Below are 50,757 nucleotides of genomic sequence, written 5' to 3' on the forward strand. Positions count from 1 at the left end.
GTAACTTGAATGAAAGCTTGTTTTCTATTTTTATTCCACAGTATTTCTATGTCTCAGCATCAACTGGCATCCAGTCATTCTTTAAATGAAAGGAAGAACTTATGGACATTTTTCTTGCTACCAAACAGCTGGACTCTCATCTTATTAGACATGTCATAAACAAAAATAATTATTGTATTATTTACAGAAAAAATAAATATTAACTACAGCTAATGCAGAGAACAGGTCTGCATTTGTTTTCTTTTTATTTTATGAAAAGGTAAACAAACAATTGTTATAAAATTCAGCTAATTTTGTTTAAGAGAAAACCATATATATTTTTAGCACAATTAAAACAACACAAAGTCATCAAATCCTACAGAAGGGAGTAACTAAAAAGGATTATGTGAAAACATTGGGCTGAGCTGGATTTGTTAGTCATATTTGAGAATGAAAACTGAGGAAGTCGACCCAAATACAACAGGATGAAGGAAAGCATGAGTTGGAGCTACTGAGAGTTAACCATAAAAACCAGAACAGTAGAACAGTAAACCAATAGAAACCAGACAACTTAAATAATGTGGAGGTATAATTGGTGACATGGAAACTGTTGTGAAAAACATCATGTTTTCCAAAAACGTGCAAGCAAAAGAACAGCAAATCAGCCAACACAAAGCAATCAGACTTTATTTTTTTAAATTCTTTTTTAGCGCCAAAAAAGAGACACTTACCATCACATACTAGAAGTGAAACAAGGGGCCCCGACTCTATACAGCATATCATTAAAAACGGGAAGATTCGTTGCTTATGATCTAAGAACACACCCTGCGTCACCTAAATCTCTATTTCCTTGGAGATGGGAGTGAGGAGATGATTCAGTTTCTGTATCTATTACAAATACAAAGGCCTTTGTGTGAAAGTATGAGATGTAATGTGTGTAGAAGCGTATGTGTGTATTTGACCTTGGTAAGCACCTCAACAAAACCAAATGAGCAAAACCAAAGCAACTGAGAGCCGCAGTACAAAGGCAAAGGAGCTGAAGAGAAAGAGTTTGTTAACACACAAGGATAAAACTATTAACATTGAAAATAAAAACTCCAGAGTATAAATAAGATTGTTACACAGACACAGTAAACAATAACTATGATTAAGATAAAAACATTGACATCAAATATCAAGAAACAAAACAAAGTAGTTCCCAGATTCAATTCAGTTTATTAATATAGAACTGAAGGACAACAAATATCCTAACAAGGCAAAACATAATCCCAAAGTAACCCACTTCATAGAGAAACTTGAAATCATAAACATGTCTTCTTAGTATTTCATTTGGTCAAATGTTATCTAAGGAATCTCAGAGTGCATCAAAAGGCTGCAACAACCACCTTGCTAAACAACTATGTAAGAAGATTTGATAGTTAATAGCATTAATGTTGAATGATAGATTTATAGTGAAAACCACATTGGTTTACCATCCAATGGAGTTGCACATTTACACCATTTTTCAAAAGGGATGTCCATATATTTTTGATGAGATACTTTGTAAACAAAAGTTTATAAAAGCACAAAACAATAACAATCATTACTTATGAATTATTATTGATTGAAAAAGAGACATAGGAAAAAAGACTTTAAGTGTTTTATTTCATCTTCAGTCAAAGAGATGAGCCCCAAATGTAAATTAGGTTTGCTTTCAAAAAAAGGGGAAATAATAACTGAAATAATTATGTTCTTATAACTAAGCATTACTTATATTTCACTTGATGTGAAATGACTCCTTGAGGCTTTTCTTGCCTGTTCTTTTGTGATTTTCTTCCAATAATCAGAAATGTCAGCAGGTCCTGAATCACATTCTTAACAAATTCCTTGTTGTATTGGCCATCACATATTTCCAATAATCTGATGCCTTCAGATTCACATCTGGACGAATTTCCCAATCTGGGAAAATGTCCTTATATTCTTTGTAAGGATGGGATTCATCATTTGTGGCACTACTGCAAAAACTGGAATAACTGATAACAAGAGAAGAGCAGAAGTCTGTTGAGAGTTTATTTTAGTGTAAAGAAATTAACAGACCTAAACCTTCTGGTTGATGCAGGGAGGCAAAATGTACAGAATGGACACTGTTGGCCACATCCAATCACTCTGGTGAAAATCTCATTCTCTGGTTTCATACGGAGGACTGAGAGTTTTGTCAAAACTTGTGGATCTAAACTTGACTCTAAGAGCTTCTGTCATTTCCTCAAGAGACACAGTGAGAAACTGAGCAAACAGTTCCTGGTCAGCATCGTTCAGAATCAAGAAGGCATCAAGAGCATCTTGGGAAATCACCAGTTTATCACCCAGTTCTTTTCAGATATTTGCAACAAATAACCCAAAACTGGAAGTTTTTGTTGTTTTTTTTTTTTAATGGCAGCATCTATGTGGTCGATGCAGAACTTAAGCAGTGGCGGAGCTAGACTTTTTTCAAGGGGTGGCCAAAGGGTGAGCAAGGCTTTATCAGAGGGTCCATATACAAATGATGAACGAAAGGAAACAAATATTTTCTCACACACACTCAAATTAAAATGGTTTATTTAACTTAGATTTGCCATGACCAAACAAGACGTTAAACGGCACTACGGAAGAGTGAACATGTAAATGTAAACTCAGAGCCCACAATATGACCAAAAACAAATTCTCAAAAATAAATAAATAAATAAACTGGTGCTTCTGGTGTGCTGAGTGGGGCCAGTTCAGTGCCATTTCCTTCTGCTTCACTGTCTTCCTCCCCAGAGTCTGACTCTGAATCTGTATCACCCTCATCGCTCTCTGGAACTTAATTGGAAATGCATAAACAGACACAATAAAAAATGCAAAAAGCATCATGCTAACCTTTAGAATTAGGCTTATTGGATTTTAATACTTAATAACTCTCTGTCACAGCCTCTAACCTGCTGGTGATCCACTTGGGCCTGGAATCTCCTGGCTGGATTCTCCAGGTTGGTCACTGCTGCAGGGTTCTGTCTGGTCCTGGTCACTGCTGCAGGGTTCTATCTGGTCCTGGTCACTGCTGCAGGGTTCTGTCTGGTCCTGGTCACTGCTGCAGGGTTCTGTCTGGTCCTGGTCACTGCTGCAGGGTTCTGTCTGGTCCTGGTCACTGCTGCAGGGTTCTGTCTGGTCCTGGTCACTGCTGCAGGGTTCTGTCTGGTCCTGGTCACTGCTGCAGGGTTCTGTCTGGTCCTGGTCACTGCTGCAGGGTTCTGTCTGGTCCTGGTCACTGCTGCAGGGTTCTGTCTGGTCCTGGTCACTGCTGCAGGGTTCTGTCTGGTCCTGGTCACTGCTGCAGGGTTCTGTCTGGTTCTGGTCCCTGCTGCAGGGTTCTGTCTGGTCCTGGTCACTGCTGCAGGGTTCTGTCTGGTTCTGGTCTGGTTTTTGCCTCTTTAAGAAGAACTGGGAGATTTTCCCTTTTCTCTTCATTTTGGCTCTACACAAAATAAGAGCCTGGTATTTAGACTCCATGACTGTTTGGCAGAGACAACACTATTTTAACTATTATTTAAAGTATAGTTTTTAGTTTTCTGTAGCTAGCTAAAATAATACTAAATTAAAAATACATTAATTAAATTAATATAACTAGTTAGGTTATAATTCAAAGCTTTCATATGACATAGCCTACTTACATTTCAGTCATTATAAAACTTAATAGTTTTTCACATATTCTTACCACACATTTCAAGCAAGAGCTGGGAGATATAAAACATTAGAGGGCAGCATGTGCACTAAAACATATGTTAAAAGAATCTGTCTAAAACACGATCTATCAGCACTAGCATGGCTAATATAATAAACGAGGGTACTATGCAGCGGTGCACAACCATTTTTTTTTCTTTTTAGAAATGTATGACAAGTGCCGCCTCTCATTAGGAAGGTAACAGCGGTTACCGCTGAGCGGTAAAATGTAAATACCTGCAAAACTCCTGGACGGTGTAACTCTAAAGCCGTTGATGTGTTTTGGATCAAGCAGGACCCACATGTCAATACCAATGAACAGCGTCGGGCATCGGGCTGCCTTCAGGGACAGTCGGAAATTACAGTTTTCCTGGCAAATCTTTGCCGATCTCATAAGTATTATATTTTAAAATTACCATTTCCAGTGGGGTGGCACTAGGGGTGGCCAAGGGTCTGTTGGGGGTGGCAAGTGCCACCCCGGCCACCCCTCTGGCTCCGCCACTGCACCTAAGATGTCGGTCCTCAAACTCATGAACTCCATAGTCAGAGGAAAGTCTCTCCCTAATTCTATCAGATATTCATGATTATACATATTCTTGAGCAAGACTGCCTTCTGTCTGTCCAGGGTGACCCTGCCTCTCGCCAAAACGTTCACTCTAGATCTGCACCAGCACCCATCCTGACACCACTGGGTACCACGGTGTTAGAAAATGGATGGATGGTTTACTGAAGTAAAATACTTTATAGAAATACAAGAGAAAGAAAATATTGAAGACTTGAGATTAACCAAACTGATAAACATTGAAATATATAGAAGAGTTTATCAAGATGATATTTCTATCACTTTAGAAGTTACTGTATTTAAGTGTTAAGATTCATATCTTCCTCTGAGTTATTTCTTTCCATCCTCTGCCGCCTGATTAAATAGTTTACATTCACATTAATTTCTGTCGTGAAAACTGGTATGAGGAGGTGAGATCTGTCCAGGTTCACGCAGAAAACAGATCATAATGGGCCTGAGAGACTGAAATAATCTTGTATGATGATTCAATCTTGTTTATGGAAAAATGTATTATGTTGAAGTATTGATGATTATGAAGTAAGTTCTGAAGGTGATTGTTGAAAATTATATAAAGTAGTTAAACAATGAAGTATAATCATACTGAATCAGAAGTAATAAGTACTAAAAAGTAATGATTGAAGAAATGTATTAAAAGTAATTGTGTTGATGAGTTATATGTCAGTATAGTATATAAAAGATTGAAATCAAAATAAGTAAGAGTATAGGGACAGTCTTTGGGTGCAAAGGCAAGCCTGGACATCTTCTGGTAATGGGTGTGGACAGGCCTGGCCTGGATGTGTTCTGGGAAACAGGCCAGAAACCTAATGTAATCACACCAGAGCAGAAGGGAACAATTGGTGACCAAATGTGGAAGAGCATGAAGCCTGGTATGACGTAATCAAATGCTTGAGAAATCAAGTAATCTGCTCCCCATGCATAACAGTGGAGGAAAAGAGTATAAATAAGCGGTGAAACAGAGAGCTGGGGTTCTTCATCTTCAGCAAGTGGAACGAGCAACAGCGGGCCATGAGGACCTCGAGGAGCTTCGCTCCGGATCCAGAGGGAAGACAATCTCTGGGACCCGAGGCCCAACTGCTCTGGCTCCTAATTCGACTGAAGCTCCGCACTCACCCCAAAGATCTCAAGATTTGCTGCAACGAACTTGGGGACCAGACAAAGATCACTAAAGTGATGAAGATTTGGGACGTTTGAAAGATAACTACCAGTCAGCTTTGTTCCTGTTCAAAGGAGGATTCGTCATGCCAAGACAAGACTCTGTGCAAGAATATTTAAACCTTCTGTTGCCAAGATCCTTTATCATCTGGGTATGAGTTTGCCTGCACCCCAAAAAGCCTTCCTTAGCAAATAGATGGCGCCGTTTAGGGAAAGGTGTTAGGAAAGAATTATGTTGGTTTTATTCAGATTTAAATTTTACTCTTAAAGATTTGTAATCATTGATAATTAATATGTTTGCCATTTACTCCTGCTTAAAGCTTGCTTAAATAAATATATACATATTAAAATTCTAATGAGATTTGAGAACATTGAAATTAATTAAGTCATTTTATTAGTATTAGTCCTTCTATTTGATGTAAAACCCAATGTTTATGGTTCTAGAAAAGTGGTGGCTTCGGACTTTCCTTCAGTTGACATAAAAATAATGACCCTGGGACTTACAAAGTCACTAAAACTAATCTAGTCATTAACAAATGCTCGTTATTCTTAGAGAAAGGGCTACCGTTAACAGAAGTGGTCATTGGGGTTATGCAGTTGTGAGGCCTACTCAACTGACTGCTTTTTAACTGAAAAGGGTCATAACTTCTGGATAGTAGGTAGTTAGAGCTAGACGAGTCTCTCTCGACACCAGCTTAAATAGATTGTCCCTCTAAGTCCTTCAGCAGGGTAATACCCAGGTTTCAGGATCTTTCCGGACCTGTTAGACGGAGAGCTGGTCAGTAGTCAGCTCAGAAGAGTTGTGAGGGTTAGGGCGGGGATGGCTATTGCGTAATAACCAACATGGCGCCCAACGTGGGGCGTTTCCAAATAATAGTAGGAGGGCCCTACGTTCTAAGTCAGTAAAAACAGATGTGTGAATCTGAATAGCTTACTTAGTGTAGTAATTCTAAGGAAATAGAGTTAGGCCTTCAGTCACAACCCTTGCAGTAATTGTACAGTGTGCAGGTGAGGGGAAAGCTTTTACTGAGGATAAATGACCAGATCCAGACAATGAAGCCAGTAGCCACAGCAGCCTGAAACCACCCCTACTCAATGACGTCAAGCGAGGCTTTGGGGACAGGCAACTCGAAGACAAAAATGAAGATGAGTGCCAGTGAAGAAGCACAAGCATATTGGCAATAAATCTTATCGTTCTCGCAGATGGAAGACAACTGGAAAAATGGGGGACAATAGTCTGTTCTCTCCCAATCCACACTAAAGAAGCTTCCAGTAAAGCTGATGCTCTTCGGAGAAGGGCTGGAACACTGGGCGACGATAAATCAGCAGACATTTTTCGCTCATCACTTCACCGAAAAAAAGGATCACATTCAAGCCATGATGACCGTTATGTAAGAATCAAGGCATCTACTACTGCTCCAGACTGATGGGTGGCACCCAGCTGGGTGTTATCCGCTGCCCAGTGGAAGTCAGCAAGAAAAGTGAGATTAAAGCTTGGCTGGAATTGCTAGCTGACCTACTCAAGAAATGGGCAGAAGCAGAAATAATGACTATTTACAGCACCTCAGCGAAATATTATGGTATAATAAGGACAGCATCCTGGGTAACCGGGACCAGATATCCAGATGGGATCCTGGTAAACACATACACCAAAGGAACCTATCGATATAATGAGTGTGATGAGGTGCTGAAGTGGCTTGCTGCCCACAAGAAGAAAATGGAAAAAGAACAAAGACCAACACAGGGGATGGAACCGGACGACTCAGACGCGGCCGAACCACCATCCCATGTCCCCAGCAGAGCCCTGACACCCCAGGATGAGGAGAGACTTTTATCTACAGAGACTATAGACCTAACTGGAGGCTGCAGTGGGGAAAGGCTGGAGCAGCGCAGTCCATCACCTGACCAGTGTCGTCTGGTCCATCCCAAGGCTACGAGGATTCACCAGAAGAAACAGAAAGGGGTGCACCCTGTCATCAACTCACCGTGAAGCGGTTGCAGAAGGCCCTGGACGAATGGACCACACCTCAGGGCTCCAGGAAGGAGTTCCAGCCACCAGCCCACAACACGGAGAGAAAATTGCTGGCATCTCTGAGGAACCTGTCTGAAAGAAGCACCGAGGACGAAGGCAACGGGTCGGAGGAAGAACTGCAGAGAAACACCAAACCCAGGAAGGTGACTCAGAAGACGAGGATTCGAAGATTGTCCCGGGAGTTGACACCACTACCATCATTTACTCTCTGCGTTGGGATGCAGACGGGACTTAAAGTCTACTGCCTGATTGGAGAGCCCTGGGACATCGAGGGTGATGGCCTTATAGCATTCACCAATGAAAAGCACAAGATTCACAATAGCCTTGAGTTCCTAGCCGACCTGAAGGCGAGAGCTGGACCGGGTTATCAACAAGACTTAAGAGTTGCCAGTAGCAGAGAAACTGTAGGGGACATAGTCATGCTAAATGGCTATATTCTCCCATACGGAGTGGTGATCCTGGTTCCAGTAGAAGCCTACAAGAAAGGCGATGACATCAAAGCCTATCGGAAGAAGCTCTGGCTGGGATTTGAATGGGGACTCATCGCTGCCAACAATGAAAGCATGAGACTTGCAGTAGTGAGTGTGCAAGGACTGAGGTCACCTGGTTTACCAGGAAACACCGCCCAGGTCGTCGCAGAAAACAGGGTAGTGACTATAGCCAAGAACAACAGCCACCTCTTTGGTTTCAGAGAGTTAGTGGTCGTGGTCGATCCCCGACAACACCAGCTCCAGAGAGATCAAGGGTTGCGAATGGCAGCCAAAATAGAGGAGCAGCAACGTGTCAATCATTCACCTCCTGAGAACGAGAAATACCCTCGAGTGACCCAGCAGGACAAGACTCCAAGCAGCCCCAAGTATAATGGGGCTGCTTGGAGCCCCATTGTCCTTGTGACAATGGGGCTCTTAACAGCAGAGTCTTGCCGCTGTTAAAGATAAAGCTGAGGGTGTCTGCGGTGGACCCGGAACCTGGTACTGCGAGATACATCAAAGCAGTCATGTGTGAACCCTACGACTGCAAGCCAAAGAAAAATAAAAAGGAACCTAAAACTGAAGCCTCAGGGGACAACGGGGATGAGGTGATGAGGTGATGAGGCCAGCTAAGATTCAGCCTCTGAATTCCCCGGGCAAGTTACCCCTCTGGCAGTCGCAGTATGACGACATCAGCAGCTCCGAACCAGAACAACAGCAGGAAAGTGAGCAGTCTGCGGAAGAAGAGGAAGTGAGCGACCGTGAAAGTGCGTTCTCAGGACCCGAGGCAACCTTCACCCGAGCATCAACCACTTTGAACCGCGCAGAATCAGGGGTTCTGCGCGGTTCAAGATCTCGATGTCGTAGATCTCGGAGGATCTACGACATCGAGAGGTCCTCCGAGAGGGTGACAAAGGACCTGACCCGGGGCCCAGTCCAAGCAAAGGACGGATGGTGAGCGTATGTCCCAGAAGTCGGCCAGACGGAGTATTGGATTCCAGCAGAATGGGCCAGCCGACTGGAGGACCGAGTTACCCTCGGGGTGGAGGTGACCATCGGCGAATGGGCTAACATACTGATGATGCCTTCCTGCTCTACCCTGACGGCGTACTACTCTCTAACTGCTACTGGTCTGTTTATTTGAAGCTTCAGGGAGTCTCCCTGTTACGGTCACTGACCTCTAGGGTCTCTCTCTCTCTGTGTGCTTCAGTTCTACCTGGCTGTCACAGGTGAAATGCATTGAAGCTCATCAGCCAATCAGTGAAGAGCTTCATTCCAGCTGTCAGGTTTCTTTTTCTCTGGTCCTTGATCTTCAGTGATCTTGTTTGTCTGCTGACTGTTTGTGGGGATTTTGGTGATCTTACTGCAGCTTTATTGGGAAGAATTTAGTGTCTAACTAAAGTAATGTGTTTCTATTCACAATGGAAGCTGCCATTTTTATTCTATGTTGTTTTCTCCTGTTTTGTGGTTAGACAGGGAGTTCAGGTGTTTTACCTTTTTCAGTTCTCCTATAGAAAGTGTTTATTTTATAGTTAAAAGGTGATGTTTAGTTTATGTTTTGGCCTTGGAGACCCTGAAGCTTTTCTGCCTTGTGTGATTGAGGTTTTAACTGAACTGTAAAATCAAATAAATATTTTTCTGCTGACATCAACTGTTTACTGATTTTGTGTTGCACCCAGTGCCAGAATTTATCCTTAATTGTCTTGAGGAGGGGATGAAACTCTTCCTTAAGGATTCATGGACTCATGATTCAAGAGTTGTTGTTGTTGATCCAACACAGCCAGAGATCAGGTTGGGCTGTTAGTGTGCAGCTTATTATTGCTCTTTAATGTACAACAGACACATTGTTTTAACTAAAGTACTCTATTAAATTACATAAAGTAGCAAGATAATATCAGACTGATGAAACTCTTATTTGGCACCTGATTTAAATCAAAGATAATTTTTAAATAGCAAATTATCATAAAGTTCTTATAGTAAATTCTGATAACATTTTAACTAAGAGGTCTGTAGATCCACAACAATATATTTTATTAAGCATGTCATAAACAAGATGATCTATTTCTTTATTTGCAGAATATAATTTATTTTAACAAAAAATGAGCAGCTTTTTATTTGTTTACACAAGAATAGAGAATCAGCTGCTATGACATTTAGTTGGAAATAAAACATTTAATATAATTAGCACAACAACACATCAAGTCAACACAGAACTAAAGATCTGACAAAAAGCAAGTCATGTAAAAACTTTAAATTGAGTTGAACTGAATTTTTGTTATATTTGATGATAAATGCTGAGGATGAAAACCTAAATACATTTGAATCAATTCTGAGAAAAACTCAGAATAAAACCCAGAAATAGATGTTTGTAAACCCTAAATCCTTATGAATGTGACAAAATGAAACAAAGGGAAAAAAATAAATGACATTTTTATGCAAACAAAACAATATATCTGGAAATGACACTGAATATGGCAATAAGACAAATTAAACGTATATAAGAACATTTATTTAGTAACATTCCTGCACCCATACAGCAAATATAACCAAAAGAAAAATAATTTGACATCAAACTGAATTCAGTTAAGTTTATTGTTCTAGCACTAATTCATAGCAAATGTAATCTCAAGATAATTTGGAATATAAGCCAGATAATTTAATATACAGAAATACATAATCAATTCAACCACATCAGATTTAAAATTAAATAAATTTTAATTTGACCCAATCAAATTTTAATTTGACCCAGATATTTAATTTGGTAAAACTTTTTCTATCTAAGGAAACTCAGTAAATGCATCCAGTGATTGACTTTGCAGCAATGACCCACTGAATGATGTCATGATAATGGAGAATTGATTGCATTGAGTCGTTCACAATGAACAATAAATTTGTACTGAAACTCTCCAATTATCCATCTAATGTGGTAGCAAACATACAATCTTTCAACAAGAGTGTAAATATTTTCAGACAAGATATGTTGCAAATAAAAGTTAATAAAATAAAAGAATAACAAAATGCTAAAATTATAAATGATCAATGAAGAAAATAAGGAGCTGCAGTAAATTAAGGTGAAGTTGTTTAATTTGGCTTTTGTTAAAGAGGTGAGTCCAACGTGTGAATTTGGCCTTTCAAAAAAAGGATAAAAAACTCTACATAGAAGAACCAATTGTGTTCTTAAAACTAAACATGAATTTGATGTAGAATGATTTCTTGAGGCTTTTTACTGCCTGTTCTTTTGTGATTTTCTTCCAAGCATCAGGAATGTCAGCAGGCTTTGCATTATATGCTTCAGTAAATTCCTTGTTGTATTTGTTCATCACATATTTCCAATAATCTGACGCGTCAAGGCTCACATCTGGAGGAATATTCCAGTCTGGGTAAGTCGTCGTATATTTTTTGAAAGGATGATACTTATTCTTTGTGTCACTGCAGCGAAAACGAATGTCACTGATAAGAGAAGAGCAGATATCAGTCAAGAGTTTTTTTGAGTCATTCCACCTCCTCCCACCTAATCCATTTGGTCGATGCAAAGAAGCAAAGTGTTGAGTGTGTTTTTCTCCACCAGCATCACAGGGTATTTTGCAGAATGGACACTGTTTGCCACAACCAATCACTCTGTTAAAAAGCTCATTCTCTGGCTTCATGTGGAGACGTGAGAGTTTTGTTTCAAATGTTATCTTTTCAAACTCTCCTCTAAGAGTTTCTTTCATTTCCGCCACACACATGTTGAGCCAGTGAGCAAACTGTTCCTGATCAGATTTGTTCAGAACCATGAAGGCATCAAGAGCATCCTGGGAAATTACCAGTTTATCACCAAGTTCTGTGCAGATCTTGACAACAAATGTCTTCAGACTGTCAGTCTTTTCTGTTTTTGCCTTTTTAATGGCAGCATTTATGTGGTCGATGCAAAACTTAAGATGTTTGTCCTCAAACTCACAAACTGTCTCCCCAGAGGAGAAATACTCCTTAATTCTATTAGATGTCCATGATTTTACGTAAAATTCATATGAACAAATGTAGCTCTTAAAGGTTTCAAATTCACTTTTTGAAATCAGATCCAGTAAAATGTAATACTGGAAGGACATTCGTGTGCTGAACTCCTCTTTTGTCATCATTTTATGAACAATATCAAGACCAAGAGAACGACAGATGAAGTTTTCAACAGCAGGTTTCAGACATTGATTAGTGAATTCTTCAGCTTTTTTCTGGCATTGGTCTTTTTCTTGAAACACATCTTTGAAATCTGTGCAGAATTTTTCTTTGTTTTTCTGCAGACATTTATAAGGATCATTTTCTTGGATAAAATCTTCATGCATTTTCTGAAACTTTCTGGCTGCAGATCCACAGATGTGTTGTTTCAGAGGCACTTCAAACTCAATGTCTGTGTCAACATCAGCTTTGTTCAGCTTCTCATCAATGATGTGAAGAATCTCCTGAATGTAAGTATCATGATAATTGGTTTTTCTCTTGATTTTATCAGTAATACAGTCATTGCAAGCAGAGATGATGCTGTCAGCAATTTTTTGTCTTTCCTTTACTAGATTCTTCAAGGTAAAAAATCCTCTAACAGCAGTTTTGAGTTTTTCCTTCACTCCTTTAGGTTTGTATGTAAAAGACTCCAGTCCACAGTTTTGGAGGATTTTCTTACTCAGCAGTTCACATGCATGGCTTCCTTTGTGTTTAAGATTTGTTTGTAACTGATGGGAAACATTGGTGAAGATATTTATTGTCTGTTGTTTGGACAAAGACAAACTGTTCAGTGTTTCAGTCCACATCTCATTAAAACTTTCATCAAGCTCAATGTCAGTCATTTCAACTTTTTTCTTACGACATTCATCAATTAAATCACAAACTGCTTTCTCAATTTTTTCAGTATAAGTGGCCTTGATTGTGTCAAGTTCTTTCAATCCCTTCTTAATATCAGCAGCTGCTGTGATCTGGTTGAACACTGATCTTTCAGTTTCTTGTCGAAGACTCTTGATGCTGTTGGAGAAATCCTCTCTGTATCCTTCAACCAGATAAACATGACCTTCTGGCTGATCAAAGTATTTCTTCAGGTTTTCAAGGATCTTTGTCTCCCACTTGATCAGCTCTGTGATTGCTTCATTTTTCAACTCAGTGATGAATTCATTCATGTCTGATATTTCAGATGTTGCAGTAAATGAACCAAAATTGGAAATTCTTGTCTCTGCTTTGGTGACCCATTTGTTCATTTCCTTTTTGAACTCCACTCCCATTGGTTGTACTCTGTGCAGAGCCTCATGTAAGCATCAGCCACCAGGCTGTTTCTGAAGCTGTAGATGAAGTTTTCATGTTTTACTGCGTTCCACAGGCTGGTTATCCACTCTCTGAACTCCAAGATGTCATTAGAAGTTGAGCCACACTTTCCCAGCTGTTGGATGATGTTTTTCTTGAGTTCATAGACAGTCTCACTGTATCCTGCATTGACTGGAGCCATTGGTGGGTTTCCATTCCAGAGTCCAGGAATGTAGCAGTTCCCAGTGTCTGGATTATACTCCATCACATCAGTGAAGCTCTTGTTTTCCTCTTTCTTCTCCATTCTAGCTGCTGCCTGGGTCATCTCATCCAGCTGTTCTAACAGCAGCTTCCTGTCTCTCAGGTTCTTCTCATGGGCTGAAACATCAGAAACGTTCTGGTGAACAAACTGACATTGAGGCTTTTTTCCGCTGGCCTCCTTCATCCTGAGGAAAGCATGCACCACTATCTGCAGGATGTCCTTCATCTCTGTTGAATTCTCCATGGCAATATTGATAATGGTGATGTCACTCAGCCCAACAACAAGTGTTGCCAGCTCATTGTCGTGCTCATAGCTGTTGTCCAGCTGTGCTAGCTCTGGTGATTTTAAGCCTTCAGTGTCGATGATCATCATGAAGTCACAGTTGAGAACTTTCTTCAAGTCTTCATTGACTTTGATGAGCAGCATGAAGGCACCTCTAGTGCATCGACCACTGCTGACTGCAAACTGGACTCCAAACATGGTGTTAAGGAGAGTGGACTTCCCTGTGCTCTGAACTCCAAGAACTGTGACGACCCGTATCTTGTTGTTTGGAGACACCAAGTCATTGAGCTGAGAGAGAACATCACTCACCCATCTGAGAGGAATGTTGGAAGCATCTCCATCTACAAGCTCAATAGGAAATCCATCCAGCAACAACTGAGCACAGAGTTTGGGCAGATGTTGCAGTTGTTGACGTGATGGATCTGTTTCTGGAAGGTAAAGAGAAGCTTCATAGATCTGACCATTTCACGGAAGAAGTGCTCAACTCCCAGTGAGCTGCTGGAAAGTTGTTGATCAATTTTTTTTATCTCTTCTTTGTTCTCAGGATTTTGCATTTTTCCTTGTAAAGCTCCCTGAGGACAGAAAGTTTGATTCGAGACAAATTATTGAGATTCATTTTCATCCAATTTAGAAAGTAACATCTTTCTTTCTGTTGGCTGGATATTGCACTAATGAAGCAGGTCATTGCTTTGGACATTACAGAGTCATTTGTGTTTTTCTCAGTTTTTCTCTCTCGCTCTGAAGTTTACATTTGTAATTTTCAATGTTTTCAGAACCAACTTTTCCAAGACGAAATTCTTCCTTTTCCAACAAAGTCAATTCCTTCCATATTTGACCCTGCAACAGAAGTTGATTTTCTTTGTATTTTATTATATCTTTAATCTCAGCAGTGATTTCATCAGCTTTCATCTTTCCATCCTGACACTCTGGAGAATCTTCATCAACAGTGATTCCCATTTCATGTGCAACATCAGCCATCTGCTCTACAGACATCTTTTTCTGTGAGTTATTGACCACATCACTGACCATTTTTCTCAATTGTTTACAAAATCTGCACTATTTGTCTGTTTTGTCTTTCTTAAATGTTGGTTTGAGTCAATGGTACCACTTCGACTCTAAAGTTTTTGCTTTGCTGGTTTCCCACCAAAAAGATTTTTGCTTTGTGGTTTTTGTTCATCAGCAGTTTGCAGTCAGTCCATCTGGTCAAAGAAAACAAAAAACTGCAGCAGATGTCTGACACAAAAAGGAGAATTGAGTTTCAAATGAAGCAATGTCTCACGAAGGTTAGCTATAGCAACTGGTTCACTGAAGATGTCCAAGTTTTTGTTTCCACAGGGAGATACCAGGTCAGTTCAGTCAGTCCATTGGATATTCTTCTCTGAATGTTTCACACTCCATGTCACGGTGAACAAAGGTGTCATGGTATTGCCTCAAGTTACTCAGAAGTTTGTGAGGAGCCTCAGATTTTGGACCCAGTCTCAGAACTCATTGTTCAGAAAGAACTTTCATTCATGATTTTTGATGAAGATTGAAGGTCTGTACAACAATGCCCTGCTGTGCATGACAGCAGCACAGGGAACAGTGAGATGGACATTTTTAGAGCCAGTTCTTGATGAACAAACCATCAGAACACAGAAAGAGAGCAGTGATTATATCCAGAGGGTTTAGAGAGTTATCCTCATTTGGACTGTCAAGAATACAAAGTCAAACTCACCAGCTTCTAATTTATAATTACAGGTCTTCAGAAGTTGATGTGCATTTTATCTTTCTAGCTGTTACATTTCCCATTATAACTTTCTTTAAAAAATACCATGGAGGATCTGATTTCCACTTTTGAGGCTCATCATTGATGGTCTTGTCATTGATCTCCAGTATCTTCCCCAGTGACAGTTTCTCCTTGAAGAACGGCTCCATTCCCAGTTCCTCCAAAAGCCTCTCCAGGTTGGACACTGGTTATAAAAAGAAAGCTTGTTATCTCATTTTAGCAAAAAAATAAGTTTTGAATTTATTTTCATGACTTTAAAATGGTAATGTTTACTACTGCTAATTTTTTAACAATAAGTCCAAAAACCACACATATATTAGAGTGAATGCTACAAAGGTCAAGCAAAAGTATTCATAGCCCTTAAACCTTTTTTATACACTTTGCCAAGTACAAAAAATAAAATTCTATATATCTCAGTAGGATTTTGTGTGACAGAACAACACAGATCATGCTCAGGGATTTGTTGGAGAATATGAGTGAACATACAACAAAGACTAGATTCCCATTGTTTCACCACTGATGGGAGGGGCGAAAGTGGTCAGGTACAGTGTGGGATGGGTGGTGGCTGAGGAGGTTGCAGAAGTCGGTTCCTTGGGACGTGGAAGAACGCAGGTGATATAAAAACTATTTAATCTCAACAAATTTCACACTCACAGATGTACCAGACAAGAATGGCCACTATCACCTTCATTTTTAGCACTGCTGGTAGTGGTTCCCACTAGCAAGCCTTCAAAACTTTAATATTGAAGGCATTCATACCAACAACATAACACATAAAATTTGTTTATATGCAGATGATCTGTTATTATTTCGACAAAACCCAAACAGATCAATCAAAGAATTAACCAAAGCTATCAATATATACTCCAAAATCTCAGACGACACAATAAACTGGAACAAATATGCCACATTTTCAGTAAGTGGAGACATGTATTTTGAGACCAATTTCCACACATCACAGATCCCTCATATACCACTGACACCTGGCCAGATCACGTACTTAGGCATAAAATACTCCACCAAGCTGTCAGACATGTTTCACCTTAATGTTACCCCACTATTGAAAACAACAATTTAAGATGGCTGAAAATGATGGATGACAATAGCTCTTTCAATTGTAGGCCACATCAACATCGTTAAGATGATGACATTACTTAAAGCCAACTACATATTCACCATGATACCCACTCAACTCATGGCAGCTTTCTTTCACCACCCTGAAAAGAATTACAACATCATTTCATGGAAAAACAAAAACCTGGAATAAAACTATCAACAAAAGGGTCAAACGTCAAGGTGGTTTGGTTTGTTTGTTCTCCCTGTTTGGTTACTTGATTTCTCTTTATGTTAATCGTTCGGTTCTTGCACAGAAGAAAGGAAAAACACATCCATCTCAGGAAGTGTATAGCTGGAGGAGACACAGCAAAGGGTAGTTCTACGAAGTGTTGACAAAGAGACAGACCAGGTAGGAGGCTTTAATAGCCACAACAAAAATAAGGAGAAAGATTAGTTTGTCTAAGCACATTTTACTTATCCTCAGCAAATACACTGAGAAAACACTTCTTAGTTTTAATTTGAACATGTATTTTACTGACCTTCATCGTTTGTACCAGCTTGTTGATTGTCATTATCAGATTCACCACGTGTTGGATCAGGGTTCTTTTCTACCTTTGGTTCATCATCAGTGCTGGGTTTCTTAATCAAAATCACAAAATAATATTTTAGTTTCACATACAGGTGGATTGATCATCATGTTATTTTCTATATAATTCAGATGTTTACAATGTTCCTGTGTACCTTATTTGTGGTAGAGGAATCTTCAGCCTCACACTTTTGGTTTCTGTCTCTCTCTGAAAGAAAAATTTGAAAAAAATATTATTTCATAATGTTACCTCCACAAACCTAGGTATTAATACCATTGGTTTATAATATGAGTTGGGAACACATATAAATGAACCTTTTCTGGTACATTTATAGTTCCTCATGTCAAGAGCCCTGGCAGCACATAGGGGGAACCACACTGTGAAAAGCCCTGAACTAATGAGTAAATACATTTTACCTGCATATAATTTAAAATGCACCCAAGATTTATGTAAGGGTCTCAGTGGTTTTTAGAGAACATGAGTGAAGCTAACCACACGTTTAATATCTTACAAGAAACATGCAGGTTGTTATGCGGAAATCAAATGACAGCCATGGCTGAACCACAGAGACATGCCGTTCCACCTTAAGAAATAGGCTGAACAAGAAAGCACTGATCAGAGAAACAGCCAAAAGGCTCATGGTAACATATATGCTGATGCCTAGTTAAAATCCAGACCTTCTTTCGTCTGAGAATATTAGCCAAGTCTTCATCAGTCCTATTAACAGATGATCTATGTTCGATCTGACTGAGGTTGAGAACCAAGTGAAAACATGTCTGTCTCTAAAAGGGTGAAGCTGGTAGAAAGTTAATGTAAAATGTAGTTCTACAAAGTGTAGACCAAGGGCTCAGTGACAGCAACAACAGAGCTGAGAAAACACTTCTTACTTTTAATTTGAACATGTATTTTACTGACCTTCATCGTTTGTACCAGCTTGTTGATTGTCATTATCAGATTCACCACGTGTTGGATCAGGGTTCTTTTCTACCTTTGGTTCATCATCAGTGCTGGGTTTCTTAATCAGAATCACAAAATAATATTTTAGTTTCACATACAGGTGGATTGATCATCATGTTATTTTCTATATATATCAGATGTTTACAATGTTCCTGTGTACCTCCTTTGTGGTAGAGGAATCTTCAGCCTCACACTTTTGGTTTCTGTCTCTCTCTGAAAGAAAAATTTGAAAAAGCTTTTGACTTTAATTTGCATCTGGAAACTCTTGACTCACAATATAGACCAACATCTATCCTCCAATAGTAAGTTGCTAAAAATAACAAAAGCGTTTTTGCCAGTTGCTAAAAGCTTGAAGTGCAAAAATGGAGAATTTGTTTCATAAATCAAAGAGCAGCAACAAATCTCCTAAGACTTGTTACAGATAATCAGTTAGAATAGGATCCCTTCTCCACTTGAACTGACTGAACTGAAACAACCAGGATGTTAATCTCCATGGAAAGTCAATCAATCACAAGTGATTCACTTTGTCCTATACTGGCCAAAAGGAGAAGGCAAAGAGGCAAAAGCATTAACAATATTAATTTTAAACATCTCTGGAAGTTGCTGTCTCCACTTTTGTCAAGATGACAGACGAAATTAAAAACAAGCAATTCTTCCCATAACACATGAATACAGCACTAACTTCATGAATTCTCAAAACTAACAAAAATCCCAGTCATTGTTCCAGTTACAGGCCTATTTCCTTAATCAACACCAATATAAAAATAATCAGCAAAGTTTGAACAACCCGTATCAAATCAGCCATCTCATCTCTTATTCAGCCAGATCAAACAGGAGTTATTGAAAGCAGACACTCTACAAATAATACACATAGACTTTTCAACCTTATACATTTATCTCAGCAAAGTACAAAAAAACAGTCATTATTTCACTAGATGTAAAAAAAAGTATTTGACAAAGTAAATTGGACATAAATACTGGAAAAATTTGGTTTTGGACAGTCTTTTATTCAATGGATCAAAACATTGAATAAAACTGAAAGCAGGTGATATAAAAACTATTTAATCTCAACAAATTTCACACTCCACAGATGTACCAGACAAGAATGGCCACTATCACCTTCATTTTTAGCACTGCTGGTAGTGGTTCCCACTAGCAAGCCTTCAAAACTTTAATATTGAAGGCATTCATACCAACAACATAACACATAAAATTTGTTTATATGCAGATGATCTGTTATTATTTCGACAAAACCCAAACAGATCAATCAAAGAATTAACCAAAGCTATCAATATATACTCCAAAATCTCAGACGACACAATAAACTGGAACAAATATGCCACATTTTCAGTAAGTGGAGACATGTATTTTGAGACCAATTTCCACACATCACAGATCCCTCATATACCACTGACACCTGGCCAGATCACGTACTTAGGCATAAAATACTCCACCAAGCTGTCAGACATGTTTCACCTTAATGTTACCCCACTATTGAAAACAACAATTTAAGATGGCTGAAAATGATGGATGACAATAGCTCTTTCAATTGTAGGCCGCATCAACATCGTTAAGATGATGACATTACTTAAAGCCAACTACATATTCACCATGATACCCACTCAACTCATGGCAGCTTTCTTTCACCACCCTGAAAAGAATTACAACATCATTTCATGGAAAAACAAAAACCTGGAATAAAACTATCAACAAAAGGGTCAAACGTCAAGGTGGTTTGGTTTGTTTGTTCTCCCTGTTTGGTTACTTGATTTCTCTTTATGTTAATCGTTCGGTTTTCTTGCACAGAAGAAAGGAAAAACACATCCATCTCAGGAAGTGTATAGCTGGAGGAGACACACAGCAAAGGGTAGTTCTACGAAGTGTTGACAAAGAGACAGACCAGGTAGGAGGCTTTAATAGCCACAACAAAAATAAGGAGAAAGATTAGTTTGTCTAAGCACATTTTACTTATCCTCAGCAAATACACTGAGAAAACACTTCTTAGTTTTAATTTGAACATGTATTTTACTGACCTTCATCGTTTGTACCAGCTTGTTGATTGTCATTATCAGATTCACCACGTGTTGGATCAGGGTTCTTTTCTACCTTTGGTTCATCATCAGTGCTGGGTTTCTTAATCAGAATCACAAAATAATATTTTAGTTTCAATACAGGTGGATTGATCATCATGTTATTCTCTATATAATTCAGATGTTTACAATGTTCCTGTGTACCTTATTTGTGGTAGAGGAATCTTCAGCCTCACACTTTTGGTTTCTGTCTCTCTCTGAAAGAAAAATTTGAAAAAAATATTATTTCATAATGTTACCTCCACAAACCTAGGTATTAATACCATTGGTTTATAATATGAGTTGGGAACACATATAAATGAACCTTTTCTGGTACATTTATAGTTCCTCATGTCAAGAGCCCTGGCAGCACATAGGGGGAACCACACTGTGAAAAGCCCTGAACTAATGAGTAAATACATTTTACCTGCATATAATTTAAAATGCACCCAAGATTTATGTAAGGGTCTCAGTGGTTTTTAGAGAACATGAGTGAAGCTAACCACACGTTTAATATCTTACAAGAAACATGCAGGTTGTTATGCGGAAATCAAATGACAGCCATGGCTGAACCACAGAGACATGCCGTTCCACCTTAAGAAATAGGCTGAACAAGAAAGCACTGATCAGAGAAACAGCCAAAAGGCTCATGGTAACATATATGCTGATGCCTAGTTAAAATCCAGACCTTCTTTCGTCTGAGAATATTAGCCAAGTCTTCATCAGTCCTATTAACAGATGATCTATGTTCGATCTGACTGAGGTTGAGAACCAAGTGAAAACATGTCTGTCTCTAAAAGGGTGAAGCTGGTAGAAAGTTAATGTAAAATGTAGTTCTACAAAGTGTAGACCAAGGGCTCAGTGACAGCAACAACAGAGCTGAGAAAACACTTCTTACTTTTAATTTAAACATGTATTTTACTGACCTTCATCGTTTGTACCAGCTTGTTGATTGTCATTATCAGATTCACCACGTGTTGGATCAGGGTTCTTTTCTACCTTTGGTTCATCATCAGTGCTGGGTTTCTTAATCAGAATCACAAAATAATATTTTAGTTTCACATACAGGTGGATTGATCATCATGTTATTTTCTATATATATCAGATGTTTACAATGTTCCTGTGTACCTCCTTTGTGGTAGAGGAATCTTCAGCCTCACACTTTTGGTTTCTGTCTCTCTCTGAAAGAAAAATTTGAAAAAGCTTTTGACTTTAATTTGCATCTGGAAACTCTTGACTCACAATATAGACCAACATCTATCCTCCAATAGTAAGTTGCTAAAAATAACAAAAGCGTTTTTGCCAGTTGCTAAAAGCTTGAAGTGCAAAAATGGAGAATTTGTTTCATCATAAATCAAAGAGCAGCAACAAATCTCCTAAGACTTGTTACAGATAATCAGTTAGAATAGGATCCCTTCTCCACTTGAACTGACTGAACTGAAACAACCAGGATGTTAATCTCCATGGAAAGTCAATCAATCACAAGTGATTCACTTTGTCCTATACTGGCCAAAAGGAGAAGGCAAAGAGGCAAAAACATTAACAATATTAATTTTACAAACATCTCTGGAAGTTGCTGTCTCCACTTTTGTCAAGATGACAGACGAAATTAAAAACAAGCAATTCTTCCCATAACACATGAATACAGCACTAACTTCATGAATTCTCAAAACTAACAAAAATCCCAGTCATTGTTCCAGTTACAGGCCTATTTCCTTAATCAACACCAATATAAAAATAATCAGCAAAGTTTGAACAACCCGTATCAAATCAGCCATCTCATCTCTTATTCAGCCAGATCAAACAGGAGTTATTGAAAGCAGACACTCTACAAATAATACACATAGACTTTTCAACCTTATACATTTATCTCAGCAAAGTACAAAATAAAACAGTCATTATTTCACTAGATGTAAAAAAAAGTATTTGACAAAGTAAATTGGACATAAATACTGGAAAAATTTGGTTTTGGACAGTCTTTTATTCAATGGATCAAAACATTGAATAAAACTGAAAGCAGGTGATATAAAAACTATTTAATCTCAACAAATTTCACACTCCACAGATGTACCAGACAAGAATGGCCACTATCACCTTCATTTTTAGCACTGCTGGTAGTGGTTCCCACTAGCAAGCCTTCAAAACTTTAATATTGAAGGCATTCATACCAACAACATAACACATAAAATTTGTTTATATGCAGATGATCTGTTATTATTTCGACAAAACCCAAACAGATCAATCAAAGAATTAACCAAAGCTATCAATATATACTCCAAAATCTCAGACGACACAATAAACTGGAACAAATATGCCACATTTTCAGTAAGTGGAGACATGTATTTTGAGACCAATTTCCACACATCACAGATCCCTCATATACCACTGACACCTGGCCAGATCACGTACTTAGGCATAAAATACTCCACCAAGCTGTCAGACATGTTTCACCTTAATGTTACCCCACTATTGAAAACAACAATTTAAGATGGCTGAAAATGATGGATGACAATAGCTCTTTCAATTGTAGGCCGCATCAACATCGTTAAGATGATGACATTACTTAAAGCCAACTACATATTCACCATGATACCCACTCAACTCATGGCAGCTTTCTTTCACCACCCTGAAAAGAATTACAACATCATTTCATGGAAAAACAAAAACCTGGAATAAAACTATCAACAAAAGGGTCAAACGTCAAGGTGGTTTGGTTTGTTTGTTCTCCCTGTTTGGTTACTTGATTTCTCTTTATGTTAATCGTTCGGTTTTCTTGCACAGAAGAAAGGAAAAACACATCCATCTCAGGAAGTGTATAGCTGGAGGAGACACACAGCAAAGGGTAGTTCTACGAAGTGTTGACAAAGAGACAGACCAGGTAGGAGGCTTTAATAGCCACAACAAAAATAAGGAGAAAGATTAGTTTGTCTAAGCACATTTTACTTATCCTCAGCAAATACACTGAGAAAACACTTCTTAGTTTTAATTTGAACATGTATTTTACTGACCTTCATCGTTTGTACCAGCTTGTTGATTGTCATTATCAGATTCACCACGTGTTGGATCAGGGTTCTTTTCTACCTTTGGTTCATCATCAGTGCTGGGTTTCTTAATCAAATCACAAAATAATATTTTAGTTTCACATACAGGTGGATTGATCATCATGTTATTTTCTATATAATTCAGATGTTTACAATGTTCCTGTGTACCTTATTTGTGGTAGGAATCTTCAGCCTCACACTTTTGGTTTCTGTCTCTCTCTGAAAGAAAAATTTGAAAAAAATATTATTTCATAATGTTACCTCCACAAACCTAGGTATTAATACCATTGGTTTATAATATGAGTTGGGAACACATATAAATGAACCTTTTCTGGTACATTTATAGTTCCTCATGTCAAGAGCCCTGGCAGCACATAGGGGGAACCACACTGTGAAAAGCCCTGAACTAATGAGTAAATACATTTTACCTGCATATAATTTAAAATGCACCCAAGATTTATGTAAGGGTCTCAGTGGTTTTTAGAGAACATGAGTGAAGCTAACCACACGTTTAATATCTTACAAGAAACATGCAGGTTGTTATGCGGAAATCAAATGACAGCCATGGCTGAACCACAGAGACATGCCGTTCCACCTTAAGAAATAGGCTGAACAAGAAAGCACTGATCAGAGAAACAGCCAAAAGGCTCATGGTAACATATATGCTGATGCCTAGTTAAAATCCAGACCTTCTTTCGTCTGAGAATATTAGCCAAGTCTTCATCAGTCCTATTAACAGATGATCTATGTTCGATCTGACTGAGGTTGAGAACCAAGTGAAAACATGTCTGTCTCTAAAAGGGTGAAGCTGGTAGAAAGTTAATGTAAAATGTAGTTCTACAAAGTGTAGACCAAGGGCTCAGTGACAGCAACAACAGACTGAGAAAACACTTCTTACTTTTAATTTGAACATGTATTTTACTGACCTTCATCGTTTGTACCAGCTTGCTTGATTGTCATTATCAGATTCACCACGTGTGGGATCAGGGTTCTTTTCTACTTTGGTCATCATCAGTGCTGGGTTCCTTAATCAGAATCACAAAATAATATTTTAGTTTCACATACAGGTGGATTGATCATCATGTTATTTTCTATATATTTCAGATGTTTACAATGTTCCTGTGTACCTCCTTTGTGGTAGAGGAATCTTCAGCCTCACACTTTTGGTTTCTGTCTCTCTCTGAAAGAAAAATTTGAAAAAGCTTTTGACTTTAATTTGCATCTGGAAACTCTTGACTCACAATATAGACCAACATCTATCCTCCAATAGTAAGTTGCTAAAAATAACAAAAGCGTTTTTGCCAGTTGCTAAAAGCTTGAAGTGCAAAAATGGAGAATTTGTTTCATCATATAATCAAAGAGCAGCAACAAATCTCCTAAGACTTGTTACAGATAATCAGTTAGAATAGGATCCCTTCTCCACTTGAACTGACTGAACTGAAACAACCAGGATGTTAATCTCCATGGAAAGTCAATCAATCACAAGTGATTCACTTTGTCCTCTACTGGCCAAAAGGAGAAGGCAAAGAGGCAAAAGCATTAACAATATTAATTTTACAAACATCTCTGGAAGTTGCTGTCTCCACTTTTGTCAAGATGACAGACGAAATTAAAAACAAGCAATTCTTCCCATAACACATGAATACAGCACTAACTTCATGAATTCTCAAAACTAACAAAAATCCCAGTCATTGTTCCAGTTACAGGCCTATTTCCTTAATCAACACCAATATAAAAATAATCAGCAAAGTTTGAACAACCCGTATCAAATCAGCCATCTCATCTCTTATTCAGCCAGATCAAACAGGAGTTATTGAAAGCAGACACTCTACAAATAATACACATAGACTTTTCAACCTTATACATTTATCTCAGCAAAGTACAAAATAAAACAGTCATTATTTCACTAGATGTAAAAAAAAGTATTTGACAAAGTAAATTGGACATAAATACTGGAAAAATTTGGTTTTGGACAGTCTTTTATTCAATGGATCAAAACATTGAATAAAACTGAAAGCAGGTGATATAAAAACTATTTAATCTCAACAAATTTCACACTCCACAGATGTACCAGACAAGAATGGCCACTATCACCTTCATTTTTAGCACTGCTGGTAGTGGTTCCCACTAGCAAGCCTTCAAAACTTTAATATTGAAGGCATTCATACCAACAACATAACACATAAAATTTGTTTATATGCAGATGATCTGTTATTATTTCGACAAAACCCAAACAGATCAATCAAAGAATTAACCAAAGCTATCAATATATACTCCAAAACTCAGACGACACAATAAACTGGAACAAAATGCCACATTTTCAGTAAGTGGAGACATGTATTTTGAGACCAATTTCCACACATCACAGATCCCTCATATACCACTGACACCTGGCCAGATCACGTACTTAGGCATAAAATACTCCACCAAGCTGTCAGACATGTTTCACCTTAATGTTACCCCACTATTGAAAACAACAATTTAAGATGGCTGAAAATGATGGATGACAATAGCTCTTTCAATTGTAGGCCGCATCAACATCGTTAAGATGATGATTACTTAAAGCCAACTACATATTCACCATGATACCCACTCAACTCATGGCAGCTTTCTTTCACCACCCTGAAAAGAATTACAACATCATTTCATTGGAAAAACAAAAACCTGGAATAAAACTATCAACAAAAGGGTCAAACGTCAAGGTGGTTTGGTTTGTTTGTTCTCCCTGTTTGGTTACTTGATTTCTCTTTATGTTAATCGTTCGGTTTTCTTGCACAGAAGAAAGGAAAAACACATCCATCTCAGGAAGTGTATAGCTGGAGGAGACACACAGCAAAGGGTAGTTCTACGAAGTGTTGACAAAGAGACAGACCAGGTAGGAGGCTTTAATAGCCACAACAAAAATAAGGAGAAAGATTAGTTTGTCTAAGCACATTTTACTTATCCTCAGCAAATACACTGAGAAAACACTTCTTAGTTTTAATTTGAACATGTATTTTACTGACCTTCATCGTTTGTACCAGATTGTTGATTGTCATTATCAGATTCACCACGTGTTGGATCAGGGTTCTTTTCTACCTTTGGTTCATCATCAGTGCTGGGTTTCTTAATCAGAATCACAAAATAATATTTTAGTTTCACATACAGGTGGATTGATCATGTTATTTTCTATATAATTCAGATGTTTACAATGTTCCTGTGTACCTTATTTGTGGTAGAGGAATCTTCAGCCTCACACTTTTGGTTTCTGTCTCTCTCTGAAAGAAAAATTTGAAAAAAATATTATTTCATAATGTTACCTCCACAAACCTAGGTATTAATACCATTGGTTTATAATATGAGTTGGGAACACATATAAATGAACCTTTTCTGGTACATTTATAGTTCCTCATGTCAAGAGCCCTGGCAGCACATAGGGGGAACCACACTGTGAAAAGCCCTGAACTAATGAGTAAATACATTTTACCTGCATATAATTTAAAATGCACCCAAGATTTATGTAAGGGTCTCAGTGGTTTTTAGAGAACATGAGTGAAGCTAACCACACGTTTAATATCTTACAAGAAACATGCAGGTTGTTATGCGGAAATCAAATGACAGCCATGGCTGAACCACAGAGACATGCCGTTCCACCTTAAGAAATAGGCTGAACAAGAAAGCACTGATCAGAGAAACAGCCAAAAGGCTCATGGTAACATATATGCTGATGCCTAGTTAAAATCCAGACCTTCTTTCGTCTGAGAATATTAGCCAAGTCTTCATCAGTCCTATTAACAGATGATCTATGTTCGATCTGACTGAGGTTGAGAACCAAGTGAAAACATGTCTGTCTCTAAAAGGGTGAAGCTGGTAGAAAGTTAATGTAAAATGTAGTTCTACAAAGTGTAGACCAAGGGCTCAGTGACAGCAACAACAGAGCTGAGAAAACACTTCTTACTTTTAATTTGAACATGTATTTTACTGACCTTCATCGTTTGTACCAGCTTGTTGATTGTCATTATCAGATTCACCACGTGTTGGATCAGGGTTCTTTTCTACCTTTGGTTCATCATCAGTGCTGGGTTTCTTAATCAGAATCACAAAATAATATTTTAGTTTCACATACAGGTGGATTGATCATCATGTTATTTTCTATATATTCAGATGTTTACAATGTTCCTGTGTACCTCCTTTGTGGTAGAGGAATCTTCAGCCTCACACTTTTGGTTTCTGTCTCTCTCTGAAAGAAAAATTTGAAAAAGCTTTTGACTTTAATTTGCATCTGGAAACTCTTGACTCACAATATAGACCAACATCTATCCTCCAATAGTAAGTTGCTAAAAATAACAAAAGCGTTTTTGCCAGTTGCTAAAAGCTTGAAGTGCAAAAATGGAGAATTGTTTCATCATATAAATCAAAGAGCAGCAACAAATCTCCTAAGACTTGTTACAGATAATCAGTTAGAATAGGATCCCTTCTCCACTTGAACTGACTGAACTGAAACAACCAGGATGTTAATCTCCATGGAAAGTCAATCAATCACAAGTGATTCACTTTGTCCTCTACTGGCCAAAAGGAGAAGGCAAAGAGGCAAAAGCATTAACAATATTAATTTTACAAACATCTCTGGAAGTTGCTGTCTCCACTTTTGTCAAGATGACAGACGAAATTAAAAACAAGCAATTCTTCCCATAACACATGAATACAGCACTAACTTCATGAATTCTCAAAACTAACAAAAATCCCAGTCATTGTTCCAGTTACAGGCCTATTTCCTTAATCAACACCAATATAAAAATAATCAGCAAAGTTTGAACAACCCGTATCAAATCAGCCATCTCATCTCTTATTCAGCCATCAAACAGGAGTTATTGAAAGCAGACACTCTACAAATAATACACATAGACTTTTCAACCTTATACATTTATCTCAGCAAAGTACAAAATAAAACAGTCATTATTTCACTAGATGTAAAAAAAAGTATTTGACAAAGTAAATTGGACATAAATACTGGAAAAATTTGGTTTTGGACAGTCTTTTATTCAATGGATCAAAACATTGAATAAAACTGAAAGCAGGTGATATAAAAACTATTTAATCTCAACAAATTTCACACTCCACAGATGTACCAGACAAGAATGGCCACTATCACCTTCATTTTTAGCACTGCTGGTAGTGGTTCCCACTAGCAAGCCTTCAAAACTTTAATATTGAAGGCATTCATACCAACAACATAACACATAAAATTTGTTTATATGCAGATGATCTGTTATTATTTCGACAAAACCCAAACAGATCAATCAAAGAATTAACCAAAGCTATCAATATATACTCCAAAATCTCAGACGACACAATAAACTGGAACAAATATGCCACATTTTCAGTAAGTGGAGACATGTATTTGAGACCAATTTCCACACATCACAGATCCCTCATATACCACTGACACCTGGCCAGATCACGTACTTAGGCATAAAATACTCCACCAAGCTGTCAGACATGTTTCACCTTAATGTTACCCCACTATTGAAAAAACAACAATTTAAGATGGCTGAAAATGATGGATGACAATAGCTCTTTCAATTGTAGGCCGCATCAACATCGTTAAGATGATGACATTACTTAAAGCCAACTACATATTCACCATGATACCCACTCAACTCATGGCAGCTTTCTTTCACCACCCTGAAAAGAATTACAACATCATTTCATTGGAAAAACAAAAACCTGGAATAAAACTATCAACAAAAGGGTCAAACGTCAAGGTGGTTTGGTTTGTTTGTTCTCCCTGTTTGGTTACTTGATTTCTCTTTATGTTAATCGTTCGGTTTTCTTGCACAGAAGAAAGGAAAAACACATCCATCTCAGGAAGTGTATAGCTGGAGGAGACACACAGCAAAGGGTAGTTCTACGAAGTGTTGACAAAGAGACAGACCAGGTAGGAGGCTTTAATAGCCACAACAAAAATAAGGAGAAAGATTAGTTTGTCTAAGCACATTTTACTTATCCTCAGCAAATACACTGAGAAAACACTTCTTAGTTTTAATTTGAACATGTATTTTACTGACCTTCATCGTTTGTACCAGCTTGTTGATTGTCATTATCAGATTCACCACGTGTTGGATCAGGGTTCTTTTCTACCTTTGGTTCATCATCAGTGCTGGGTTTCTTAATCAGAATCACAAAATAATATTTTAGTTTCACATACAGGTGGATTGATCATCATGTTATTTTCTATATAATTCAGATGTTTACAATGTTCCTGTGTACCTTATTTGTGGTAGAGGAATCTTCAGCCTCACACTTTTGGTTTCTGTCTCTCTCTGAAAGAAAAATTTGAAAAAAATATTATTTCATAATGTTACCTCCACAAACCTAGGTATTAATACCATTGGTTTTAATATGAGTTGGGAACACATATAAATGAACCTTTTTGGTACATTTATAGTTCCTCATGTCAAGAGCCCTGGCAGCACATAGGGGGAACCACACTGTGAAAAGCCCTGAACTAATGAGTAAATACATTTTACCTGCATATAATTTAAAATGCACCCAAGATTTATGTAAGGGTCTCAGTGGTTTTTAGAGAACATGAGTGAAGCTAACCACACGTTTAATATCTTACAAGAAACATGCAGGTTGTTATGCGGAAATCAAATGACAGCCATGGCTGAACCACAGAGACATGCCGTTCCACCTTAAGAAATAGGCTGAACAAGAAAGCACTGATCAGAGAAACAGCCAAAAGGCTCATGGTAACATATATGCTGATGCCTAGTTAAAATCCAGACCTTCTTTCGTCTGAGAATATTAGCCAAGTCTTCATCAGTCCTATTAACAGATGATCTATGTTCGATCTGACTGAGGTTGAGAACCAAGTGAAAACATGTCTGTCTCTAAAAGGGTGAAGCTGGTAGAAAGTTAATGTAAAATGTAGTCTACAAAGTGTAGACCAAGGGCTCAGTGACAGCAACAACAGAGCTGAGAAAACACTTCTTATTTTAATTTGAACATGTATTTTACTGACCTTCATCGTTTGTACCAGCTTGTTGATTGTCATTATCAGATTCACCACGTGTTGGATCAGGGTTCTTTTCTACCTTTGGTTCATCATCAGTGCTGGGTTTCTTAATCAGAATCACAAAATAATATTTTAGTTTCACATACAGGTGGATTGATCATCATGTTATTTTCTATATATCAGATGTTTACAATGTTCCTGTGTACCTCCTTTGTGGTAGAGGAATCTTCAGCCTCACACTTTTGGTTTCTGTCTCTCTCTGAAAGAAAAATTTGAAAAAGCTTTTGACTTTAATTTGCATCTGGAAACTCTTGACTCACAATATAGACCAACATCTATCCTCCAATAGTAAGTTGCTAAAATAACAAAAGCGTTTTTGCCAGTTGCTAAAAGCTTGAAGTGCAAAAATGGAGAATTTGTTTCATCATATAATCAAAGAGCAGCAACAAATCTCCTAAGACTTGTTACAGATAATCAGTTAGAATAGGATCCCTTCTCCACTTGAACTGACTGAACTGAAACAACCAGGATGTTAATCTCCATGGAAAGTCAATCAATCACAAGTGATTCACTTTGTCCTATACTGGCCAAAAGGAGAAGGCAAAGAGGCAAAAACATTAACAATATTAATTTTACAAACATCTCTGGAAGTTGCTGTCTCCACTTTTGTCAAGATGACAGACGAAATTAAAAAACAAGCAATTCTTCCCATAACACATGAATACAGCACTAACTTCATGAATTCTCAAAACTAACAAAAATCCCAGTCATTGTTCCAGTTACAGGCCTATTTCCTTAATCAACACCAATATAAAAATAATCAGCAAAGTTTGAACAACCCGTATCAAATCAGCCATCTCATCTCTTATTCAGCCAGATCAAACAGGAGTTTGAAAGCAGACATCTACAAATAATACACATAGACTTTTCAACCTTATACATTTATCTCAGCAAAGTACAAAATAAAACAGTCATTATTTCACTAGATGTAAAAAAAAGTATTTGACAAAGTAAATTGGACATAAATACTGGAAAAATTTGGTTTTGGACAGTCTTTTATTCAATGGATCAAAACATTGAATAAAACTGAAAGCAGGTGATATAAAAAACTATTTAATCTCAACAAATTTCACACTCCACAGATGTACCAGACAAGAATGGCCACTATCACCTTCATTTTTAGCACTGCTGGTAGTGGTTCCCACTAGCAAGCCTTCAAAACTTTAATTGAAGGCATTCATACCAACAACATAACACATAAAATTTGTTTATATGCAGATGATCTGTTATTATTTCGACAAAACCCAAACAGATCAATCAAAGAATTAACCAAAGCTATCAATATATACTCCAAAATCTCAGACGACACAATAAACTGGAACAAATATGCCACATTTTCAGTAAGTGGAGACATGTATTTTGAGACCAATTTCCACACATCACAGATCCCTCATATACCACTGACACCTGGCCAGATCACGTACTTAGGCATAAAATACTCCACCAAGCTGTCAGACATGTTTCACCTTAATGTTACCCCACTATTGAAAACAACAATTTAAGATGGCTGAAAATGATGGATGACAATAGCTCTTTCAATTGTAGGCCGCATCAACATCGTTAAGATGATGACATTACTTAAAGCCAACTACATATTCACCATGATACCCACTCAACTCATGGCAGCTTTCTTTCACCACCCTGAAAAGAATTACAACATCATTTCACTGGAAAAACAAAAACCTGGAATAAAACTATCAACAAAAGGGTCAAACGTCAAGGTGGTTTGGTTTGTTTGTTCTCCCTGTTTGGTTACTTGATTTCTCTTTATGTTAATCGTTCGGTTTTCTTGCACAGAAGAAAGGAAAAACACATCCATCTCAGGAAGTGTATAGCTGGAGGAGACACACAGCAAAGGGTAGTTCTACGAAGTGTTGACAAAGAGACAGACCAGGTAGGAGGCTTTAATAGCCACAACAAAAATAAGGAGAAAGATTAGTTTGTCTAAGCACATTTTACTTATCCTCAGCAAATACACTGAGAAAACACTTCTTAGTTTTAATTTGAACATGTATTTTACTGACCTTCATCGTTTGTACCAGCTTGTTGATTGTCATTATCAGATTCACCACGTGTTGGATCAGGGTTCTTTTCTACCTTTGGTTCATCATCAGTGCTGGTTCTTAATCAGAATCACAAAATAATATTTTAGTTTCACATACAGGTGGATTGATCATCATGTTATTCTCTATATAATTCAGATGTTTTGCAATGTTCCTGTGTACCTTATTTGTGGTAGAGGAATCTTCAGCCTCACACTTTTGGTTTCTGTCTCTCTCTGAAAGAAAAATTTGAAAAAAATATTATTTCATAATGTTACCTCCACAAACCTAGGTATTAATACCATTGGTTTATAATATGAGTTGGGAACACATATAAATGAACCTTTTCTGGTACATTTATAGTTCCTCATGTCAAGAGCCCTGGCAGCACATAGGGGGAACCACACTGTGAAAAGCCCTGAACTAATGAGTAAATACATTTTACCTGCATATAATTTAAAATGCACCCAAGATTTATGTAAGGGTCTCAGTGGTTTTTAGAGAACATGAGTGAAGCTAACCACACGTTTAATATCTTACAAGAAACATGCAGGTTGTTATGCGGAAATCAAATGACAGCCATGGCTGAACCACAGAGACATGCCGTTCCACCTTAAGAAATAGGCTGAACAAGAAAGCACTGATCAGAGAAACAGCCAAAAGGCTCATGGTAACATATATGCTGATGCCTAGTTAAAATCCAGACCTTCTTTCGTCTGAGAATATTAGCCAAGTCTTCATCAGTCCTATTAACAGATGATCTATGTTCGATCTGACTGAGGTTGAGAACCAAGTGAAAACATGTCTGTCTCTAAAAGGGTGAAGCTGGTAGAAAGTTAATGTAAAATGTAGTTCTACAAAGTGTAGACCAAGGGCTCAGTGACAGCAACAACAGAGCTGAGAAAACACTTCTTACTTTTAATTGAACATGTATTTTACTGACCTTCATCGTTTGTACCAGCTTGTTGATTGTCATTATCAGATTCACCACGTGTTGGATCAGGGTTCTTTTCTACCTTTGGTTCATCATCAGTGCTGGGTTTCTTAATCAGAATCACAAAAATAATATTTTAGTTTCACATACAGGTGGATTGATCATCATGTTATCTATATATCAGATGTTTACAATGTTCCTGTGTACCTCCTTTGTGGTAGAGGAATCTTCAGCCTCACACTTTTGGTTTCTGTCTCTCTGAAAGAAAAATTTGAAAAAGCTTTTGACTTTAATTTGCATCTGGAAACTCTTGACTCACAATATAGACCAACATCTATCCTCCAATAGTAAGTTGCTAAAAATAACAAAAGCGTTTTTGCCAGTTGCTAAAAGCTTGAAGTGCAAAAATGGAGAATTTGTTTCATATAATCAAAGAGCAGCAACAAATCTCCTAAGACTTGTTACAGATAATCAGTTAGAATAGGATCCCTTCTCCACTTGAACTGACTGAACTGAAACAACCAGGATGTTAATCTCCATGGAAAGTCAATCAATCACAAGTGATTCACTTTGTCCTATACTGGCCAAAAGGAGAAGGCAAAGAGGCAAAAACATTAACAATATTAATTTTACAAACATCTCTGGAAGTTGCTGTCTCCACTTTTGTCAAGATGACAGACGAAATTAAAAACAAGCAATTCTTCCCATAACACATGAATACAGCACTAACTTCATGAATTCTCAAAACTAACAAAAATCCCAGTCATTGTTCCAGTTACAGGCCTATTTCCTTAATCAACACCAATATAAAAATAATCAGCAAAGTTTGAACAACCCGTATCAAATCAGCCATCTCATCTCTTATTCAGCCAGATCAAACAGGAGTTATTGAAAGCAGACACTCTACAAATAATACACATAGACTTTTCAACCTTATACATTTATCTCAGCAAAGTACAAAATAAAACAGTCATTATTTCACTAGATGTAAAAAAAGTATTTGACAAAGTAAATTGGACATAAATACTGGAAAAATTTGGTTTTGGACAGTCTTTTATTCAATGGATCAAAACATTGAATAAAACTGAAAGCAGGTGATATAAAAACTATTTAATCTCAAAAATTTCACACTCCACAGATGTACCAGACAAGAATGGCCACTATCACCTTCATTTTTAGCACTGCTGGTAGTGGTTCCCACTAGCAAGCCTTCAAAACTTTAATATTGAAGGCATTCATACCAACAACATAACACATAAAATTTGTTTATATGCAGATGATCTGTTATTATTTCGACAAAACCCAAACAGATCAATCAAAGAATTAACCAAAGCTATCAATATATACTCCAAAATCTCAGACGACACAATAAACTGGAACAAATATGCCACATTTTCAGTAAGTGGAGACATGTATTTTGAGACCAATTTCCACACATCACAGATCCCTCATATACCACTGACACCTGGCCAGATCACGTACTTAGGCATAAAATACTCCACCAAGCTGTCAGACATGTTTCACCTTAATGTTACCCCACTATTGAAAACAACAATTTAAGATGGCTGAAAATGATGGATGACAATAGCTCTTTCAATTGTAGGCCACATCAACATCGTTAAGATGATGACATTACTTAAAGCCAACTACATATTCACCATGATACCCACTCAACTCATGGCAGCTTTCTTTCACCACCCTGAAAAGAATTACAACATCATTTCACTGGAAAAACAAAAACCTGGAATAAAACTATCAACAAAAGGGTCAAACGTCAAGGTGGTTTGGTTTGTTTGTTCTCCCTGTTTGGTTACTTGATTTCTCTTTATGTTAATCGTTCGGTTTTCTTGCACAGAAGAAAGGAAAAACACATCCATCTCAGGAAGTGTATAGCTGGAGGAGACACACAGCAAAGGGTAGTTCTACGAAGTGTTGACAAAGAGACAGACCAGGTAGGAGGCTTTAATAGCCACAACAAAAATAAGGAGAAAGATTAGTTTGTCTAAGCACATTTTACTTATCCTCAGCAAATACACTGAGAAAACACTTCTTAGTTTTAATTTGAACATGTATTTTACTGACCTTCATCGTTTGTACCAGCTTGTTGATTGTCATTATCAGATTCACCACGTGTTGGATCAGGGTTCTTTTCTACCTTTGGTTCATCATCAGTGCTGGGTTTCTTAATCAAAATCACAAAATAATATTTTAGTTTCAAATACAGGTGGATTGATCATCATGTTATTTTCTATATAATTCAGATGTTTACAATGTTCCTGTGTACCTTATTTGTGGTAAGGAATCTTCAGCCTCACACTTTTGGTTTCTGTCTCTCTCTGAAAGAAAAATTTGAAAAAAATATTATTTCATAATGTTACCTCCACAAACCTAGGTATTAATACCATTGGTTTATAATATGAGTTGGGAACACATATAAATGAACCTTTTCTGGTACATTTATAGTTCCTCATGTCAAGAGCCCTGGCAGCACATAGGGGGAACCACACTGTGAAAAGCCCTGAACTAATGAGTAAATACATTTTACCTGCATATAATTTAAAATGCACCCAAGATTTATGTAAGGGTCTCAGTGGTTTTTAGAGAACATGAGTGAAGCTAACCACACGTTTAATATCTTACAAGAAACATGCAGGTTGTTATGCGGAAATCAAATGACAGCCATGGCTGAACCACAGAGACATGCCGTTCCACCTTAAGAAATAGGCTGAACAAGAAAGCACTGATCAGAGAAACAGCCAAAAGGCTCATGGTAACATATATGCTGATGCCTAGTTAAAATCCAGACCTTCTTTCGTCTGAGAATATTAGCCAAGTCTTCATCAGTCCTATTAACAGATGATCTATGTTCGATCTGACTGAGGTTGAGAACCAAGTGAAAACATGTCTGTCTCTAAAAGGGTGAAGCTGGTAGAAAGTTAATGTAAAATGTAGTTCTACAAAGTGTAGACCAAGGGCTCAGTGACAGCAACAACAGAGCTGAGAAAACACTTCTTACTTTTAATTTAAACATGTATTTTACTGACCTTCATCGTTTGTACCAGCTTGTTGATTGTCATTATCAGATTCACCACGTGTTGGATCAGGGTTCTTTTCTACCTTTGGTTCATCATCAGTGCTGGGTTCTTAATCAGAATCACAAAATAATATTTTAGTTTCACATACAGGTGGATTGATCATCATGTTATTTTCTATATATCAGATGTTTACAATGTTCCTGTGTACCTCCTTTGTGGTAGAGGAATCTTCAGCCTCACACTTTTGGTTTCTGTCTCTCTCTGAAAGAAAAATTTGAAAAAGCTTTTGACTTTAATTTGCATCTGGAAACTCTTGACTCACAATATAGACCAACATCTATCCTCCAATAGTAAGTTGCTAAAAATAACAAAAGCGTTTTTGCCAGTTGCTAAAAGCTTGAAGTGCAAAAATGGAGAATTTTTTTAAACATAAAATCAAAGAGCAGCAACAAATCTCCTAAGACTTGTTACAGATAATCAGTTAGAATAGGATCCCTTCTCCACTTGAACTGACTGAACTGAAACAACCAGGATGTTAATCTCCATGGAAAGTCAATCAATCACAAGTGATTCACTTTGTCCTATACTGGCCAAAAGGAGAAGGCAAAGAGGCAAAAACATTAACAATATTAATTTTACAAACATCTCTGGAAGTTGCTGTCTCCACTTTTGTCAAGATGACAGACGAAATTAAAAACAAGCAATTCTTCCCATAACACATGAATACAGCACTAACTTCATGAATTCTCAAAACTAACAAAAATCCCAGTCATTGTTCCAGTTACAGGCCTATTTCCTTAATCAACACCAATATAAAAATAATCAGCAAAGTTTGAACAACCCGTATCAAATCAGCCATCTCATCTCTTATTCAGCCAGATCAAACAGGAGTTATTGAAAGCAGACACTCTACAAATAATACACATAGACTTTTCAACCTTATACATTTATCTCAGCAAAGTACAAAATAAAACAGTCATTATTTCACTAGATGTAAAAAAAGTATTTGACAAAGTAAATTGGACATAAATACTGGAAAAATTTGGTTTTGGACAGTCTTTTATTCAATGGATCAAAACATTGAATAAAACTGAAAGCAGGTGATATAAAAACTATTTAATCTCAACAAATTTCACACTCCACAGATGTACCAGACAAGAATGGCCACTATCACCTTCATTTTTAGCACTGCTGGTAGTGGTTCCCACTAGCAAGCCTTCAAAACTTTAATATTGAAGGCATTCATACCAACAACATAACACATAAAATTTGTTTATATGCAGATGATCTGTTATTATTTCGACAAAACCCAAACAGATCAATCAAAGAATTAACCAAAGCTATCAATATATACTCCAAAATCTCAGACGACACAATAAACTGGAACAAATATGCCACATTTTCAGTAAGTGGAGACATGTATTTTGAGACCAATTTCCACACATCACAGATCCCTCATATACCACTGACACCTGGCCAGATCACGTACTTAGGCATAAAATACTCCACCAAGCTGTCAGACATGTTTCACCTTAATGTTACCCCACTATTGAAAACAACAATTTAAGATGGCTGAAAATGATGGATGACAATAGCTCTTTCAATTGTAGGCCACATCAACATCGTTAAGATGATGACATTACTTAAAGCCAACTACATATTCACCATATACCCACTCAACTCATGGCAGCTTTCTTTCACCACCCTGAAAAGAATTACAACATCATTTCACTGGAAAAACAAAAACCTGGAATAAAACTATCAACAAAAGGGTCAAACGTCAAGGTGGTTTGGTTTGTTTGTTCTCCCTGTTTGGTTACTTGATTTCTCTTTATGTTAATCGTTCGGTTTTCTTGCACAGAAGAAAGGAAAACACATCCATCTCAGGAAGTGTATAGCTGGAGGAGACACACAGCAAAGGGTAGTTCTACGAAGTGTTGACAAAGAGACAGACCAGGTAGGAGGCTTTAATAGCCACAACAAAAATAAGGAGAAAGATTAGTTTGTCTAAGCACATTTTACTTATCCTCAGCAAATACACTGAGAAAACACTTCTTACTTTTAATTTGAACATGTATTTTACTGACCTTCATCGTTTGTACCAGCTTGTTGATTGTCATTATCAGATTCACCACGTGTTGGATCAGGGTTCTTTTCTACCTTTGGTTCATCATCAGTGCTGGGTTTCTTAATCAAAATCACAAAAAATATTTTAGTTTCACATACAGGTGGATTGATCATCATGTTATTTCTATATATTCAGATGTTTACAATGTTCCTGTGTACCTTATTTGTGGTAGAGGAATCTTCAGCCTCACACTTTTGGTTTTTGTCTCTCTCTGAAAGAAAAATTTGAAAAAAATATTATTTCATAATGTTACCTCCACAAACCTAGGTATTAATACCATTGGTTTATAATATGAGTTGGGAACACATATAAATGAACCTTTTCTGGTACATTTATAGTTCCTCATGTCAAGCCCTGGCAGCACATAGGGGGAACCACACTGTGAAAAGCCCTGAACTAATGAGTAAATACATTTTACCTGCATATAATTTAAATGCACCCAAGATTTATGTAAGGGTCTCAGTGGTTTTTAGAGAACATGAGTGAAGCTAACCACACGTTTAATATCTTACAAGAAACATGCAGGTTGTTATGCGGAAATCAAATGACAGCCATGGCTGAACCACAGAGACATGCCGTTCCACCTTAAGAAATAGGCTGAACAAGAAAGCACTGATCAGAGAAACAGCCAAAAGGCTCATGGTAACATATATGCTGATGCCTAGTTAAAATCCAGACCTTCTTTCGTCTGAGAATATTAGCCAAGTCTTCATCAGTCCTATTAACAGATGATCTATGTTCGATCTGACTGAGGTTGAGAACCAAGTGAAAACATGTCTGTCTCTAAAAGGGTGAAGCTGGTAGAAAGTTAATGTAAAATGTAGTTCTACAAAGTGTAGACCAAGGGCTCAGTGACAGCAACAACACTGAGAAAACACTTCTTACTTTTAATTTGAACATGTATTTTACTGACCTTCATCGTTTGTACCAGCTTGCTGATTGTCATTATCAGATTCACCACGTGTTTGGATCAGGGTTCTTTTCTACCTTTGGTTCATCATCAGTGCTGGGTTTCTTAATCAGAATCACAAAATAATATTTTAGTTTCACATACAGGTGGATTGATCATCATGTTATTTTCTATATATATCAGATGTTTACAATGTTCCTGTGTACCTCCTTTGTGGTAGAGGAATCTTCAGCCTCACACTTTTGGTTTCTGTCTCTCTCTGAAAGAAAAATTTGAAAAAGCTTTTGACTTTAATTTGCATCTGGAAACTCTTGACTCACAATATAGACCAACATCTATCCTCCAATAGTAAGTTGCTAAAAATAACAAAAGCGTTTTTGCCAGTTGCTAAAAGCTTGAAGTGCAAAAATGGAGAATTTGTTTATCATAAAATCAAAGAGCAGCAACAAATCTCCTAAGACTTGTTACAGATAATCAGTTAGAATAGGATCCCTTCTCCACTTGAACTGACTGAACTGAAACAACCAGGATGTTAATCTCCATGGAAAGTCAATCAATCACAAGTGATTCACTTTGTCCTCTACTGGCCAAAAGGAGAAGGCAAAGAGGCAAAAGCATTAACAATATTAATTTTACAAACATCTCTGGAAGTTGCTGTCTCCACTTTTGTCAAGATGACAGACGAAATTAAAAACAAGCAATTCTTCCCATAACACATGAATACAGCACTAACTTCATGAATTCTCAAAACTAACAAAAATCCCAGTCATTGTTCCAGTTACAGGCCTATTTCCTTAATCAACACCAATATAAAAATAATCAGCAAAGTTTGAACAACCCGTATCAAATCAGCCATCTCATCTCTTATTCAGCCAGATCAAACAGGAGTTATTGAAAGCAGACACTCTACAAATAATACACATAGACTTTTCAACCTTATACATTTATCTCAGCAAAGTACAAAATAAAACAGTCATTATTTCACTAGATGTAAAAAAAAGTATTTGACAAAGTAAATTGGACATAAATACTGGAAAAATTTGGTTTTGGACAGTCTTTTATTCAATGGATCAAAACATTGAATAAAACTGAAAGCAGGTGATATAAAACTATTTAATCTCAACAAATTTCACACTCCACAGATGTACCAGACAAGAATGGCCACTATCACCTTCATTTTTAGCACTGCTGGTAGTGGTTCCCACTAGCAAGCCTTCAAAACTTTAATATTGAAGGCATTCATACCAACAACATAACACATAAAATTTGTTTATATGCAGATGATCTGTTATTATTTCGACAAAACCCAAACAGATCAATCAAAGAATTAACCAAAGCTATCAATATATACTCCAAAATCTCAGACGACACAATAAACTGGAACAAATATGCCACATTTTCAGTAAGTGGAGACATGTATTTTGAGACCAATTTCCACACATCACAGATCCCTCATATACCACTGACACCTGGCCAGATCACGTACTTAGGCATAAAATACTCCACCAAGCTGTCAGACATGTTTCACCTTAATGTTACCCCACTATTGAAAACAACAATTTAAGATGGCTGAAAATGATGGATGACAATAGCTCTTTCAATTGTAGGCCACATCAACATCGTTAAGATGATGACATTACTTAAAGCCAACTACATATTCACCATGATACCCACTCAACTCATGGCAGCTTTCTTTCACCACCCTGAAAAGAATTACAACATCATTTCATTGGAAAAACAAAAACCTGGAATAAAACTATCAACAAAAGGGTCAAACGTCAAGGTGGTTTGGTTTGTTTGTTCTCCCTGTTTGGTTACTTGATTTCTCTTTATGTTAATCGTTCGGTTTTCTTGCACAGAAGAAAGGAAAAACACATCCATCTCAGGAAGTGTATAGCTGGAGGAGACACACAGCAAAGGGTAGTTCTACGAAGTGTTGACAAAGAGACAGACCAGGTAGGAGGCTTTAATAGCCACAACAAAAATAAGGAGAAAGATTAGTTTGTCTAAGCACATTTTACTTATCCTCAGCAAATACACTGAGAAAACACTTCTTAGTTTTAATTTGAACATGTATTTTACTGACCTTCATCGTTTGTACCAGCTTGTTGATTGTCATTATCAGATTCACCACGTGTTGGATCAGGGTTCTTTTCTACCTTTGGTTCATCATCAGTGCTGGGTTTCTTAATCAGAATCACAAAATAATATTTTAGTTTCACATACAGGTGGATTGATCATCATGTTATTTTCTATATAATTCAGATGTTTACAATGTTCCTGTGTACCTTATTTGTGGTAGAGGAATCTTCAGCCTCACACTTTTGGTTTCTGTCTCTCTCTGAAAGAAAAATTTGAAAAAAATATTATTTCATAATGTTACCTCCACAAACCTAGGTATTAATACCATTGGTTTATAATATGAGTTGGGAACACATATAAATGAACCTTTTCTGGTACATTTATAGTTCCTCATGTCAAGAGCCCTGGCAGCACATAGGGGGAACCACACTGTGAAAAGCCCTGAACTAATGAGTAAATACATTTTACCTGCATATAATTTAAAATGCACCCAAGATTTATGTAAGGGTCTCAGTGGTTTTTAGAGAACATGAGTGAAGCTAACCACACGTTTAATATCTTACAAGAAACATGCAGGTTGTTATGCGGAAATCAAATGACAGCCATGGCTGAACCACAGAGACATGCCGTTCCACCTTAAGAAATAGGCTGAACAAGAAAGCACTGATCAGAGAAACAGCCAAAAGGCTCATGGTAACATATATGCTGATGCCTAGTTAAAATCCAGACCTTCTTTCGTCTGAGAATATTAGCCAAGTCTTCATCAGTCCTATTAACAGATGATCTATGTTCGATCTGACTGAGGTTGAGAACCAAGTGAAAACATGTCTGTCTCTAAAAGGGTGAAGCTGGTAGAAAGTTAATGTAAAATGTAGTTCTACAAAGTGTAGACCAAGGGCTCAGTGACAGCAACAACAGAGCTGAGAAAACACTTCTTACTTTTAATTAGAACATGTATTTTACTGACCTTCATCGTTTGTACCAGCTTGATTGTCATTATCAGATTCACCACGTGTTGGATCAGGGTTCTTTTCTACCTTTGGTTCATCATCAGTGCTGGGTTTCTTAATCAGAATCACAAAATAATATTTTAGTTTCACATACAGGTGGATTGATCATCATGTTATTTTCTATATATCAGATGTTTACAATGTTCCTGTGTACCTCCTTTGTGGTAGAGGAATCTTCAGCCTCACACTTTTGGTTTCTGTCTCTCTCTGAAAGAAAAATTTGAAAAAGCTTTTGACTTTAATTTGCATCTGGAAACTCTTGACTCACAATATAGACCAACATCTATCCTCCAATAGTAAGTTGCTAAAAATAACAAAAGCGTTTTTGCCAGTTGCTAAAGCTTGAAGTGCAAAAATGGAGAATTTGTTTCATCATATAATCAAAGAGCAGCAACAAATCTCCTAAGACTTGTTACAGATAATCAGTTAGAATAGGATCCCTTCTCCACTTGAACTGACTGAACTGAAACAACCAGGATGTTAATCTCCATGGAAAGTCAATCAATCACAAGTGATTCACTTTGTCCTCTACTGGCCAAAAGGAGAAGGCAAAGAGGCAAAAACATTAACAATATTAATTTTACAAACATCTCTGGAAGTTGCTGTCTCCACTTTTGTCAAGATGACAGACGAAATTAAAAACAAGCAATTCTTCCCATAACACATGAATACAGCACTAACTTCATGAATTCTCAAAACTAACAAAAATCCCAGTCATTGTTCCAGTTACAGGCCTATTTCCTTAATCAACACCAATATAAAAATAATCAGCAAAGTTTGAACAACCCGTATCAAATCAGCCATCTCATCTCTTATTCAGCCAGATCAAACAGGAGTTATTGAAAGCAGGACACTCTACAAATAATACACATAGACTTTTCAACCTTATACATTTATCTCAGCAAAGTACAAAATAAAACAGTCATTATTTCACTAGATGTAAAAAAAAGTATTTGACAAAGTAAATTGGACATAAATACTGGAAAAATTTGGTTTTGGACAGTCTTTTATTCAATGGATCAAAACATTGAATAAAACTGAAAGCAGGTGATATAAAAACTATTTAATCTCAACAAATTTCACACTCCACAGATGTACCAGACAAGAATGGCCACTATCACCTTCATTTTTAGCACTGCTGGTAGTGGTTCCCACTAGCAAGCCTTCAAAACTTTAATATTGAAGGCATTCATACCAACAACATAACACATAAAATTTGTTTATATGCAGATGATCTGTTATTATTTCGACAAAACCCAAACAGATCAATCAAAGAATTAACCAAAGCTATCAATATATACTCCAAAATCTCAGACGACACAATAAACTGGAACAAATATGCCACATTTTCAGTAAGTGGAGACATGTATTTTGAGACCAATTTCCACACACATCAGATCCCTCATATACCACTGACACCTGGCCAGATCACGTACTTAGGCATAAAATACTCCACCAAGCTGTCAGACATGTTTCACCTTAATGTTACCCCACTATTGAAAACAACAATTTAAGATGGCTGAAAATGATGGATGACAATAGCTCTTTCAATTGTAGGCCGCATCATCAACATCGTTAAGATGATGACATTACTTAAAGCCAACTACATATTCACCATGATACCCACTCAACTCATGGCAGCTTTCTTTCACCACCCTGAAAAGAATTACAACATCATTTCACTGGAAAACAAAAACCTGGAATAAAACTATCAACAAAAGGGTCAACGTCAAGGTGGTTTGGTTTTTTTGTTCTCCCTGTTTGGTTACTTGATTTCTCTTTATGTTAATCGTTCGGTTTTCTTGCACAGAAGAAAGGAAAAACACATCCATCTCAGGGAAGTGTATAGCTGGAGGAGACACACAGCAAAGGGTAGTTCTACGAAGTGTTGACAAAGAGACAGACCAGGTAGGAGGCTTTAATAGCCACAACAAAAATAAGGAGAAAGATTAGTTTGTCTAAGCACATTTTACTTATCCTCAGCAAATACACTGAGAAACACTTCTTAGTTTTAATTTGAACATGTATTTTACTGACCTTCATCGTTTGTACCAGCTTGTTGATTGTCATTATCAGATTCACCACGTGTTGGATCAGGGTTCTTTTCTACCTTTGGTTCATCATCAGTGCTGGGTTTCTTAATCAAAATCACAAAATAATATTTTAGTTTCACATACAGGTGGATTGATCATCATGTTATTCTCTATATAATTCAGATGTTTACAATGTTCCTGTGTACCTTATTTGTGGTAGAGGAATCTTCAGCCTCACACTTTTGGTTTCTGTCTCTCTCTGAAAGAAAATTTGAAAAAAATATTATTTCATAATGTTACCTCAAACCTAGGTATTAATACCATTGGTTTATAATATGAGTTGGGAACACATTAAATGAACCTTTTCTGGTACATTTATAGTTCCTCATGTCAAGAGCCCTGGCAGCACATAGGGGGAACCACACTGTGAAAAGCCCTGAACTAATGAGTAAATACATTTTACCTGCATATAATTTAAAATGCACCCAAGATTTATGTAAGGGTCTCAGTGGTTTTTAGAGAACATGAGTGAAGCTAACCACACGTTTAATATCTTACAAGAAACATGCAGGTTGTTATGCGGAAATCAAATGACAGCCATGGCTGAACCACAGAGACATGCCGTTCCACCTTAAGAAATAGGCTGAACAAGAAAGCACTGATCAGAGAAACAGCCAAAAGGCTCATGGTAACATATATGCTGATGCCTAGTTAAAATCCAGACCTTCTTTCGTCTGAGAATATTAGCCAAGTCTTCATCAGTCCTATTAACAGATGATCTATGTTCGATCTGACTGAGGTTGAGAACCAAGTGAAAACATGTCTGTCTCTAAAAGGGTGAAGCTGGTAGAAAGTTAATGTAAAATGTAGTTCTACAAAGTGTAGACCAAGGGCTCAGTGACAGCAACAACAGAGCTGAGAAAACACTTCTTACTTTTAATTAGAACATGTATTTTACTGACCTTCATCGTTTGTACCAGCTTGCGGATTGTCATTATCAGATTCACCACGTGTTGGATCAGGGTTCTTTTCTACCTTTGGTTCATCATCAGTGCTGGGTTTCTTAATCAGAATCACAAAATAATATTTTAGTTTCACATACAGGTGGATTGATCATCATGTTATTTCTATATATATCAGATGTTTACAATGTTCCTGTGTACCTCCTTTGTGGTAGAGGAATCTTCAGCCTCACACTTTTGGTTTCTGTCTCTCTCTGAAAGAAAAATTTGAAAAAGCTTTTGACTTTAATTTGCATCTGGAAACTCTTGACTCACAATATAGACCAACATCTATCCTCCAATAGTAAGTTGCTAAAAATAACAAAAGCGTTTTTGCCAGTTGCTAAAAGCTTGAAGTGCAAAAATGGAGAATTTGTTTCATCATATAATCAAAGAGCAGCAACAAATCTCCTAAGACTTGTTACATAATCAGTTAGAATAGGATCCCTTCTCCACTTGAACTGACTGAACTGAAACAACCAGGATGTTAATCTCCATGGAAAGTCAATCAATCACAAGTGAGTCACTTTGTCCTCTACTGGCCAAAAGGAGAAGGCAAAGAGGCAAAAACATTAACAATATTAATTTTACAAACATCTCTGGAAGTTGCTGTCTCCACTTTTGTCAAGATGACAGACGAAATTAAAAACAAGCAATTCTTCTTCCCATAACACATGAATACAGCACTAACTTCATGAATTCTCAAAACTAACAAAAATCCCAGTCATTGTTCCAGTTACAGGCCTATTTCCTTAATCAACACCAATATAAAAATAATCAGCAAAGTTTGAACAACCCGTATCAAATCAGCCATCTCATCTCTTATTCAGCCAGATCAAACAGGAGTTATTGAAAGCAGACACTCTACAAATAATACACATAGACTTTTCAACCTTATACATTTATCTCAGCAAAGTACAAAATAAACAGTCATTATTTCACTAGATGTAAAAAAAGTATTTGACAAGTAAATTGGACATAAATACTGGAAAAATTTGGTTTGGACAGTCTTTTATTCAATGGATCAAAACATTGAATAAAACTGAAGCAGGTGATATAAAAACTATTTAATCTCAACAAATTTCACACTCCACAGATGTACCAGACAAGAATGGCACTATCACCTTCATTTTTAGCACTGCTGGTAGTGGTTCCCACTAGCAAGCCTTCAAAACTTTAATATTGAAGGCATTCATACCAACAACATAACACATAAAATTTGTTTTATATGCAGATGATCTGTTATTATTTCGACAAAACCAAACAGATCAATCAAAGAATTAACCAAAGCTATCAATATATACTCCAAAATCTCAGACGACACAATAAACTGGAACAAATATGCCACATTTTCAGTAAGTGGAGACATGTATTTTGAGACCAATTTCCACACATCACAGATCCCTCATATACCACTGACACCTGGCCAGATCACGTACTTAGGCATAAAATACTCCACCAAGCTGTCAGACATGTTTCACCTTAATGTTACCCCACTATTGAAAACAACAATTTAAGATGGCTGAAAATGATGGATGACAATAGCTCTTTCAATTGTAGGCCACATCAACATCGTTAAGATGATGACATTACTTAAAGCCAACTACATATTCACCATGATACCCACTCAACTCATGGCAGCTTTCTCACCACCCTGAAAAGAATTACAACATCATTTCACTGGAAAAACAAAAACCTGGAATAAAACTATCAACAAAAGGGTCAAACGTCAAGGTGGTTTGGTTTGTTTGTTCTCCCTGTTTGGTTACTTGATTTCTCTTTATGTTAATCGTTCGGTTTTCTTGCACAGAAGAAAGGAAAAACACATCCATCTCAGGAAGTGTATAGCTGGAGGAGACACACAGCAAAGGGTAGTTCTACGAAGTGTTGACAAAGAGACAGACCAGGTAGGAGGCTTTAATAGCCACAACAAAAATAAGGAGAAAGATTAGTTTGTCTAAGCACATTTTACTTATCCTCAGCAAATACACTGAGAAAACACTTCTTAGTTTTAATTTGAACATGTATTTTACTGACCTTCATCGTTTGTACCAGATTGTTGATTGTCATTATCAGATTCACCACGTGTTGGATCAGGGTTCTTTTCTACCTTTGGTTCATCATCAGTGCTGGGTTTCTTAATCAGAATCACAAAATAATATTTTAGTTTCACATACAGGTGGATTGATCATCATGTTATTTTCTATATAATTCAGATGTTTACAATGTTTCTGTGTACCTTCATTGTGGTAGAGGAATCTTCAGCCTCACACTTTTGGTTTCTGTCTCTCTGTAAAAGAAAATTTGAAAAAGCTTTTGACTTTAATTTGCATCTGGAAACTCTTGACTCACAATATAGACCAACATCTATCCTCCAATAGTAAGTTGCTATATATAACAAAAGTGTTCTTGCCACAGTTGCTAAAAGCTTGAGGTGCAAAAATGGAGAATTTATGTTTCAACATAAAATCATAAAGTCGCTTGGTATTTTTATGATTTGACTGCCGAAGGAGGAACAGCTTATCCTGCTCTCTCTCGTCCTTACTGATAACTCTGCCTGTGAATTATTTTTAATTTTAAGGCGACAGTTTTTATAGTTATATTTACATTATTGACATCTTAACTGGATTTTTCCAAACCTAAGGACTGGGGGATTTTCTTACTTTTATTTTTACTTTACTTTTCTTTACCTCCAAGTTAAACCAGGGCAAAATGCCTTCGACTGACAACAAGGACATGAGCAGTATTTTACAACGACTTCAGTTTATAGAAATGAAGATTAAACTACTGGAGGTGAACTTTGAGATCAACGCTACTTGTGGAAATGAAACAACTCTTCCTCAAATCAACGAAGAGGTCGTGCGCCCTGCACCGAGCAGCTCACCCTGGAACGCTCTGGGTGCCAAGCCGAAACGGGAGTCTGGCACTGTGGATCCGATGAGACAACTATCAGGGAGAACCCCGCACCTGGACGAATCAGCGTGGCCGGCTCTGAGCCGAAACCCACCTTCAACTTCAACACCTGCTCCGCCAAAGAAAGACAAACAAGCAGCTGCAACCAAAACGCCTCCACCGACCCCACGGACAAAGCAACCAGCAAGAGCCTCAAAACATTCTGACTCTGTGGGAATCCCACTGAAAAACAGATTTTCTGCACTCCAGCCTGAGCCTCTGAGTGAAACTTCGCCTTCAAACATCAACAGTGAGGCAAGACCAACACATCCATCCCCCAAAGCTCCCAAGGACAAAGCGACCACCAGGAAAACTAAAGGTATCTCAAAAGTGCTTGTGGTTGGAGATGAGGCAGTAAAGGGAATCAGTGATGTTTACAATCCAAGGAAAACAAGAGTGATGTATTTTCCTGGTGACCCTGTATCTGATTTAACCAACAACCTGCTCTCTCTAACCACTGATCACCCAGATATTGAGACTTTAGTTGTGCATGTTGGAGCCAACGATCTGGCAAAGCAAAAGTCTGAGATTCTGAAAAAGGACTTTAACATTCTTCTGGACACTATGGGAAAACTGAAAATGAAGTTATTTCTCAGTGGTCCAATTCCATCACCTCAATGGGGAGACGAAAAACACTCCAGGCTGCTCACGATCAACAAATGGCTGATTAAAACCTGCTCTACCAGCTCAGTGACCTTCATCGATAACCTCTGGATCTATTGGCAGCGCTTTCACTTTTTTGGAAGAGGAGGACGCAATCTTAATAAACATGGGATAAAGCTACTCGCTGCAAACCTTTTTTATTTTATCAACAAGGACAGCAACAGGATCATCGCGTCAGAAGAACAGGCTCAAGGATGTCTGACCAGGATGGAACGCTCCCCGGATCAGGAGCACGATATTCCAAAACAAGCTGATAAATCGACTGGAGATGGAGCGACTGTTTCCCTCGCTCCTTCCCCCCTCCCTCTCTGCTCCTCCAAACATTCAAAGGATTCAATGGATACCAATGAAGAAATGTCTTCCGGACCAGAGTTTCTTAAATTTACAGATGGAATGAATCAACAGGTTCGCCTCGGCACGTCTCTCCTTAGCACTCACGTAGCAGACCTCACTACATTTAAGCAACCTGCCCCTGACTTCCCAGAGGATCCATCACTCAGATATTATCTTTACACCTGTCTCCATCCAGAATGTGTCTGGCCCCCGGGTTCTGCAGAACAGGACATTACCTGTCCGGATCACTACAAGAAAATTTACAAAAACCAGAAATATGAAATACAGCGGTCCTAATTCAAACCTCAGAGTGATCCCCTGCCTGAAGGAACCTCAGACTGAAAATCTTTTGGCCTCCAAGTCACTTAAAATAGCTCTTTTAAATATCAGATCACTCTGTGCTAAAGCTCTGTTAATTACTGATTTCATCACTGAGCATAATGTTGATGTTATGTTTCTGACAGAAACATGGTTGAATGACGATAATGACCAAATTGTACTAATTGAATCAGAGAATCCATGGAGACAAGCAAAAACAGTTCGATCTGCAAGACAACTCTGTCGCAGAGCAAAACAAAAATGGCGTAAAACTCAACTTCACTGTCAGAATGACATCTATAAAGAAAGACTACGTAACTATCACTCAACACTAAAACATGCAAGGGAGGCTTTCTTTGCAGATGTCATAAACAAAAACATCAACAATGCTCGAACTTTATTTGCAACAGCTGACAGGCTCACAAACCCTCTGTGATGTTTTCCACCTGAACTCCAATCTAATGCTGCCTGTAACAAGTTTTCCAGCTTCTTTTCAGAGAAAATTCAAAAAAATCAGAGGATTAATCTGGACATCAACTTCAAAGCCAGAACCATTGCTGTACCTAAACAAAACAAATACAAAAAAAAATGACCCATTTTCAATTACTTAATTATAAAACCCTAGAAGAAATTATAAGTCAATTAAGTTCAAGCTCCTGCTGTCTGGATGTCCTTCCCACACGTTTCTTTAAGAAAGTCGTGCCTGTTATTGCTACTGATCTGATCCAAATCGTAAATTCATCGCTTACATCAGGTGTTTTTCCCCAGGCCTTGAAAACAGCAGTCATCAAACCACTGTTAAAAAAGAACAATCTGGACAAATCGCTACTGCAGAATTACAGGCCAATCTCAAACCTCCCATTCATCAGCAAAGTTATTGAAAAAACTGTGTGTAAACAATTAAATAGTTTCCTCATGATGACCAACTGCTTTGACACTTTCCAGTCTGGTTTTGTTCTCACCACAGCACGGAGATCGGCCTAGTCAAAGTATTCATTGATATCCATATAAATACGGACTGTGGGAGAACCACGGTGCTGGTTCTGTTGGA

General features: G+C 37.5%; 1 protein-coding gene and 1 pseudogene across 1 annotated transcript; both read right to left on the reverse strand.

Annotated features, from left to right (window-relative positions):
• Positions 1 to 13,139: 13,139 nt before the first annotated feature.
• LOC129373180 (interferon-induced very large GTPase 1-like) lies at positions 13,140 to 14,346 on the reverse strand. The gene is given in 3 exon segments (XM_055050962.1): positions 13,140 to 14,194; positions 14,197 to 14,262; positions 14,265 to 14,346. Coding segments are annotated over 3 exon segments (1,203 nt in total).
• A 574-nt stretch (positions 14,347 to 14,920) lies between these two features.
• On the reverse strand, positions 14,921 to 16,186 carry LOC129373181 (up-regulator of cell proliferation-like; annotated as a pseudogene).
• Between the last annotated feature and the right edge of the window lie 34,571 nt (positions 16,187 to 50,757).

This window comes from Poeciliopsis prolifica, unplaced genomic scaffold (genome assembly GCF_027474105.1).
Source record: "Poeciliopsis prolifica strain line A6 unplaced genomic scaffold, Auburn_PproV2 SCAFFOLD032, whole genome shotgun sequence".
NCBI classification, from domain to species: domain Eukaryota; kingdom Metazoa; phylum Chordata; class Actinopteri; order Cyprinodontiformes; family Poeciliidae; genus Poeciliopsis; species Poeciliopsis prolifica.